The 72,089-nt window shown below is 40.8% G+C and overlaps 3 protein-coding genes and 1 long non-coding RNA gene across 4 annotated transcripts; 1 reads left to right on the forward strand and 3 right to left on the reverse strand.

Moving 5' to 3' along the window:
* Positions 1-13,188: 13,188 nt before the first annotated feature.
* LOC141627057 (uncharacterized) lies at positions 13,189-16,263 on the forward strand. Its single transcript, XR_012536618.1, has 3 exons — positions 13,189-13,210; positions 15,688-15,878; positions 16,094-16,263. It is a non-coding gene; the product is annotated as an uncharacterized LOC141627057 (long non-coding RNA).
* Positions 16,264-20,099: 3,836 nt separating this feature from the next.
* On the reverse strand, positions 20,100-21,518 carry LOC141630717 (uncharacterized). The gene is made up of 3 exons (XM_074443484.1): positions 21,461-21,518; positions 20,625-21,013; positions 20,100-20,501 (listed from the first exon to the last, which is right to left on the reverse strand). Exons 1-3 carry the CDS (start codon positions 21,516-21,518, stop codon positions 20,100-20,102), a joined length of 849 nt encoding a protein of 282 aa, XP_074299585.1.
* A 63-nt stretch (positions 21,519-21,581) lies between these two features.
* LOC141630718 (uncharacterized) lies at positions 21,582-22,505 on the reverse strand. Its single transcript, XM_074443485.1, has one exon. It carries the CDS (start codon positions 22,503-22,505, stop codon positions 21,582-21,584), a length of 924 nt encoding a protein of 307 aa, XP_074299586.1.
* Positions 22,506-40,113: 17,608 nt separating this feature from the next.
* On the reverse strand, positions 40,114-40,659 carry LOC141630720 (uncharacterized). The gene has a single exon (XM_074443486.1). It carries the CDS (start codon positions 40,657-40,659, stop codon positions 40,114-40,116), a length of 546 nt encoding a protein of 181 aa, XP_074299587.1.
* Between the last annotated feature and the right edge of the window lie 31,430 nt (positions 40,660-72,089).

Below are 72,089 nucleotides of genomic sequence, written 5' to 3' on the forward strand. Positions count from 1 at the left end.
TATCAAAAGACTCATTTTCATGTTGCCAAAAAGTGAATGTAGACATGTTGAGCATGTGAAATAGAACAAGTACAATAAAAATCAAGAAAAAGAAGCACAACTAAAACTAGACAAAAGAACAATTCAAATACACAACATCGTCCCCGGCAACAGCGCCATTTTGATGAGAGTGTCGTTGGGGCTCTCAATCAAACACATTTATAATTCTCAACAAACAACTAGTTAGTGGTTAGGTCGAGGTCGATCCATGGGACGGGGGGTACTCAAATTGTTCAATCTAATTATGATTGTGCTTGAGGTTGTCACAATTGTAATGGGTTGATGATTCTAATCTAATAAAAGCAATGAACAAGCAACAAAAGGAAAGATGTAAACAAATGACTAAAAGTGCTAGGATATCATGGGTTCATAGTGGATTCATGGGAGTTGATCATACAAACATGTTCTCAATTATATGCAAGCACTTATTATTGTGATGGGATCGAGTTAGTGTATATCTTACAATCCCTAAGAAGGTTTGGGTCCCGGAGCCGAATCGATTAGATTGTACAACACCTACAAGTCGACGTAGTCCTTCCTATTCAACATTATGCATGGTCTATTGAGACTCGAGTTGGTTTATGTCTTACAAGTCTCATTGAAAATATAAGTGATGGGTAAAAAATGCAAGGATTCATAGCCTCGCATTTCATCAAGCATAACATGTGCATAAGTTGAAATTACTACATGCAATCAAATTAATTATGAAAACATATTAGATTAAGCATAAATCATTCCCCATGTTTGTTTCCCCTAATGACCCATTAATCCTAGCTAAATGATTACTCACTCATAATCAAGTTTAACATGTTAATAAGGTTGTCAATCATACTAACAAAGCCAAACATGAAGAATAAATGATGTGATTAACAATAATTAAACAAGAGTAAAAGAGATTATACCTATGAAGATGATTCCAAATAATAAAGCAAGAATAAAAGAAGAGAACTTGATTGATTGATGAAGAGTTGTCAATTCTCCAATAATAACCCAATAATCTTCAATTACCCAATAATAAACTTGAATTAGCCAATAATAAACTTGAACAATAATTAAGGAAAGATTAATGTGTAATTTGTGGAAAGATTAAAGCGTAATCTATTCTAATCTACTCCTAATGAAAGCTTAATCTAATCTAAGGAAAGTTGATTTAATCTAAGAAAGCTTGATGGTTTGATTATTACAAATGAAGTATTTATAGTGGTACATCATTAGGTTAAGCAAGGGTAGATTAGTAAATAACAATGCTAAGTGTTGAGTTGAGGAAGTGCTCCTCTCCAAGGAGATGAGCATCTCCGTTTTGATGGTCTCCAAGGAATATGCTCAGATCACGTAGCAAGGAAAAGCTTTCTGTCAAGAAATACGCTCGTCCTGAGCTGAAAACGAGCATCCTAAGCCTCAACCCGAGCGGGTTAACTTTGTCCCGAGCGGGTTGAGCTGTATCATGCCTTACTTGAACTTGGATTGTAAAACGGACGTCATTTCCTCATCCGGACTGCTATTGGAGTGATTCAAAATCCTAGACCGCTTGATTTTTTGACGCTGTTTCATCTAGCATACTTTCAGAGCCAAAGGAACAACTTTAGGTTTGGTTCCGAGCAATTTCTTCTTACATTGACTTCCTTCTCGTCATCCTTGCTTTTTAGCCTATGATCCTTCTATATACTCTTTATTCCTACATCCTTGGTCATCATTCTTGCCTCCTCTTCATACTATTTAATCCAATATCGTCAAAAAGTTTCTAAATATGCACGGGAGATGGGAATTTCCGCCTAATTACCTTCTTTCCTACAAAACATACGAAATGCACTAGGAAAGCAAAATAGAAAGTATTTGACGGATAAAATGGCTATGGAATATTATAATAGTATGCAAAATAGGCTTAATTAGGGGACTAAATGTGCACAATTATGAGTCACATCAGCCTTCACGTCAACGTTTCTTTCGCCGAATTGTTTACCCAGGTACCCTCTTACATGAAATTCATGAAAGAAATTTTATCGCGTAAGAGACATATAAATGACCACTTTGAGTGCCGTGACCTATAAGGAGCTGACCCTTGAGTTTTTCAGCTCCTTCACCTTTTCTGTTGCTGCCTACGCCACTGACCCAGACTGTGCGTGTGTCTCCTTCCAGTTGTTTAACCGAACTACGACCTGGACCCTAGCTGAGTTTGGTAGTAGGTGAGGATTGTCTTCCCACGGTGAGTCGGACCCTCCTAGGAAGGCCCTATGTATACTTTGGAGGACCTTGGCACAGACACCCTTTGAGGAGCGCAGACTCGCTCATATCCACCTCCCCCCGGCCCGTTATTTTTTGCGTCTCATTGGTGGGACGATTTTTGGCCGAAAAGAACCCAACACCATTAATAATGTTGAGTTGTTGATTCTCGGGGTCTATCTAAACATTGATAGAAAGGGCCCCTATGTTCGTAACATTGCCTATTTGACTGCCCAGTATTTTAACACTGTTGGGAAGAATAAGTCGGGCACCATTGTTTGTGGTGGCATAGCCACCTACCTTGCCCGTTCTATCTTCTCTGTCTTCCCTCATGACCTAGCACATGTAGATACTGATAGGTACCTAGATCTCTCTGTCATGTTGGCAATGTTTTGGCTAGCTTCTGACCAGCGGATTTGGAAGATTTGTGGTTCCTTGTCCGTGGTCCTACCTTCCACCGACCTACCTCGTCTTGTCTCTTTGACCACTGTTAGGGGTAGGTTGCTTCCACCTTTGACCTTCTACCACCTTCCACTCGCTCCACCTACCACAACTTCCGCTACTTAGAAGCGGAAGAGACCTGAGGTTGGACAGGGATCCACACAGACCAAGGTTGGGCAGTCTTCCACACCCATGCCTCAACCGATCCCTATTCGCACTCCTTCTTCTACACAGCCGGTCTATCTGGCTAATTTTATTCCTACTCCACCTTTTCAGGCATCCGAGGTCATTGACCAAGGACGTCGTGCCAGTTTGCTTCTCGAGTTGCTTACCACGCAGGCTCGTGTGGAGCGAGACATTGCACTTACCTTGTTCCCTCTATAAGAGTGTCACATGAGATGAGGACGCCCCGTTTCTGAGGGCTGGCGACACCCTTCTTTCTACCGGTACCCGGAGGAGGGGTACCCATGGCAAGCTAGCGAGGCGAACACAGCTGAGGAGGAGGATAGAGCCTGAGCTGGGGAGGGGAGGAGGAGGGAGCAGGAGCGAGATCCCGACTACACAGTGGTGGGAGAGGAGGAGGACACTGTTGACGAGTAGCTACTGGTCTACTCACTTCCCCAGTTTTTGGGCTGGTTTGGGGAAGTTCGTCATTTTGTATGTACTTCTTGCTCTTTTCTTTATTTTCGTCTCCTTTTTATTTATTGTTTTTCATTCATTTATGGGTTGTATTTATCCCTTTCCCATTATATATCTGCTGGTGTATGCTGGAGGACAACGAGAGCGTTGTCCGTTTTGGTTTGGGGAGGGGATTGCATCCTTTGAGTCTGCATTTTGCATTTGTTTTTGCATTCACGTTTACTTTTCTGCTTGCATTTGTAATTTATTTCCAATAAACCATCAAAAAAAAATATTCATGTTTCATTTTGCATATAGGTTGAGTCGGAACGGTAGATTTCCATGATGAAATTGCACTTTAACTTGTCTTATCACTTAAGCCTTGCATCTAATTGGCAGTTATTAGTTTAGTCATGCACATATCTACGAGTTAATGTTGAAAATATAGCTGACTGTGTAGATTTGACCTGATAAATTGGCAACCTACTTTACAATTTCTGAGTTTTAGAGCCATATAACTGGTGTCATTCATGACCAGTTCATGTAGGAATTGAGAGTAGTACTCCTTGCATAACATGTTCATCACTTTTGCACATTTATGAAATTCGATTGCTTGTCACTTGCATACATTCGGGTTTGTGGTCGGTGTCACATGCAGGGAGGTGCTTACAATATCCCTTTCTTTCATTTTCACCCATTTAGCTCCACTTTAGCCAAATATAGCCTTTTGACCGATTAGCTACACCCAAATTAAGCCTGCCTGTCAAGCTAGTTTAATGTAATTTTTGTGGTATATTTTTATTGCTGCTAGTTGGTTTGTTCTCATTTATATGGAGTTGATAGAAAAGAAAGAAACGTGGGCAGGGAAATGAGAAAAGCATGGAAAAGGATGAAAAATACAAAAAAATGAAAATGAAAAAAAATGAAAAAAAATGAAGAAAAAACGTGAACAGAAAAAAAAAAAAAAAAAAAAAAAAGAAAGAAACAAAAGAGAATTTGAAATAGAAAATAGACCGTATTAAAAAGGGAAGTTTGTGACAGTCTACTCCGTTCTTATTTGTATTTTTTTAGGAGATTGTGTATTGGATAGTGAGTTTTGTACCAAAGAAGGGCACTTGTGTTTGATTTTTAGACAGCTGAGAATTGGATAGTCGTAAATGGTCCTGTTTAGGTACTAGTTTGACGCTTTACCTCCACATTTCCATAATTTGTTTTGCCCTTTCTCACCTGTAACCTCACTTTCCCATATCTTTTGTAAGCCCTCGGTTGTGACGGATATTGTTGGTTGAAATGTATGTATGGTACTTGAATCGTCTATCATTTTTTTGCATGCATGTTATGTAGGTCGCAGTTTAGGTGAGTGATTGTCTTCTCTTTCTCTCTTTCACATATACTTTCACCCTTTACTTCATGAGAGAAGAGTGACCCGCGATAGTCCGATTTTGATGGTCTTGCAAGGTCGATAGGTCAGCTTATTTATAGACATCTGACTGTTGTAGCTGTAACTTTTAATTTTTATTGCATTAAATTGGTTTAAGTGGACAAGTTATAGCTGGCTCTGAGTTTTCATATCCGTTCCATTAGTTTGCATTTAGTTTACTCGAGGACGAGTAAAGGTTCGGTGTGGGGAGATTTGATACGTGCAATTTATATAGACTTTTTAGCCTCTTATTGCACGCATTTCTATGCCTTTTTATAGCGCTTTGTATTGCAAAATGCCCCGAATTGGCTACTTTGGTTTGTTCTGTCTTAATTGCAGAAATGGACCTTAAAAAAGTGGAATCGTCCCTTAGTCGTTCCACTTAGCATGTATTGTAAGGAGATGGATATATTAGAGCGAGAGTCGTACCTCGTGATGCGTGAGGGAAGGTCAATGGAAGCTGACATGACGAGTTGAAGGCTTATTTCAGTGGAAAGTGTTCGATCTAGAAGTTTGGCTGAAGATATCCTCGATCGAGTGGTCTGAAATGACTCGATCGAGTAGTTTGCTGGTCTACACGGGTTTTATTAATCCGTGACAGGTTTATTTATGTTTAATGTTACTCCCATATATAAGGGAGTCGTAATTAGGTCATAGATCATCTTTTTCTCTTAATCACTCAGACTCTTAATTACGTTCTTTGCGCTAATTTACTGCTGAAACTTCTATGCCTCTTTTCTCTCCGGATTCAAACCTTGTAATCCCTCCTTACTCTTAATCTTAATCTTAATTCTTGCTTTCTCTTATTTATTGTTGTCCTATTTTTATTTATTCTTTATTATTATTCTTTCATTATGTCTCTAATTAGTATGCTTATTGTTATTATTGTTGATTGCATTGAGAACATGAGTAGCTAATCTCTTTATGTTAGGATTAGGGGATCAATGGCGGTGTTGTGACGATGTAGTGAATAGACTAGGTAATTTACATGTGAGTATCTGTGACGGTAGCAATATAACTCTAACATATTTAGTTGAGTGCACACTTCTAAATAACATTAATTTGGTTAACTTTGTTCCTGGATCGGAAGATTGGAATAAATAGACCTGCTATGAACAGTAGACTACCCTAATGAGGACGGAAGTTAAGTTAGTGCAAATCTAGCAGGGTGGATAGCGGACCAGAAGGACCTTTCTCTTGCCCTTCTCACAGTAGATTGTCTAGGCTATTTATGACTGAGTCGATAAATTAACATGGTGAACCGAAATCCTAACATACTCTCTTTTATCTGATCACTTATCTATCAGTTTCTTGCCTTATTGCTCTTGCTTTATTTCTCTTGCCCCTTAACCTTTAGTAGTTTAGAAAACCAAATTTAAAACCCCCATTTGTGACTTAGATAGACGGACTTACAGATAGATACCTTGCCTCCCTGTGGAGATCGACCCTACTTATCACTAGCTTCTGTTAGTTATATTTAGGTATTTATTTTTGGTACTAAAATGACGGTATCAATTATATACAAATAATATGATAAAATACAAGAAAATAAATAAAAGAATGAAATACAGAGATTAAAAAAAACTTATTCAATTTTGGTACCTTCAGGCCTATCTGGATGTTGACTATTAATGAATTTCGACTTTGTCGTAAACTAACGGCTCTTATGTGCTTGTATGGATACTGGGACAATTTATTGTGTATGGTTTGATTTGAAACTGGGATAATATATTTGAGATTGATGATTTGTGAAAGTATAGAATCTATGAGATCTGGGAAAATTAATATTACGGTATTTGTGTCAGTATGTGAATTTCGTCCTCTCGGAATTATTCATGTCCCCTTCGTTCTTTTCTTATGTGTGTCCATATGATGATACATGGGAGTATATTCATACTCTTTGAATTAGAGTTTGCATAGGTTTGGTGCTCGATACGATAGAATTTAAACTTCGTTGTTTTGGTAAAAAAATTACGTAATAGATACTTTGTCTTAGGTGGGTCAAAGAGGTCTATTGTTATTCGATTTTGTGGTAGTGTGATGGTACTTGTAAACTGATGGAATAAAATAAAGAATGCAAAAAAAAGTAAAGGACACGAGAATTTGGTGACGCGGAAAACCCGAATGTGGGAAAAACCGCGGGGGAGTCGGTATCCCGCCAAATGTATGCACTATAACTTCTGGGGTACTGAGGAGGAAAAATGTATGAATACAATTATGAAAAAAATGGAGACTAATATTCTTTGATGGTGATGATGATGATTTTCTGAAGTTTAGACTTGGAGTATGAGTGTGTGAATGAATGAATCCTGCTGCTTTGCCTTTGCTTTGTATTTATAGTCATTCCCGTTGATCCGTTCCTCCTCAGTGCCTACGCCATGTTTCTCTAAACTTCCTTATTTTCATGGGATCTGTTGTTGGACCGAGTCTCATTGGTTTTGTTCAGCTTGTGTTTGACTGCGGTTTTGTGTGTAGTTTGCTTGAGATATTTCTTGGCCATGTCATCGATCCGCCACTCTTGCCCTGTTCCAATTATTGGCTCATCAAGTGGATTTTTTGTGGAAAATAACCCAAACAATTACCCCCAAAGTAATTGCCATCCACTTGTTCAATGTAATGATGGGAATTGCTTTCCCAAAACAATCGGACTGTCAGAGGAGTCCTATCAGCTCCACGCCGCCTATCCCCTCAACAACCCCTATCCACTTCCCATGATCTCCCTCTTAATTTCCAACACTTTCCCTTTCGAACTTTCCTTTTTATAAATACCCCCAACCCCTTTATCTCTCTATTCCTCTTTTCCCAAAAACACTTTTCTCAGGTATCCTCTACCTCTTCCTCTCTTCTTTTACTCTTTCCATATCATGGCTAAAAAATCTACTCGCCGCCCCTCATCCTGCGCCCCTCCGTCACCGTCGTCTTCCTCTAGCTCCTTTAAGTCCACGGGGATTCTGACCGAGCTGTATCTGTGCGATTCCGGATATGCTTACTCCGATGTTTCAATAGTGAGGAAGAGGTTCGGGCTGGATGACCGGGTTGAGACTCATCTTCCCCAACCTGGTGAAGCTCCCGACTTCTATCGTCCTGGGTGGACTTGCATGTATGAGTACCCCTCTCATCTAAATTTCACGTTTCCTCTGCCTTCTCTGGTTCAGCGGGTGCTTTCTTTTAATAAGTTGGCGATCTGTCACCTTAAGCCACATACATGGCGTGTGTTGGTCTCGCTGTGCGTCCTAGATTAGGATTACGACTTGGGCCTGAGTTTTGGGAATCTGGCGGCGTTGTACACCTACAGACCCATTCAGCATGGCCAGGTGATCCTTAGGTCATGTAACAAGCTGAATTCTGGGGTGATCCTTCTGCCTAAAGTGAGGGATAAGGGCTGGTACAAGCGTTTCATCTTCGTGAAGATCGATACCAACACCCCTACCCTCGATTACATGTTAGATAAATGGGCTCTTGTTGGAGGTAATTTTTGTTGTAGGCGTTTTGTCTTTCCCTTTTGATCTCACTGTTCTTACTGGTTTCTTCTTGCCGGCTTGGTGCAACCAGATCCTACCAAAGATCTTACTGTGGTGACCAGTCTTCTCAGTCTCCCTCCCCAAGCTAGAACCTTTCTCGCCCTCCTTGCTTCGCAGACCACGGGTTCTTCCTCTCATCTGCTTGAGGTAGATGAAGAGGAAGAAAAGGCTCACGAAGAAGAAGAAGAAGAAGAAGAAGAAGAAGAAGAAGAAGAAGAAGAAGAAGAAGAAGAAGAAGAAGAAGAAGAAGAAGAAGAAGAAGAAGAAGAAGAAGAAGAAGAAGAAGAAGAAGAAGAAGAAGAAGAAGAAACTCCTTCCAACCCAGAAAAAGAACCTGAGACGGAACAATAAATGTCGTCTGGTGAGATATTAGTCCGTTTTGTTCTCTCTGCCTGTTGTGTTTGTTTACTTTGTGTGATGGGTGCTGATAACCGCTTTTTCAAGGAAAAACCCCCTTTAATGCTGATTTTGCAATGGAACTGAAGAAAAGGAAGCATGCTTCCTCCTCCTCCCAACCTGCTCTAAAAAAGAAAGGTGTTCCAGCTCCTGAGCCAGAAGCAAAGTCTGTTCCTCCTCTGGCGTCAGTCTATCCCAGGGCGCCTCTGCCCAATTCTACGACTCTCCTCCATTTCCCTCGTGGATATGGTGGTGAGGCTGGTATCCCTCTCTGGACTCAATTAGAGCAGTTCCTGCTCCCTGCTATCGCGCAAAAATTGAATACCAAGCCTATGGCTGAGATGCTGGACATCTAAGTGGAAACTGCCTTTGTTGTAAGTACATCTGTCTTTGTATTCGTTTGTGTTCTTACTGAGGTGGTTGCTCATAGTTGTTTTTCTGTTCTGGTAGAGTCTTCAGCTGAACCTGTTTATCCGCAAAGAAGTTCCTCGTCTGATGGGCGAGGTGAACAACCTAAACTATAGGGTTGTTGATCTGAACGCTAAGCTCTCTTCTGCTACCGAGGAGAAGAACAATGCTCATTCACAGCTGGCACAAACTCAGACCCAGCTGGTGAAGGCATAGAGCTCCAAATCCTCTCCGGCCGATAACCTTGCTGCTGCAGAGGGTCAGGTGCAGACCCTGAAGAAGTTGCTTCTGGATACCTTGATGTATGTCGCCTGGGAGTCCAAGATCAAGCGCATGCGGGAGTTCCAAGCCGATACGCACACCACTTGGAATCTGGCAGAGGAGGAGAGGGAGTTTGCTAAGAAGTTCCCCGTTCAACCTGACTTTAGCATTATTGATGATCTGATGGCAGCGGAGGAAGCGGCTCTGGCTAGGGGCGGATGTTCCTGTAGAAGAGGTGGTACAGGTGGAGGAAGACGTCCCGGATTCTGCTGCTGCTGCTGTTGCTGATGGGGTGCATGTTCTAGATCAGGCTGATTAAACGAGGGAGTGCCCTCTAGTTAAATGTAATTTATTGCTTTTTGTCCTTAGCCTTGTGTGGCGTTTGGCTTTGTTTTGTTTTGAACAATCTTATGACTTTTGCTCTTGCTCCCTTCTGGGGGCTGGTAATGTTTAAGTATTTTCTTTGTTGTGTACTTACTATGCGTACTGCAGTCTGTTTGTCATGCATGCATTATATGTTGGTCGACTTACTGTTCTGTTATGTACTTACTGTGCGTACTGGGGTCTGTTTGCTTGTCGTTTTTTCTTTCAGAATGCTAGGGATTAATTTCCAACTTAAAGAGTTCTCAAGAATCCAAAAAAGAATAAATATCGCCAATGGGAGTAGATTAAAAATGAAATTGTTACAGGAGTAAAAAATTGTACTCCCTTAACTAGTACAACTAAAAATTTTTAAAAGAAAACAACACTTAAATATGGACCCTTTTGGAAGAATTCTTAATGTGTCTCCCACGTTTTTGTGAGATCCCTGAAAAAATCTCCTTTTTGAAAAAATATAAGTAGTAGGGAGTCGCCAGTAGGTTTTATAAAAAAACATACAAAAATAAGTTAACGGAAAAGGCCCCTTTTGATCCCTGGTATGGGGACTGATCCGTCACTCCGGTCTGAACCAAAGATTGCGGATTCGGGGGTAAAGGTACGGTCAGGGAAGGTGTTAGGCACCCGGATCGCCCGTCAAACTGACGGCCTCTACTATTTATTTGTAATATTATATATTTGACGAAACTAAGACAGAAAAAAGAAAGTTAGTAACAAACCTTATACAATTATTTACACTGACAAATTAATATGTTAGTTAAGACAATAAAATAGAGAAAATAAATAAAAGGTAAAATAAAGATTTAAATAAGAACAAAGAGTAAAGAAAAACTTATTTGATGTCGGTACCCTCAGGCTTATGTGGATGTTGACTATTAATGAATTTCGACTTTGTCGTTAATTTACGGCTCTTATGCGCTTATATGGAACTGGGATAATTTATTTGAATGATTTGATTTGAAACTGGGATAGTTTATTTGAGACGGTTGATAAGAATAGAATTCTTGATCTGGTTTCGATATTCTGTTTGTATTTGTGAATCACGTATGCTCCTCTCTCTGTGGAATTGTGTGTTCCCTCAGACGATTTATTTTATGTCCGTCCGTCCTATTCGTCCTCGCCTCCTCTTTATTTATAGTAGGCAGACTCTTGTGTTCTCTATGGCTCATCTCATCTTTACGGTATTTGATAATAATAATAAGGAAAGCAAGGGAATCTTCATCTCATTGTCTGGCAATTCTTATCTATTAACTCAACATCCTCCAACTTTTGCTAATCTACATGTAATACCAATTGCCACATCTCCTTTGACTCTTAGATTTCTTATGTCGGCTAACCCCTTATATTTGTTGATGTCCCTGATGATGGTATTGTTTGGGAACACTTCTGATAATAACGAAGTTAGTGGCCGGGCTTATTTATAGGTTGGTGTTGTCACATGAGTTATATGGGCTAGTGGTACTATTGAAATTAGCTGGGCCGACTATAAATTGACATAGTTCTGATATGGAACTTTATTTTGGTCTTATAGTGTATTTTTTGACTATATTATTAAAACAGTATGAAATTTGGTAATGAAATGGATTAAGTGACGAATAAGTCTGAAAGTGGTTTTTTATTTATTACTTAACGGTTTTATGCCGTAACATGCTAAAATGGGCTGAAATGGACATAGAAGATTTAAGGGTGGTTTTATGCCATTTTAAGTTAATTCTCGGGAAATAAGCGTAAAGAGCCTTTAATTATAACATTGTCAATTTTCATTTAGTCATTAAATTTGAGCCTCATCATCTGCACCGTAAGGCTAGGTAGACATTTTGAGGTGTCTCAGAAGCCCCCACTTTGACCGAGTCCGAGTAAGACGAAGGTCAAAGTAGTCCGGTCGGGACAGATAAAGGATAAGAAACGACTCGGGGCCTCTTATATTACCCGTCGGGAGTAGCTGGAATCGGATATAGAGGATCATAAAACTTTGTTTTATGACCGGATCGAAGCCGGCATGACAAAACTTTGTTTCACGGCCTGGAATCAGATCGTATAGCTAAACTTTGTTTAGCTTAAAGGTGAGATCGTGAAATCTGATTTCCCAAACTCGGTTGCGATCGGGCCCGCCGACCAAGGGATGTTTCTTAGTTTTGCAGTGAACAAAACGTGAAATTGTTTAGCTTCGCAGTGAACGGTCGGGATCAAGTTAGTTTCGCAGGTGAACGAAACTGGATTGCTTTGCAGGTGAACAAAGCTGGATTATTCCGCAGGTGAACGGAATGAGATTGCTTAGCTTCGCAGGTGAACGAAACCGGATTTGCTTAACTTCGCAGTGAACGGTGGATTAGAACACAAAATTTGATTTTATGAACTAGGATGCGTGTCAGAGCCCGCCGACCAATGTATTTCAAAAATTTTATTTTGAAAAAGGATTGCGTGTTAGAGCCCGCCGACCAAGGAATTTCAAAATTTTATTTTGAAAAAGGATTGCGTATTAGAGCCCGCCGACCGATAAGTTTAAAAATTGCAAAATTTTATTTCGCAAAAAGGGCAAGTTCACAAAATTTTATTTTAAGAACTTAAAATGCATGTCAGGGCCTGCCGACCGAGTTTAATTTCAAAATTTTATTTTGAAATAAGTTGAATTTGAAAATCGCAAAATTTTATTTCACGAAATTGGCTGGAATTAAATGTAAAATTTGAATTTTAAACGAGTGAGAAACGTAGAATTTAATTTACGAACTCGGATTTAAAAAATTGCAAATTCCCATTTTAGAAGGAAAGAAAAGACGAGTGATATAGTCAGTGGAACTTTGATGCCTCTTAATTTAAGTGGACCCATTTTATTGACTTAGAAATGGCGTTAAACTTATCTTCAACAAAGCCTTCGACGAAACTTCCAATTTCTCATCCTAGTTGATCTTCTTCAGTTAGTTTGTCTATTGTTGCTCACTATAGAAAAATCAAATCAAGATGATTCTCCTATATGAATTGAAATCGTGTCGTTTGTCGTCATCGGGGCCGTCATTCCAGTGCTTGATTGAAAACAAGATGATCGATGTCAGCGCACCATCGAGCCCTTTGGCTCTCGATATGGGATGAAAGCAGCGCGATCATTGTACCGTCGGTAAGCGATCGTTCGTCATTTACTGTCCTTTCTTTTTTTTTTATGTCGATTGATTTTGATTCTGAATTTATGTTCTCTAAATGATTCTTTGAAATGTACTATCCCGATTTGGGGAAAGAAATTTGTGCCGTCGTAGCCATCGTCCCCGAGCAATAGATTGGTGACGAGTTAAGCGATGAAGGAGCACGGCGATTGTCGATTCTCGCTAGCTTTCGAGATAGAGTGAAATAAGCGGAGGTGTGCCGCAATTTGAGCCCCGATTAGCGACCGGATGATCGCTGATGGGATGCCTCAAAGAGGGCTTCGATATGGGATGCGATCGGCGGTTTTGTGCCGCCATAGCTGCGTTTGAGCCCCGATTGGCATCGGGTGATCTGATGATGAAGCACAGTCGAAGTAAGTGCTTGTTTTTCTTTTTTGATTGATTTTGAAATTATGCCTCTTTTTTTAATACTGGTCTCATAAATCAAGTTGTATGCTTGATTGCTTGACAATACAATTATTCCGTAATTCAATTGTGATGATAATGATGCTGCTGATGTATGATGCAAATGAATAATGACGCTAATGATGCAAAAAAGACAACACTAGCTAATTTACGATGCATTTTTTCTAAAATAGACCATAGAAACCTGCTACATCTTATTACTAGTCCTGTTAATTTTTTTTTCAAAACGTGCAACTGAGCATAATCTGGGAAAGGGACGGAGTACTCTAGTCCTAGCTGCTTAGGTGTTGTGCCTATTGAGTTGTTACCAAATTGCACGTCCTTACAATATTATTGGTCACGGCTGTCTTCTAAATTGTTAACACATGCATAATGACTTTTCCCTTAGGCCCTTCGTTTGAAATTCTTCTATTTAGATTCCCTCTGACACAATCCTCCAGAGGCTGCTTGTTGTGGTAGCCCCCTGTTTATTTCCTGGTGTGTGTGTGTTTTTTTTTAGTGCCACACAGCAAATCTGTTTTCTAAAACATTTTTTTTTTCGACCTGGTGTGGGTCGTCGTCGTTCCACTTTTTTTTTCTGGAATTTTTCCCTCGCCTTGGAATTTGAGATTTATACTGTAAAATGAGTTCTGCCTCTTTATAGTAACAAGTTCGGCTAATTAAGCAAAACTAATAGCATAGAAACAAAATACTTTTGTGACCGTATAAACTTAGTGTACATCCCCCGAATTCTTAGATGCTAAACGAGGGTGATAAATGGAATGGAGTAGAAGGTTCTATGGTGTTAGAAGACACTCGAGACCTGTGTGCCTCTCTCACTCACCTAAATGAATGAAAGGATCGTCCCAAAAGGTATGGAGACAATGTAACTGTGGAATTGACTCGTCTGAGAAATGAAAAGGTGACTACTCTGCACTTTGATTGCAAATTGGACTGGAGCTTTTTTTTTTGTCTTTTTTTTTTGGAACTTTTTTTTGTCTTTTTTTTTTCACTGGAACTTTTTTTTTTTTGTCTCTTTTTTTTTTTTTACTGGAACTCTTTTTCTTTTGAATTTTTGAGATTTTTGATACGGGATAAAATTGCAACTTTTCCTGGATTTTTTTTTTTGTCTTCTGAATTTTTGAGATTTGACATTTGAATTTTTGAGTCTTTTGAGACTGTAGTTGTGTCTATTTGAGATCATAATTTCTCTCCTTGAATATTTGAGAGTCTTCAAGCTGGATTTTCTGCTTGAACTTGTATTGGTATTTAGACTCATGTCTTAAGTTCATTCTAAGGGACTTGTGGTCGCCTATCTTGTTTTAAGGGCATGGAGTGTGCGCTCCCGGGTCTTATTTGCTATGTTTGGACACGGGTGTACTAAGAATATGGTTTTAATGTTTTTGAGCTAGTTTTTTAGCATCAATAGAAAGGGATTGGAAATTACTATAAAGGTTGATCATGTGAGTTTGTGCTCATGTGATAGTCATTTGAGATATAAGAAATTGACAAATTTGGTAAATAGAGAGTTGTGCTCATTTAAACTAGTAGTCACATGAAGTATGGAAAATTAACGAATCAAGTAGAAAGATGGAATCTCCAAACCTATAGGTCACCTAGTTAGAGACACGGCGATCAAGGAATTATCACACCACAGAGATGGAAAAGATGGTCAAGTGCACGCCCCCGTTTAGGCTGACTCTAAGAGGTCGATCGATCTACACTAAAAAGATACGACCTAAAGTATTTCAAGTCTATTCTACTAGTTAAGGGTAAAAAGTAGAACAAGTGACTAATAAAAACGACATATGCTCGTTTTTTATTTAACTCAAAAGGACTGGTATGGTCCTATCTTAATTAGACACTTATGTAAACTAGTGTTTGTTTAGGTAATGTCAAGAATACTCGTATGAGATTATGATTATAAGAATGAATTTTATCTCTATTGACATGTTTATTCTTACTCTTAGTTTTTTTTTATACATATGCAGCCAAGAAAGAACTTGGATGGTCCTATTTAATGGACACTCTAAACCACATGTTATTTGATAATGTCAGCAGTAGAGTTATAAGATTATTGACTATAAGAGTGATTTTTCTTGTTTTGTTGTCATGTTTGTTCTTACTCTTGGTTTTTTCTTATATATATGCAAGTGAGAAAGGACTTGGATGGTCCTAATTTAACCAAATTTTGATGGAAATTATATGTGAGTTAGTATTGTCTAGTCTTTCTGTACCCTTCTTTTGTTCCCCAGCTAGAGTGGCTATTAAAATTAGGGTCTCGTTTACTCCACCCTATCCCAGATCATGACATCTTAGCTTTTAGAAAAACATTTTATTTCTTTTATAACAGGACTAGAATGGAGTTAGTGAATGCACATGTACAACTGCTTATATGAGATCTGAATGTAAATGCCTAATAAACCCCTTTTTTTTATATGATCAGGTACTACTGATGTACTGGACTGGGGTCATGCAGAGAACGACACTATGCACAAGTGCTGACAGGAAATCGTGCCACTGCCTAGATATGAGTTCTAAGTGTATATACTCTATACGAGGCAAATGTCGAACCACCTATAAGTCCATAAATCATGTTGACTAATCCCGAAGTGATGCATATAAGATGTAATGAAGGTATAATTGAACTTGATTTTTTACATTATGCTAGACTTGCTACTGGCGAAAAGACAGACGGAGAGACTCAGATGTGATAACGATACATGCAATGGTTTATGGATGAATGGTCACCTAAGACTGAAGTGCTGAGTACTAATTTTTTTTTGTGTGTCTGACGAAACAAACTGAACTTTGTATTATTTTTTTCTCTTTTTTTTTTTTGGAGTGTGCAGGAGTGAGCAGGACCGATGGACAGAATGACGGACTGAGAACGAAACTGACGGATGTAATTGCAAATGCATGCTTAGGCTAATTTATGGCTGTATGTGAGTGGACAATGCATACTAGCTATCCCAGTTAACACACGTCTAACACGTCTTGAACAAATTCTATTTATCATATTTTTTTTGGATTAATTTATTACGAATAAGATCATGTCAATAATTATCAACAAACAGGACACATAATATAGCCTAACAAAGGTTCTACGGGATCTATGGTTTGGTTTATGGTTGATAATTGGGTACTCACAACATTAAAATACCCGAGGGTATCTCTCGCTTTTGTGCTCCCCCAGTCATATGGACCAGACGAGTTGCCAAAACGCGACGTCATGAGGTGGAAAATATGTGTAAGGCCTAGTCGGTCGAATGGACCTTCTAAGTATACAACATACTTTGCCGAGGGTGAATTAGGGTAGCTTAAGATGACATAATATTGGCTTACGGAGAGCCTATGCCTTTTTTGTCTTTATACAATAATTAGATCAATAACAATTTCTAGACAGATGCAAAATAGATGAATGAGAGTGTTGAATATATGACAACAGAGAGTAACAACGCAATCTCGAATGTGCCTAACCTGGAACACACGTTAGTGCATGCATGGAATTTGTTACACACAAATTGCAAATGAAACGTGAAAACGCAACACAAAACAAACGCCTTGCTTTTCTTCCACACCAGTCAAATATATAATTTTATAAATAAGTTTCGAGTCTTACCCTCTATGTCCCCAGCGGAGTCGCCACTGTGAGATCCCTGAAAAAATCTCCTTTTTGAAAAAATATAAGTAGTAGGGAGTCGCCAGTAGGTTTTATAAAAAAACATACAAAAATAAGTTAACGGAAAAGGCCCCTTTTGATCCCTGGTATGGGGACTGATCCGTCACTCCGGTCTGAACCAAAGATTGCGGATTCGGGGGTAAAGGTACGGTCAGGGAAGGTGTTAGGCACCCGGATCGCCCGTCAAACTGACGGCCTCTACTATTTATTTGTAATATTATATATTTGACGAAACTAAGACAGAAAAAAGAAAGTTAGTAACAAACCTTATACAATTATTTACACTGACAAATTAATATGTTAGTTAAGACAATAAAATAGAGAAAATAAATAAAAGGTAAAATAAAGATTTAAATAAGAACAAAGAGTAAAGAAAAACTTATTTGATGTCGGTACCCTCAGGCTTATGTGGATGTTGACTATTAATGAATTTCGACTTTGTCGTTAATTTACGGCTCTTATGCGCTTATATGGAACTGGGATAATTTATTTGAATGATTTGATTTGAAACTGGGATAGTTTATTTGAGACGGTTGATAAGAATAGAATTCTTGATCTGGTTTCGATATTCTGTTTGTATTTGTGAATCACGTATGCTCTCTCTCTCGTGGAATGTGTGTGTTCCCTCGGACGATTTATTTTATGTCCGTCCATCCTATTCGTCCTCGCCTCCTCTTTATTTATAGTAGGCAGACTCTTGTGTTCTCTATGGCTCATCTCATCTTTACGGTATTTGATAATAATAATAAGGAAAGCAAGGGAATCTTCATCTCATTGTCTGGCAATTCTTATCTATTAACTCAACATCCTCCAACTTTTGCTAATCTACATGTAATACCAATTGCCACATCTCCTTTGACTCTTAGATTTCTTATGTCGGCTAACCCCTTATATTTGTTGATGTCCCTGATGATGGTATTGTTTGGGAACACTTCTGATAATAACGAAGTTAGTGGCCGGGCTTATTTATAGGTTGGTGTTGTCACATGAGTTATATGGGCTAGTGGTACTATTGAAATTAGCTGGGCCGACTATAAATTGACATAGTTCTGATATGGAACTTTATTTTGGTCTTATAGTGTATTTTTTGACTATATTATTAAAACAGTATGAAATTTGGTAATGAAATGGATTAAGTGACGAATAAGTCTGAAAGTGGTTTTTTATTTATTACTTAACGGTTTTATGCCGTAACATGCTAAAATGGGCTGAAATGGACATAGAAGATTTAAGGGTGGTTTTATGCCATTTTAAGTTAATTCTCGGGAAATAAGCGTAAAGAGCCTTTAATTATAACATTGTCAATTTTCATTTAGTCATTAAATTTGAGCCTCATCATCGGGTACCCGTAAGGCTAGGTAGACATTTTGAGGTGTCTACAGTTTTATTCCCTTAGCGCTACCTGTTGACAGATAACACCCAAGGGTGGAAAAGAAATAAGAATTTTAAGATATTTGGGAGGAATTTGAGAGCATGTTTTTAAGTTGTTACCGTTTCAGCAGTACCTGACAGATCCAAGGTGGCTAACACGTACGTTCTGAATGAGATCCCTTGTTCGGGCTGATAGTGTTCCTTCTATAAAGCTGCAAAAGCAACAATGTGATACCTGTTCAGGCGAATAAGTAAGAAGTTGGTGCCATAACTTAATGTTTTGGGTTTCCACTTCTCCTGTTGTACCTACTGAGAAATAGGACTGAGGTTCCAGCGGGTGGACTCTGGGTGTTGTACACCTTCAGATGTACACTGTTTCAGCAGCTAACTGTAGACCCAAGAGTAGGGCTTTATATTCGACTTCGTTGTTGGTCGCCTTGAATTCACACTGTACCGCCTGAACAATTTGTTCCCCTTGAGGTGAGCGGAGGACCAAGCCTACCCCCGTTCCTCTCATATTTGAGGCCCCGTCAACGTACAGTACCCACCTTTGTTCACCCTTGTCCTCACTCAGAGTTAACACGTCTTTGTCATCCTGAGGTTGGAGGGTTGGGCTAAAATCAGACATGAAGTCAGCTAGGGCTTGGGATTTGATAGGTGTCCGGGGTTCAAATTTCAGGTCGTACCCACTCAGGTGGACAGACCATTTACCCATTCTACCCAATAGTTCAGGCTTCCTTATTATAGCTCTCAGGCGGTAGTTTGTGATTACGGAGATGGTGTGAGATTCAAAGTAAGGGCGCAATTTATATGAAGCAATTACAAGTGCTAAGACGAGTTTTTCTAGCGAGGTGCGCCTGGTCTCTACAGGTAGCAGAGATTACTGATGTAGTATACAGGTTTCTATGCTCCCTCGTACTCCCGTACCAGTACAACACTGACTGCTATCTCCGTAACCGATAAGTACAGGTACAGGGGTTCTCCTGGTTTCGGTTTAGAGAGTAACAGAGGTGTGCTCAAGTAGCTTTTGAATTCGTCAAACGCCTTTTTATGTTCCTCCGTCCACTCAAACCGCTTGCTCTTCCTAAAGATGTCATATACTAGTTGACATCTATCCGAGGATTCTGAAATGAACCGGTTCAAGCGGCCACATTTCCTGTGAGCTTCTGTACGTCCTTTGGTTTATGGGGAGATTCCAGCTGCAACATTGCTCGGATCTACTCTGTACTTGCCTCGATTCCCCTCTCGGTGACTAGATACCCTAAGAAATTTCCGGAGGATACCCCGAAAGTACACTTCAATGGTTTTAGCTTCATGTGGTACTTTCTGAGTATCCCAAAGGTATTCTCCAAGTGGGTGATGTGTTGTTCCGCCTGTTTTGACTTGACCACCATATCGTTTATATAAACCTCCATTGTTCTCCCAATTTCAATTTTGAACATTTGGTTTACTAGACGTTGGTAGGTCGAACCAGCATTCTTGAGGCCGAACGACATTACGTTGTAGCAGTACATGTCCCTCTCAGACCTGAAGGACGTTTTCTCCTGATCATCTGGGTGCATTTTTATCTGATTGTGCCCACTCTATGCGTCAAGGAAGGTGAGCATTTCATGGCCTGTTGTTGCATCTACCCTTGCGTCTATGTGTGGCAACCGGAATGGGTCTTTCGAGCATGCTTTGTTCAGGTCCATGAAGTCTACGCACACCCTCCATTTGTTGTTCTTCTTGGGTACTACCACGACGTTAGATAGCCATTCTGGGTACTTGACCTCCCTGATCTTTCCTAATGCCAGTAGATTGTCTACCTACTGATTGATTACTTTATTTCTTTTTGGAGCAAACTTTCTCCTCTTCTGTTGTACTGGCTCATAACTGGTGTCGACGTTCATTCGGTGCGTTATAACACCCGGGTCAATACCTACCATATCATCGTGCGACTCGGCAAAGCAATCCATGTTAGTGCGCAAGAAATCAAGTAGCTGCTGACGGATACTACATGTACAGTCTGCTCCAATCAGCACAGTTTGCTCAGGGTTTTCCGCGTCCATATGTATGTACTTCGTCAAGTTCTGCCTGTGGGGGCTCAATGTAATCCCTCTAGATGCACAGTCTCTATAATTGCTATGCTGGTGGGCTTGTTGTGGGTTTGAGAGCATCCTTGTAGCAGTCTCTAGCCTCTTCTTGGTCTCCAAGTATTCCTGTGCTCCCTAATGTGTTGGGAATTTCAAGCTCTGGTGGTACGTAGATGGTACCTCTTTTATTTCATGGATCCATGGCCTGCCAAGGATAACATTGTAAGTTGACGGGCCGTCGATGACCAAGTATCTTACCTGTTTGTTAACTCCTCCGGCGAATGTAAGAATTATGATCTCCCCCAGAGAGTGTTTCGTTTCTCCACTGAACCCAACCACGGGTACCGCCTTCCTGAGCAGCTCTTTCTTGCTGAACCCCATGTTTTTTAGGGTTCGTAGCATTATGAAGTTCACAGAACTCCCGGTGTCAACTAGGATCTTTCTTACCAGGCAATTTCCAATTGAGAGGGTGATAATCAATGCGTCGTGATGCTGTTCCCCCTCATCTTGGATATCTGTTTCGTCGAATGCCACTACTGGTAAATCGCTCCTGCTGATGCGGCAAGAGGATTCTAGTTTATCTCCCTTAGTCTCTGCCACATGGCGCTTGACTGCTGAGTAAGTCAGCCCACATATCTTGAATCCACCTGTGATGACATTCACAACCTTGGAGTACAGTAGAGGTGGTGAGGGGAGTACCTGCTCTGCTGTGTTTACCTTCCCGGACTTGGCCCCTTTTGGTAGTAAATGATCAAGGCAGCCGCTTCCGTGAAGGTGCTTTATCTCCTTGCGTAGGACTACACAATCCTCGGTGTTTTGCCCGATGTCGTGGTGGTACTCGCATTTCTTGTTGGCGTCCCTTTTGTCATTCTCCCTGGGTACCGGCTTCTTTGGCCACCCGAATCTCTGTCCTAGCTCCTTCAGTGCTTTTAATACTCCGGAAATTCTTGTGGTGAATCCGTACTCACTCAATTTGGGGGGCAAGCTAGCACATTCCGTCCAATCGGCGTCCCCTTAAACTTTGTTCACGTTGTTCTTGTTGTACGGTTTAGATCTTTCACTTTTCTTTTCCGTGGTGATTTTTCTGTTAGTACGTTCTGTGTCGTAGACATCCCTCATGGATTCGTCCTCCTCTAGGCGCATGACACCCATTGCCTTCTATTGTACTTCCTCGAAGGTAGTATACGGGTACTTGGTGAGCTCCCTGTACAGATCTTAATCGTGGTGACGTCCACGCCTAAATGCTTCTACCGCCGTGGATACGTCGTATTTAGGGATGACCTTTTCGATGTTGAACCTGTCCTGGTAGTCCCGAGTGGATTCCTCAAACCTCTGGACTATCCTGTATAGGTCCCTTGTTTGTTTTTCTGGCTTGCGACTGCTGGTGAATTGTTGGTTAAAGGCATTAACCAAATCTGCGAAGGTGGATATAGACTTGTTCGGCAGGCTCACGAACCATTGTAGTGCTGCCCCTGACAGGGTTGACCTGAAGCCCTTGCGCATGCATGCTTCCTTGAGTGAACCAGTTGTTGTTACTACCATCATTTTCTGCATGTAATGGTTGACGTAGTCCAACGGATCAGTCGTCCCATCATATAGACTCATGTTTGGCGGAGTGAATCCTTTCGGTACACTGACGAGTGCTATGCTGTCCACAAAGGGTGAGTTTGCGTAGCTTTCCGGTGCTGCCATCTCCATGGGAGGAGGCATTCCTGGTACTTTACCGATCACAACTCTAAGCTCCTGCAGCTGCTGCTCTACTGAAGTACTTGTTCCCACAACTATGTTGTGAACTGGCGAATAGAAGCCGGAGGGACTGCCGGTTACTGGCGCACCTCCTGTGACATATGGTGGAACGACGTAGCCGCTAGGCAGCGGAGGTGCGTTCACAATAGGCCTGAACTGTGCACCCAAAGCCTGCTGTGAGTACGTGCTTGTGCCTATGGGAGCATTGTTTGTAAATTGTTCGCCTTGGTTGTTCCCCAATACGGGCGGTGTACTGCTGTATGGTGAGGAAAAACTTGGTGTTAAGGCTCCCAACCCTACTAGGGTGATTGCCCCTACTGCCGTTCCTGTTGGTGACATCGCCCTTGGTGGAGGCGTTATCCCTGGTGGTGATAGTACCCCCGGAGGAGGCATTATCATTGGCTGCTGTGGTACCCCTGGTGGTGATATCACCCCCAGATCTAGCCTGGTTACCAAGTCTTATGGGAAGATTTTTCCATGACTTCCCTGAGAGTTTCCCGATCTGGCGTATGCTCTGTCGTCTATGGAGGTACTTCTTTCTGGGCAACTGCATTCATCCTGTCTTTCAAGGCCCGGTTGTCCCTTTGCAGGATCTCGTTGTCCTTCTGTAGGCTCTCCACAGCACGGTGCAAAGTGTTCATGCCCTGGAGTAGCTGCTGCCATGCCTCCGGTGGTGCTGATCCAGCGTGCTGAGAAGCCACTGGCGTTCCTGCGGATCTGACTAGGCTGCTTTCCCTGCTGGACACCTTGCTTACACGCGCTGCCCCCACATATGCAATTCTAGGTGAATGCAGGGGTTTGGCTGGTACTGGGGTCACCTTTGTCGGCTGGCTGGTGGTGATCACCCTGCTGATGAGAGCCGCAGGTTCTACCGTTCCCGTTATGGCTGGAATGATCTGGGCCATAGGCTGGGTGGTAGAACCCGAGACGCTGGAGGTGGAACTCGGAGCGCTTGAGGTACTCTGATTGGATCCCGTCATGTTAAACGTACTGCTGGTAGGGTTGACTTTATAATATGACCACTATGCCCCACGGTGGGCGTCAAACTGTTTTGGTAAAAAAATTACCTAATAGTTTCTTTGTCTTAGGTGGGTCAAAGAGGTCTATTGTTAGTTTATTTTGTGGTAGTGTGATGGTACTTGTAAACTGATGGAATAAAATAAATAATGCAAAATAAAGTAAAGGACACGAGAATTTGGTGACGCGGAAAACCCAAATTTGGGAAAAACCGTGGGGGGGGGGGGGGTGGGGGGGGGGGTCGGTATCCCGCCAAATGTATGCACTATAACTTCTGAGGTACTGAGGAGGAACAATGTATGAATACAATTATGACAAAAATGGAGACTAATATTCTTGGATGGTGATGATGATGATTTTATAGGTGTTGAGACTTGGAGTATGAGTGTGTGAATGAATGAATCATGCTGCTTCGCCTTTGCTTTGTATTTACAGTCATTCTCGTTGATCCGCTCCTCCTCAGTGTCTACGCCATGTTTCTCTCAACTTCCCTATTTTCGTGGGATCTGTTGTTAGACCGAGTCTCATGGGTTTTGTTCAGCTTCTGTTTGACTGCGGTTTTGTGTGGAGTTTGCTTGAGATATTTCTTGGCCATGTCATCGATCCGCCACTCTTGCTCTGTTCCAATTATTAGCTGCCACGTGATCAAGTGGATTTTTTTGTGGAAAATAACCCAAACATTCGTTTCTGTCATCTATTCTTACGTGCTTTTCTTTCCCGATTGGTCATTGCTATTCATCCATAGGTGCTTTATTATCTACTCCGTAATAAATACTACGTATTCTCTTAAGTCCTAATACAACTTGCCTTCTTATTTCAACTTGCTTGTAGCCAGGTAATAACTTCAAGGTACGATTACTTTTTTGACTCATGTCTAATCGGGTTATTAATACTGGCTTCACGTACGTACAAAATGGATTATTCTTCTTCTTTTACATACAGGTTCCCTAATTCATGCATAGTACGGAGTATAATAAACATTTTTAAGAGGTAGATTGCCTCCAATCTTTTAAAATATCAGTTTAACATGGACATATTTTTTCCATTATCTTTTACGGTTTTAGGCCGTTAATACTCTGTCTCAAATACATTTTCATGTATCTTTCGAGGACATAATCACCAGATTAAAAGATCTAATATTATGATAAGGTATGGTTAATAAAAAGGCTATTTAGGAGTAATTTTGAGCGGTTCACTGGGAAATAAGCGTAAAGAGCCATTAATTATAACATTGTCAATTTTTATTTAGTCATTAAATTTTAGCCTCATCATCGGGTACCCGTAAGGCTAGTAGACAACTTTGAGGTGTCTACTGTTTTGGTAAAAAAACTGTCAAAACACGATATTCTATCTCGTTAGGGGTTAAAGTGACCTACTCTTTTTACCCTCGTATCGGGGGGTTAAATTATGTATGATTTGTGACGGAGTAATGATATAAATAAAGTAAAGGACAAAATAAGAGATAATGACACAGGGGATTTTGGTGACGCGAAAAACCCGATGTGGGAAACAACCGTGGGGAGAGTCGGTATCCCGCCAATATATCCACTAGGTAGTGGTTGGTAGGGCAGAGTACGGATCGGGTATTTGATCCAAAGTGCTAGTTCGAATCGAATATCCATATTAAAAATCCTGAAATTAGATATCCAATATGCAAACCAAATGTTTCGGATATCCAATATTCGGGTATCCAAAATAATCGGATCGGATGCGAATATCCATCGGATATCCATACTTTTGAATTTACATTAAATTAAGTTTGAAGCACGATTATATTCATAGTCTTACATGATGATTTTCTTTAGTATTCTTATTTCAATGTTCTCGACATAAAATTTAAGTACCACCTAGATATTTCTCTAATATTTTAAACATTAATTAAGTTGTTATATCAAATAAAATTTTATTTTCTCGAAATTATACTAGAAAACTATAGTTTCGGATCGGATCGGATATCCAAATGTTTTAATTCTAATATCCATATCCAAACCAAAACCAAAGATTTCGGATCAGATATCCAAACCAAACTTAACGATCGGATATCGGATATCCAAACATTCGGATCGGATACGGATCGGATATCCAAACTGGTTGGAGTACAAGATACAACATATTATGGATTGATCTTTCTTGGACAATGAGCTAGTATTTGTATGCTAATCGGCCGTCGATAACACATGGTATGTGGGACTTGGATTTATACAAGTTTGATTGTATACTTGGTACGTATTTATGGATTTGGTAAGGTTTTTAGTGTATTTGCAGAGTATTTGGTTATGATTGATGTTGGCCATGTTTATGAGACAATCAAGGATGTATGGTCATGTCCATATGACATATGATTGGATCGTATGACGAATGGTGAGATGATGGTGGGGTTAAGGGTACTCTTTGTACGTAGACTTAGGGCAAGCGTACGGCAGCGTCGGATGGATATTTGTACGTTAGGTTATTAACGTAGGTTTTGTGGTAGGCTTAGATGAATGAATATGGATCATTTCTCTTCCTTATTTCCTTGTATTTATAGTAAATAAACCCTAGCCTTGTTCTACTCCTTGTATGGCAAGTAATCGTGGTCCTATCATGCTTCTTTCCATAAACGATATCTCACGTTCTATTCTCCCTGATCTCCCTGAAATCTCCCTAATGATCTCCAACACGCGGGCCTCCCTTGGTCGTTGGTCTCTTTGGCCCAATTTACCAAATCGGCTCTGATGGGCCTAATCCTATGTTGGCCCGATTTGTATAAATTGACCCAAATAGCAGTATTTGGTCTTCTATCCGTATTTCTCTTCCTTCGGTCCATGGGCCCGACTCCCCTATGTATGGCATGGGTCCATTTGCTTAATTAATTACCCACTCGTCTCATGCCACGTAGCTTAGGCCAAATAGTGAATTTTGGCCCAAACAGTTTGCCCCTAATTTCGCTTCTCAGCTTCGTTGAGGAGGGAAATTAACTCTTCAAATTCTGCTTGCTATACATTATCATTTTGCTACCCTTCTGGATTCAGCCGTTGAGATTTTCTAGAACAAGATGTTATCTTCCTGCTGGAAGATGACACCGGAACTCTACCAGAGAAGGATGCTAGAACTCTGCTAGAATAGACCGCAAACTCTCTGCTAAAGGAGACTGCCGAAACTGTACTGGAGCATGCTGCTGAAACTCTGTTGGAATAAGATGTTGTCATCCCACTAGAAGATAGCATTAGAAGTCTGCGGGAGAAGGATGATTAAACTCCGCTGGAGCAAGCTGATGCCAGCCTGCTAAGTGTGACTCCTGATGGATACACTTGACATAACTCTGCATCCCTGTTTTGTACCAATAATTCGGGTGCCCTAATCTATTCGTTTCTATTGAACCATACTCTGTTGCTTTGGCAGACCGATTTCTGTCACTCCTTTATTCTGCTAATCTGCAACCCGATGTTCTGAAGATGCCGACTTGTAGATTTCTGCTAGCATATTATGCCAGCAAGCGGATTTCATGCGAATTTCTGTTGAAGGATGTTCAGCTCAACTTGGTGGACGGCAGGAATCTAATGATGGACGATGGATTCCTGAAGGCGGACACTGTTGGTTGTCGTTGGGAACCAGATGGCTGACTCTAGGAACCCGATGGCTGATATTAGGATCCTGCTGGCTGACGCTGGACACCAGATGGCTGACGTTGGGAACCAGGACGGTCGACCAGGCCGATGCTGGGAGGAGGCCGACTCACTGGAGACCGACGGTTGACCAGCCGGCCGATCTTTGGAACCAGACGATCGATCTTGGAACAGATGGTCGATTCGATTGCGACCAAAGTGCGGTTGATGTTTCGGGAACCGACGATCGATGTCGAAACCGGACGACGACGATTGGGTCAGATCTGGGACTAGGGACGACTGAGACCAGGGTGGCCGGTGCAACGATGAGGGAAGTTGGAACCGGACGATCGATTTGGAACAGACGGGTGATTTCGACGATCAGCGGTGATGGATGTTGAATCGACGATCGATTTGAAACCAGACGACCGATGTCGGGAACCAGACGGTGACAGTATTGATGTTGGAACAAACGATTGATGTTGAAACGGGGATGATCGATCGGATGGTGACTGGGGAGGAACCAGACATTGATGTTGGAATCCTTCTAGCGGATGACAGGGAGCAGATGCCTGACACTAAGGACCTGGTGGCAGATGCTGTGATCTTGCTGGTAGATCCTGGGGAGCAGATGCCTGACACAGAAATCTTGCTGACAACTGCTCAGGAGGAATAGTTTCCACCTGCCCTTACCATTATGTTATCTGGTCACCAAGGGTGAGTCTGGTAGTTGGCACAAGTTTATTGTGCACTTGTCATGTAGGTGATACCTGCAAAATGTTAGTAATGCAATGGATGTGCATGCGAGGACCCTCTAATGTATGATAGGGGCTATAGTATGATGTGAATACAATGTCAATCATGCCTATATATTTTGCCTTTTTCTGCGGGGACAAGACATGTTTTGAATGATGATAAATATATCTGCCCCTGGCCAGGGGGTAGGAGTAAGTGTTAAGTCATTGTAGGACGTACCTTAGGTAAGTTTATCGTCGTTCTAGGACCGTTGAAATGCTCTGGGAAGTTGACTTTGCAAGGTGCAAGTCCTTTTTAGTATTTTTTGTTACCTTATCTGTCCACTGACAGAATTTGGGTGCGTAATGAGTAGCCGTGTCAGCTTTGGGAGCCAATTTAGACTTTCAGGAGGTTTGTCGTGTCTACCCGGGGGCAGATTTAAACTGGAGGTGGCCGTATCAACCCAAGGGGTTGATTTAGACCTGTCGTGTCAACCCAGGGGGCTGATTTACACTTAGCTAGCTGTCGTGTCAGCCCATTGGCCGATTTAGACATATGCCGCATTCTGACTACTTAACCTTGTTCAAGACGCAAGGTGTGTTCATCAAGTTTAAAGCCAACAGGGGTGTACTTAGGCAAGTTTATCGTCATTCTAGGACCGATGGAACGTTGCAGGATCCTGGTTATTAAGAAATCCCTACGCTCCTTATGCATGTCTTGGTGGTTGTACACCTTCAAGGACTTGTATGCCTGTTTAGGTGGTTGTACACCTTCAAGGGCTTGTATGCCTGTCTAGGTGGTTGTACACCTTCAAGGGCTTGTTTTCGCATGCATGCTGGGGCCCTATGCCTGTCTAGGTGGTTGTACACCTTCAAGGGCTTGTGTGCCTGTTTAAGTGGTTGTACACCTTCAAGGACTTGTACGCCTGTTTAGGTGGTTTTACACCTTCAAGGGATGGTACGCCTGTTTAGGTGGTTGTACACCATCATGGGATTGTATGCCTGTTTAGATGGTTGTACACCTTCAAGGTAAATGTAATGTCCTTAGCTGATTTGTTTTGCCAGGTCATCTTCACCTGGTTCTGTTTCTCCTTTCATACATTCATACCTGTGGGTGGGAACCAGAACCTCTGGTGGTATTACTGCCTTTCCTCCGAACAAGAGGCTGAAGGGTTTTTTAACTGTTCTTTGAGTTTCTGCCCCCAGTTTCTTCTAGCTTTTCATTTCGGATTCTCAATAGTGAGTCAGCTTGTCCATTGGACTGCTTGTTTCTGGCTACCATGCGGAATATATATTATCTGCCCCCTGCATGGTTTTCACAGCTTGGGTGTGGAGGACATGCACTTCTGCTTGTCATTTATTATTTCATGTTCCGATTCCCAAGGAAACTTGCTGGTGGCAGCATGTATTGCTGTGATTTTTCGCTTTAGGAATCTGATCTAAGAATGTGTACTGCCGCTGCCTGTTTCCTGTATATTCAGGGTGCTAGGAACTTTTATGTACTGCCAGATGTCGGGCAGATGTTGGGGATCAGACGTCAGAAATTGGGATCCTGTTGAGGACCAGACACCTGGCACTAGGATCCTGCTAGCAGAGCGATCTGATCTGCCGCCTAGGTGGCCTGATCTGCACGCGAGAAGGCTATTTCAGCAGGCAGAAAGTTTGTTGCCGGAGCGACTTGTCCTGCTTGCTGGGAGGCCTGATCTGCACGCGAGAAGGCTGTTTGTGCCAGCAGAAAGTTTGCTGTAGGCAGCTTTCTGCGCCCAGCATTTCGCAGGAGGACGCTACATTCGATGTGGGGGAAGAGTGAGAGGTTCTGGAGCCCGTGTGAGCACTTCTGCTGTCAGGAGAATTTAATGACGGTCCTACAACTCTACAAGAAATATTTCTGCTAGGGCTGGCATATGGCATAGCCAACGACTCTCCAACGATCAAGGCAGTAGTTATACAGAATATAAATAAAGTAATGAGATCACGAATTGATGAGCTACCTTAGGAGCGGCGTATGTGCCTATGGATAAGAATCTTCTTTCTTTTGTTTATCGCTAATCGTAGCATATAAAATTATCAGTGTGGTTAATAAGATACCTGGCTTGAATTTTCCCCCAGGGTTATGAGGGCGTCTGCAACAAGGTTTTGGTTAGCGAACAGGGACCTGCCTGGTTTCCGATCTTTTCAGGTGTCCGACTTTTCCAGATGTCAGATTGTCAGGCGCCGGACTTTCAGGTGTCTGACTTTAGGCGTCAGGCTTTCAGGTGTCCAGACTTTAGGCGTCAGACCTTCAGGGCTGCTGCATGCTTGGATGATCAGGTGCCTCGCTTTCTCAGGTACTTGTCCTGCTTCCCTCGTAGGTACCAGGCCTACTCATGTTCCCCTTATATTGGTGGCCCTACCGGTGCGCTATGTCCAACTATAGTTCCCCTGTCTCCCTCTAGGTTGAGGGTGCTTTTATCCACCTAGGTCTGAGGTGTTGGACTAAAGTTGGGTACAAAGTCTACCATGGTTTGTGACTTAATGGTGTCCGAGGTTCGGATTTCATGTTGTAAGCACTTAGATGTGTCGTTCAATTGGTCATCCCTCTTGATATCTATGGTTTACTCATAATGGCTTTCTAGGGGGTAGTTAGTTAGCACATGGACATTACTAGACTAAAAATAAGAACGCAATTTATAGAAGGCTATAACGTGTGCAAGAACCAGTTTTTCAAGTGATCTGTACCTGGTCTTTGCAGGATGCAATGACTTACTGAAATAATATTCTGGCTTGCAACATGACATCGGCTGTTGTCTCGGTAACTGATAGGTATGGGGACCAGGATTCTCCTGGTTCTGGTTTGGACATTAGAGGTGGCGCGCTCCGATAGTGTTTCAGTTACGTGAAAGTGTTTCATGCTCCTACACCCAATCGAGCGTTTGGCGCCTCCCAAGTATGCCGTAAGATAACCTGCATTTGCCCTCTTCTGTCTTTTAAGTGATGCTCCCTGTCCAAGCTGCTGCTAAATTCTGGCTGCCTGGGTTGCTATGACAGCTAATATAGGCTGTCATTATGGTGTCTGCTGACTGCTTTCTGACTTTTTCCTGATGACTGCTTCCTGCCTCCTCAATTTTCGACTTTGCTCCCTCCTGCATCCTGCCCCCTACTTCCTGCTTCCTGAATTTACGATTCTAGTTCCTCATGCTTCCTGAATTTGAGAGGAGGCAGATGACCGAGACTTCTTTATTCTGCTAGATCTCAGCGTGCTGGGGACCTGATTCTAGATGCTGAAGAGATTAGCTCTCCTTAAATGTTGCTGAGGCTGCTGATGTCTCCGAGCCAGAGCTAGTTACTGCAAGAAGAGATAAAGTAGAGCTGGATGGTGGAGCTGGTATTACAGCTGCTGAGGAATGGATCTTTTAGATAGATCTCTTCCCTAACTTGTTCGGACTTTTGTTTGTCATTTTTCGGGCTTGACCCTTTCTGTTTTTCTTTGTTTCATTTTTGTGATGTTTCTCGAGTTCTAGCCCGGTTAGGATACTCGTCGTACAAACTGATTACTGCTGGCTGCCGACCCTATGAGGGTGACAGTTGCCTGGAGTGACTGAGGTCAGTATTCTGATAATTTTTGTCTTGGCTGGGTCCAGCCTGCTGGCTATATTTTGTCTGGTTCCTGATTTGTGGAGCCTATTTTACTGGACCTTGCCCCCACGTGATAGCAGGTGGCCCAGGTTACCCTGTTCGTATTGAAAACTCTCTAGCTGTAATTATTCGTCTTACGGTGCTGCTGATCATGTTCCTTAGCTTTTGGAGTTGCCACCCCACCAGGTTTACAAGTCCTGCAAGAGGGTTAATGACAGATGGAACAATACTAAAGGTGTTACCTCCGCGATGACATTCCTGTAGAGATTTGTTCTCCGGGGTTACTGACTACTGGAGTTGGGCGACAATGGCTCCAGATTGTCATTCTGATTCCTGATGGCTAAAATTCCTGCATTTGAGGAGATTTTTAGCTTTAACAGAATCAAAAGATAAGGTGTTACCTGACGTAGCCTGCAGTCTGATCAGCATGAAGGGTGGTTGTATGTTGGGCCTCCAGGTTGTAGTCCGGTGACTAGCTCCTCAGGGGTCTGTCTATCTGAGCCATAGATTCTTGAGGTCCTAATTTACCAGTTGGCTTGATATGTTTTAGTCTGTGACCCTGTACTGAACATTCCTGCTAGTCCACCTGATGTCTGTACACTAACTGCTGGTACACTAATGCTGATTTCTGGTGGATTGATCATTCCTGCTCTAACAGAGGCTGGTGGAACTTTAGGAACCAGATCTGCTGTAGGACTCTAGAGGAACTCTAGGGAGTAGTTCTGCTACAAGCGTCTGGATGAATTCTGGGACCAGATCTACTAACAGACTCTGGCGTCTGAAGGAAGTTCTGCTGCCAGGTTTGCTTCCTGACTCAGGCGTCTGAAGAAATTTCAGGGGCCAGATCTGTTGCAGGTCTCTGGTAGGATTTCAGGAAGCTGATTTGCTGCTGGCTTCCGGATAACTTTCGGGGAGCAGATCTACTACTGACTTCTGGAAGATCCCAGGGAGCATATCTACTGCGAGACTTCTGGCGGATCATAGGAAGCTGATCTGCTGCTGGCTTCCAGATAACTTCCAAAGAGCAGATCTACTACCGACTCCATAAATAGCAATGAGATCTTGCTCGCTAGCAGACATGGCACCGGAGATTAACTTGATGACAACTTGGCTATAGAAATCAATCACCATGCCCCATGGTGGGCGCCAAAACTGTTTTGGTAAAAAACTGTCAAAACACGATATTCTATCTCGTTAGGGGTTAAAGTGACCTACTCTTTTTAGCCTCGTATCAGGGGGTTAATTTATGTATGATTTGTGACGGAGTAATGATATAAATAAAGTAAAGGACAAAATAAGAGATAATGACACAGGAGATTTTGGTGACGCGGAAAACCCGATGTGGGAAACAACCGCGGGGGGAGTCGGTATCCCGCCAATATATCCACTATGTAATTGTTGGAGTACAAGATACAACATATTATGGATTGATCTTTCTTGGACAATGAGCTAGTATTTGTATGCTAATCGGCCGTCGATAACACATGGTATGTGGGACTTGGATTTATACAAGTTTGATTGTATACTTGGTACGTATTTATGGATTTGGTAAGGTTTTTAGTGTATTTGCAGAGTATTTGGTTATGATTGATGTTGGCCATGTTTATGAGACAATCAAGGATGTATGGTAATGTCCATATGACATATGATTGGATCGTATGACGAATGGTGAGATGATGGTGGGGGTTAAGGGTACTCTTTGTACGTAGACTTAGGGCAAGCGTACGGCAGCGTCGGATGAATATGGATCCCTTCTCTTCCTTACTTCCTTGTATTTATAGTGAATAAACCCTAGCCTTGTTCTACTCCTTGTATGGCAAGTAATCGTGGTCCTACCATGCTTCTTTCCATAAACGATATCTCACGTTCTATTCTCCCTGATCTCCCTGAAATCTCCCTGATGATCTCCAACACGCGGGCCTCCCTTGGCCGTTGGTCTCTTTGGCCCAATTTACCAAATCGGCTCTGATGGGCCTAATCCTATCTTGGCCCGATATGTATAAATTAACCCAAATAGCAGTATTTGGTCTTCTATCCGTATTTCTCTTCCTTCGGTCCATGGGCCCGACTCCCCTATGTATGACATGGGTCCATTTGCATATTTAATTACCCACTCGTCTCATGCCACGTAGCTTAGGCCAAATAGTGAATTTTGGCCCAAACATCTACAAGTACAGAACCTACTCGATCGAGTTCTGACGTTCCAGAACCCAACTTAAGACGCCCGACAACCAACTGGGCCGAGTAAGCCCTACTCGACCGAGTTACCTGCAACTAGAAACCTGTGGTATTACAGAAGCGGTTTTGTAGGATATTATTTTGAAATTTGTAATTTTAAAATACGTATGTACCTTTAAAAGAACAAAAAAACAGATTCGAAATCACACATTAACAAGACAAAATTTTAAATACGAAAACTGAAAAAAATATATAACAAGACGAATTTTAATGAGACGAGATTTGTAAAAATATAAAACAAGACAGTATAATAACAAGACGAGATTTGAAATACGAAATTTAAAATATATAGCAAGACGATATCTAGGACAAAGGAAATGTGACAAAAAAAGCCTGTAACTATAGATCTGGAAAGGAAAACAAACAAATCAAAAGTAAGAGAGAAAGACTAACATCCCGCCATCTTCAACCCTCACCACAACCAGCAACAACCACAAAACGACAACACCCTAGACAACAAGACAAAGGGAGGTGCCGTTAGTGTGTCGTCGTGGCTGCGTGAGATGGAGGTGTGAGATGGCGGCGTGAGAAGGTGTCACGAGATATGGATATTAGGTTGTTGAGTCGTTGTTGGCGTTGGTTGAAGTACAGTGAAATGGTTGGTTGTTGGGTGGTGTTGTTGCTGGGGGTTGTCATGGGGTGTGGTCGGAGAGAAGAGGAGTCGGTGGTGGTGGTGTTGTTGTTGCTGTCGTGAGGTGTTGTGGTGGTGTGTGGCGGTATTGATGACGGGGGTAGAAGGTGGTTGTGGTTTCAGATCTGAAAAGAAGAGAGGAGAAGGATGTCGGTGTTGGTGGCGGGCGGTGGCGAGGGTGGTGGGTGTTGAAGCTGAAGTAGAGGACAACTGGTGGTTGGAGAAGAAAGGGGAAGAGGATGAGGTGCATGGAGGATGAGATGCGCGGTGGTGTTATTGTCGCGGTGGTAGGGGCTGTTGGTGTAGGTGGTAGATCTGGTGTTGGGGAGGGTGGTTGTGGCCGTCGGAGGAGTGGTGGTTATATGTGGTGGTGGGTCGTGGGGTTGGAGGGTGAGTAAGAGAGGGTTTTTTTTTGATTTATTTGGTTTTTAGTGAGAGATGAGGAGTGAATATTGTGAGATGAGAGATAAATGAGTGGAAAAATAAATTATATATAGTGAGTTAGTTATTAATTAGGGGAATTAGTGATTGTAGAGAGAGATGTGGTTAAATTATCTAATTAATGACCTTTGATCTCATCCCTCCATTTTCCTCATCCAACGGCTCTAAATAGAACTCATGGACTCACAATTAGAAGAAGGACTCACATGAACTTTTATATATATATATATATATATATATATATATATATATATATATATATATATATATATATATATATATATATATATATATAGAATCAGGATCCCATGCGACCTAATCAACCACCACAACCTGTCACAACCGCCGACCACCCACCACCTGTCATAACCGCCGCCCTGACTACGACTACTCTGAAGACAGCCGTACTTATGAGTTACGACTGTTGGTGACACTGCTCACATTCGCAAGCACACTTGTACCACCAAAATCTGCCTTCTCCTCTATTCTCGTACGCCGACGACAAGACAACAACGCCATTTGATAAACTGAGAAAACAGAATTGGGAAGGATTGGTTGTAAGCCTAATTAAATTGATAATCAAAACGTTGTACATAGTTAGGATTATATATAACTCCTCTAACCAAAATAGTCAAAACTACTCTAAATATCCTCCTACAAATAAGGTAACAAATAAGAGAATAATATAGAGAATAATATCTACAAACAAATATATCCCATATATTATGTGAATATGGTTGATATATTTCCACACTTCCCCTTAAGTTGAAGCATCGGGTGACCGAATGCCGAACTTACACTTTTGATAGTCGAACGCTTCTCCACCAAGTGTCTTAGTAAATAGGTCCGCTATCTGTTCTTTACTTCTAACATGACTTTTTGCAATGGTTTTGTTGACCAAATTGATACGTGCTTTTTATATAGTCTTTTTAACCTTTTTCAGCACCTATTTCTATGCATTTTTATACTGTTTTTATAGTATTTTGCCCCGAATTGGCTACTTTGGTTCGTTTTGTCCATTTTGTAGAAATGAACGCAAAAGTAGTGGAATCGTACTCTTTTTCGTCCTTTTTGCATGCATTTAGAGGAGACGGGATTTTCCAGAGTGAGATACTACGTTTGGAAGCGTCATGGCACGGATTACGAGGCATTTAGGGGCGGACTTGAGCTGAAATGAAGTCAAAGTACTCGATCGAGCACTTCTACCACTCGATCGAGTGGTTTTCACGTCCCAGGGTGGTCGATCGAGTGGTTTTCCACTTGATCCTTAGCTTGCAGAAAGACCAGTTACTCGATCGAGTAACTTTCTACTCGATCGAGTAGATTTGCTGAGGTGTTTGCTCGATCGAGTGGTTTTAATCCACTCGATCGAGTGGTTTTAATCCACTCGATCGAGTGGTTTCGTTGATTATGGGCTTTAATTAGCCCGTGTTATGTTTTAATTCCGCAAAACTTATTTACTCTTCCTATTTAAACCTACATTAGTTAGGTTATTAGTATCAGATTTACTTACTACATAGTTTTTTTTTTTTTCAAACTTTACTGCGTAAACCATTCCTCTTCACTGTAACCTTGTTCTTGGGATTGCTTTTGCTCGGATTTTGTTCTTTACACCGGAATTCGCTTGATTGTAATTCCTTTCTCTTCTCTTTATAATAATTAATCTTTTGTTCGCTTTAATTCTTCATTTCATTGCAATTATTCTTTTGCCCTAATTCTCTTTTATGCTTTTTAATTGTTATTTCATTATGTTTACTGCTGGAATATTATCTGCTGTTAGTTTAATTAGCGGCATGAGCAGCTAAACCCCTTTCATGTTGGGATTAGGGGATCTGCGATAGGAAAGTGACGATGTAGTAGATGAAACAGATGAATTAATTACAAGACTCTGTCACTATAGCAATTTAATTGTATTTATTCGACTTAGTTGAGTGCACACTTCTGAGTTAACCTTTAATCTGGCTAAAATTAATCCTAGATCGAAAGATTGGACTAAATAGGCCTGCTATGAACAGTAGAGTACCCTGACGAGAATGAAAGTTAAGTTAGTGGTATTTTAGGATAGAAAGTGGACCGAAAGGACCTTTCAACATCCGTCTTACATTAATTCGTCTGAGTCATTTACAGCTGAGTCACTAGACTACCGTAGTGAACCGAAATCCTGACATGTCCCTCTCTATCTGATAGTTTTATCCTTATTTCTCTGTTTTTATTGCTCTTGCCTTTATTTCTCTTTCCTTCAAAACTCGTAGTTTAGACAACAAATCAAACAACCCCCCCCCCCCCCATTTGTGACCAAATAGACGGACTACTACAAATATCTTGCCTCCCTGTGGAGATCGACCTGACTTCCCTAGCTATATAGTTAGTTTAGTTAGTTTATTTTTGACAGGTACACGACAGACGTGTCACAAATGTTGACGAATAAAATGACAGTCAACTTCAATATATTTCGTGCAATCATGAAAGACCGGGTTTTTGGCTATGTTTAATGCCGAGTTATTGTTGCACAAAATTCTCATAGGATGAACCTGAATAATGCCGACTGAATTGAGGAAAGATTTTAGCCAAATAAGTTCACTCGTGACTGCCGCCATGGCTCTATATTCGGCCTCGGCCGTTGACTTGGCAACCGTCTATTGTTTTTTAACCTTCCAGAAAATTAGTGTGTGCCCTAATGAAACGAAGTACCCGGTTAGTGATCGTCTCGTCAAAGGACAATGCGCATAATCGGAATCCGAATAACCAGTGAGCATAAAAACCGTGTCTGTGTCCATGACTATGTCGTTTCCTGGATTTCCCTTTAAATACCGAATGATCCTAAGTGTAGCTTCCCAACGTTCTTTACGCGGTGCTTGGACGAATTGGGAAAGGGTATGTACCGCATATAATAAATCTGGGCGAGTAATTGTGAGATAGACTAATCGTCCCACTAACCTCCGATACACCATTGGATCTTTGAGCAGCTGACCAGAGGCCAAAGAAAGCTCGTGGTTCTGCATAATGTGAGTATTAATAGGCTTTTCCCCTTCCAGCTTGGCTTCTTTAATTATTTCCATTGCGTATTTTTGTTGCCAAAGAAATAATCCCTTCACTCCGTGTGCCACTTCTATCCCCAAAAAATATGTTGACTGACCGAGATTTTTAATGCCAAATTTATGATCAAGGAAATTCTTCAAACTGTTACTTGCTTTGACATTGTTGCTCACGATGATCATGTCATCCACGTAGACTAATAAACAAAGGAATGAACCGGCTGCTTGCATTGTAAATAAAGAGTAGTCTGCTAATGATTGAGTAAAACCATATCCCTTTAATGCATCCGTCAATTTTGCAAACCAATTTCTTGAAGCTTGTTTCAACCCATACAAAGATTTTAAGAGTCGACACACTTTACCTTTGTCGGCTGTTTGGAATCCTTGTGGTAGTCTCATGTACACTTCTTCACTCAAATCACCATGAAGAAAAGCATTGTTAACGTCTAATTGCTCAATATTCCACTTTTTAGTCACGACAACAGCCAATAGGAGCCGCACACTCGTCATTTTAGCCACCGGTGCAAACGTTTCATGATAATACACTACCTCTATTTGAGTGTAACCTTGGGCAACCAAGCGAGCCTTATACCGTTCTATGCTTCCGTCCGCCTTATGCTTGACTTTGTAGATCCATTTACACCCAATTTGTCGTTTACCTTTTGGTAAGTCGACGACTTTCCAAGTCCCATTTTTTTCCAGTGCTGCAATTTCAGTCTCCATAGCTTTCTTCAATTCATCATGCTTCATTGCTTCATAATAATTTCGCGGTTCTCGAACCGCATCAATGGCTCCAACGAAATTTCTGTGAGACATCAAAAAACAACTACTTGTGACATAATTAATTATTGAATAACGAGTACCTTTCCTATATGACGAAGATTGAGACGGGTGAGTTGCGCTTGGTGATATGACACGAGTTGATTTGCACACATAATCCTTTTTCCATGCGGGCTCAAATTTTTGCCGCTCTCCTCGACCAAGCCTCGTTTCCGCAATTTCTATCTCACTCTCCCCCTCAACTACAGCACCGGGAACTCCGTGCACAATAGAATTTATTGTGTCGGCATTGTCTATTTCCTGCTCTGTTACGCCTCCCGAGGAACACCTTGTGTCCGTTGTTTCTGAATTTTGGTTCAAAACAGGGTCGTGGTGTGGTGGGTTAAACGTAAGGTCCAAGGCAGGTTCAGGTACATCATCAGTATGTGTGTGCGGGTTTGCGCCTGATGTTCTAGTCAAATCCAAATAGGGAAAGACATTTTCATAAAACTGCACATCTCTCGAAACAAATTGATGGTTTGTTTTTAAGTCAAACATGCGCCATCCCTTTTGAGTCTTTGGGTAACCTATAAAAAGGCAGCGAGTTCCTCGTTCTTTAAATTTATCTTTTGGTCTTTGCTTATTATGAGCATAAGCAAGGCAACCTAAGACACGTAAATTATCAAGACTAGCTGCGTGACTGTGAAGTAACTCGTATGGTGTTCGGCCATCCAAGACTTTAGTAGGTGTTCGATTGATGAGATAAGCAGCTGTTAAAACACACTCTCCCCAAAATTCGATAGGTAAGTTGGCTTGGAAACGAAGTCCCCTTGCCTTCTCTAAGAGGTGTCTATGTTTTCGCTCTACCCGTCAATTTTGTTGAGGGGTGTGAATGATACTAGCTTGGAATAACATACCATTTTCATTGTAGAAATGCTTTAATGGTCCCGAAAGAAATTCATTTCCATTATCGCTCTGGACGATATTAACTTGCTTTCCAAATTGGGTGTGTACCATTTTACAAAAAAATTTCATCAAATCACAAACTTCCCCTTTGTCCTTCATAAGATGAACCCAAACACTCCTACTATGGTCATCTACGATAGTGAAGAAATAATGCGCCCCTGATAAAGTAGCGGTATAATATGGACCCCATATGTCACAATGAATTAAATGAAATAAAATATCATGCCGTTTATTTTTAACTGTAAAACTGGAACGAGTTTCTTAATTAAATTGCTTAAAAATGGAAAAATATGGCTTGAAGGATGTCCTAATATTCTATGCCATAGCCGACTTTCATTGACATTTACTCGAGCCACAACTTCGCCAACTCGTGTCAAAAAGTAAACTAAGTATCGAAGCTCACCCCGTCCAATACTGGTCCTGTATTATACAATAATTAGAGGTGAATGTCACGAAGCAATTATTTTCACGAATGAGTTGAGGAATAGAAATAAGGTGGCAGGTTAATGATGGAACGTATAAAACGTCCTTGAGCACGAAAGTTTTATTGAACACAACTTTCCCGTGTTCTCTTGCTATGATGGTGGAGCCATCCGGCAACCCTACATTAGACGGCGTGCCCTGCCACTGGGTATTAAGAAAATCTCGATGCCCCGTTATGTGATGTGAGGCACCACTATCTAGCATCCATTCATTTAAATTCACATGAGACATACCTGTTAAGTTTTCTTTACCTTCCGTCTGACTATTGAGTAGAGTCCTCAACTGTTCCATTTCCTCTGTTGTAAATTCCTTTTTGGATGCTTCACTTTCACCGGTCGTTGCAGCATTAACAACCTGGGGATTGTTTCCTGAACCTCTGCCGGCACGACCTCTACCACGGCCTCCACGTCTTCCCCTGCCACGACCTCTACCATTAATTCCTAGCTTCTCCCAGCAGTTTTCCACCGTATGGTACCATTTGTTACAATGGTTGCATTTCTAGGGCTCATATTCTTTCTGCTCGGATGAAGCAGCAATACCAGTGCCACACCCTCTCGATGCAGCACGAGCAGTCATGGCTACCTCGTTGGTTTGCTCCTCTCGAACACTAGTCATGGCTTTATGGCACTCTTCTCGCCAGATGATAGCATACACACGATTGAGGGAAGTCAAGTCATCATCCATTAACAAGTTGGAGCAAAGATTATCATATAAGGCAGTATTGAGCCCCATAATGAATTGATGTACTTTCTCCTCCTCTTTCTCCTTAAGAAATTCTACTCCGGCACCACAAGTACTTGCTGGAACATGGATATAAGTGGCTAACTCATCCCAAAGGGATTTCAGATGATTATAATAATCGACAACGAAACGGTTGCCCTGCTTGCACTCTACTAAATCACTTTTTAGTTGGTGAACACGGAGAGCATTACCGGCAGCATATCGCTCCTTGAGCTCTTTCCAAATCTCGACAACGATGCCAGAGAAGGCAATATTCTTGTGCAATTTTTCATCTATCACATTCCGCAACCAAGCCTTTATCATGGCGTTGCATTAACGCCAAGCCACGACTTCATATTATCCTCCTCGGATCCGTCGGGTTTCTTAACGGTGCCATCAATGAAGCCTAACTTATTTTTCGCGTCAAGCCCATTTTTCACCGCGTCAGCCCAGAGATCGTAGTTATCACCATTAAAAATTGTTTGAGTCAATTTGAGACTCGGATTATCTGATGGATAGAGGAATAGAGGGGATGACAGAGGAATGACCATGGTTTCGGATCCACTACCTTTTCCCTTTCCATCAGCAAAACCGAATTCTCCTCCGACTTTGGTCATTATAACGATTTGAAGTTGTGTAAAAAGAAGAGAAAGAAAAAAATTTGTAAGACGGATGCAAGGATCACACCTGCTTTGATAATACCATGATAAATTGAGAAAACAGAATTGGGAAGTATTGGCTGTAAGCCTAATTAAATTGATAATCAAAACGTTGTACAGGGTTAGGATTATATACAACTCTTCTAACCAAAATAGTCAAAACTACTCTAAATATCCTCCTACAAATAAGGTAACAAATAAGAGAAAATATAGAGAATAATATCTTCAAACAAATATATCCCATATATTATGTGAATATGGTTGATATATTTCCACACCATTTAAGCCAATTTCCCTGTGCTATGCATCTCGACAACTTTGCCAGCACAATTTTAGAAATTCATTTCATTTTTGTAAATCTAAAATTAATTAAAAAAAATAAGAGGGGAGGTTTAGAACTGAAAATATGCGGGTGACCGAAAATTCATTGTTAGGGTGACCAGTGACCACCGAGGTTGTCGCCGACATGTGTTCGGTTGCGTTGGTGCGACGTGTCGGAGTGGTATACATGGTGATTCATGGGTTGGTTTAAATGGCGTTACTTGTGGTGGTTGTGAGGTGTTGTTGATGGTGGTTTATGACTTGAGTGCTGATGTGTTGGTGGTGGTCGCACGGTGTTGTTGATGTTGTGTTAGTAGTGGTATTGTTTGGTGGTGGTGCTAATGTGGAGGTAGTCGGTGGTAGTTATGGGTTGTGATAGGTCGTGGGTTGTAGATACACACACTATTGCATCTAGATACACATTTTGGTATTGCGAGATACACATATGACACATGTATCTGAGAGTGCTAATTCATGTATCTGGGAGTGGTGATACATGTATGTATATAAAAAAGCAGTCAATTACATTAATGTAGCCACTCTTTCACCCTAATCCAATCCTCCCCTTTGCATAAGAGCTGAAAACGAACTGTAACTTCAGTCTTAATCTCACTGATGAGCCATTCATGTCTAGGAACACACTAAATAGCATACCTTTGTTCCTTGCATCCCATATATGATAAAAAAAGAGCTTGAACACAAGCAGTAATCAACAAATTTTTCAATCCATGCAAATTTTACTCTCCTCCACCATTATTCTGCAACTCCAGTAGGAGAAATGTTCACACCAATAATCATGTGGTACTCAACAAGGACAAGCACCTCCTACTATAATCACATTAAGCAATAAACACTATGCCACTATGGTACTAATTTTTGCCACCATGATTTATAAAAAATAAGTAGACATAATTAAGTTTTCAAATTAAATACTTTGTTTAGCTTCATCTAGATGAATTTAGGAATGAAGTTTGTATCTATGAATGCTTTTTTTTTTTATAATAGAAGCCATAAAGAGGTAGTAAGCTCTTGGTTGCATCGAAGTAACAAATGCATACTCGAAAGAGCATTCTGACAGCAGGTCAGAATAGAAGAGCATGTTATTGGCATCATATCTTGAGCTACACTAAATAATATTTGGTGATCTTTATATGGTTGGAAAGCCTGGAAAGTTAGCTAAAACTGAGAGGTGGAATTATCCTCATAGCTTATGTGTAGCTCGACTTATGGCTGTTGCAAACAGACCCTGTAGAAGAATGCTATGACGCACATTTCTGACCTGAACTTACTAACGGTTTAATAACTCAAGATCCAGGCCATGTTCTTGCGTGATTCCAATTTGAAATGATAGAAAACTCATCTAGCTTTGATTTGGTATATGGGTCACCTCGTGGTTCATCTTGAGTCAAGAGTTATGTCATCTGTAAATTGCCACTGCGTGCTGAAATGTACAGCACAAGTTCAGCGTGACCTGTCAGTACGAAAATGATCATATCTCTCAAACCAGACAACCTCTTGGGGTAATGCTTTTTGGAGATGGTAGCTAACTCATGTAGCTTTCATTTGGTACCTTTGGAGCATTCTAAACCATCGTTGGGAGAAAGTTATAGTGTCTGCAATAAGGGTCTGATTCCAACAATGCGATGGTGCTCGGCGTGCCGTCACCTTATTGTCGGTGAGAGTGACAACGTTCATTCGACATCAACCTATCTTTGGCATTAAAGATGGTGGAGGCGAGGCGTCTATGATGGTGGTGGTGTGTGGCATCTAATGGTGGTTATGGTAGTGCCAGCCGCCAGGTAGTTGGTTGTAACTTGTAGCTAGGAATCTAGGATTATGAATTTACAGTACATTGTAAATGTATCCAGTATGTTATTTTGTATACCTGACTACCTGAGCAACACCAACATGTCATACAAATTAATTATGCTAAAATGCTTTGAAAAATTGTATGAATGATCTTAAAAAATGTATTCCGTAACTAATATTTCATATATGGCGTCTTTTCATTCAGATGGGGTCCTCTTTAAACAACCTTCATTGTATGTAATGTATATTTGTAACACCCCCATTTATTCAGGAGACTTTAGCTAGACATTCCCAAATAAATAGGACTGTTACCATCTCGGTTTTCCGAGGTAGTGAATAACAAAGTCCAACTCACCAAAGTACTTTAAATTAAAACTTTAATGATTACATGTTTATTACAACTTAATCCAACTTAAAACTTAATATAAAATAATTACAACTCGCAGCCGAATAAATAAAGTGATATAATTGTTCTATGTGATCTAGACATCAACTAGGGTCCAAGCCGAGCTCTAATCCCAATGCTCCCGAGTCAGCTAATCTTTAGTACCTGTCAAATCTGCTCCCCATAAAACGGTTCACCGGAGGTGTTCACGAATACACAGTCAACCGCGAGGTTGAGTAGGAATAAATACTAACAACAAAAACATACGATAATAATCCAATTTCCTTTTTACATTGCACAACCCCCTGACAACGTGCTCCTCCCTTTTTCTTAGCACACTTCAGCCGAGCTATACTGGTTACACTAATCATCCCGCCAATCCCTGGTCGGGGCAGCCTCAACCCGAAGGTGAGTAAACACACACTACATTACTAAAAGGTAATGTCTGCCTTAACACATAGTTGAGTAATATCCACCAGATAGCCAGCAGACCAATCTGGGGCCTGCCTCGAGTAAACACGATAAAATATCGTCTGCCAGAATAAATCAGAAATACGTCACCCGAAGGCTCTTACCATGACGTCTGCCAATATAACCTCAATAATAATCTACATCACCACGAAGGGATGTCTGCCAGTATTAAACTGAGTAACCAATACCATAACAGTAATTCCATCATAACTAATCCAACCAACATATACAATATAATTCTCCCTTCCAACAATTTCAATGATATCAACCAACACAATTCTCATATGATCAATTCACTTTAATATAAATTATCCAACAAACATTATCGAGTAAAAGTTTAGTAGGATTTATCCCTACCTGATAAGCAAATTTCAATTATGCAGCTCAAGCAATCCAATAAATAAAGCAATCCGATTATAATTCTTCATAATCGTCACCTAACATAAAATATTATAATTCAATTATTTATTTCTTATTCCATTTATTATATTAATTATTCAATTATATTCCAATTATATTAATTATATTAATTAATTCCCGTGTAAATTATTATTACGTAAAAACCCGTCTTAATAATTAAACAAGTCAACCCACAAGCAAATAACCAAAACACGACAACCCAACCTACCAATGACAAACCACGTGAAAACAAATCCACACACACGTATTACACACGACAAAACCGCATCCAACACCCATCCTTTAACCACCTATCACGCCACCCCTAACCACCGTCACTAACACCCAACCTGCAACCACCCAACACCGTTTAAAACTCCCCCTGCAACTTGCACGTACACGCCCTAAACAACCGCCGAAAACCCGACACACAACAACTCAACTCAACCAATTCACCATCCTACCGCCACCGAGACCACCACCGTGATCTATCTTGACCCACGGTGGTGCCACCACCTATTACAGCCACGCACGACAGGCCCATGACAACAGAAACGACACACAACTCGATAAAGCAACACATACCCGTTTAACCACCACACCCGACACCTCAACGTACCAACCGCCACCTGAAACCACCCCAACACTACCACCAGGACCGACTAACCGCCCCCAAGCCAACCACCGAGGTCCGGTCTCAATACAGTCACGGTATAGAGTATAAACCCGATTCTATTTATAATACAACCAACACGCACTCTTTCGTAATTCCGGCCATACACCACACGAAACACCAACTCCGACCACTAGTACACTACCATGGTGGTCGCCTCATGGCCTAGGTCGCAACCCACTGAAGCCCATGTCAAGTCAGGTCCGTTTATGGGTCCAAATTGGGTCGAAGTCCACTGCTCCCCTGTTTTAAACCCGCCTACACAGCCCTCGAAGACCGTTCTGCCACCGCCACCCTACGCTTTCCCTGACACCACCACCATGCCCAATCCAACCCTTGCAATCCCACGTACCAATTCCCAAGGTTTGGTCTGATTCCGTCAAGGTTTGGGTCAGTTTCTAAGCGTCTTAAGATCGTCTCACATTTATCTTTATAAGAAAATAAAACGAGATTAGAATTGTTAACTTGAATTAATTAACACTTGCTAATTCCGTCACCAATACTTTCTTAATCTCCCTCTCTCTCTTTAATGTAAATTTTCAGATTATAATTATGGGGAATATAACTTTAGGGTAGTCTTCTTATATAGGAGAAGGTATGAGAATCCTTTCCTTATTTGATAACTTGTTTTATGGCAAATCCTATTATTATTATTATTATTATTATTATTATTATTATTATTATTATTATTATTATTATTATTATTATTATTATTATTATTATTATTATTATTATTATTATTATTATTATTATTATTATTACAATTAATATTATAACGTAATTACCATTTATTATTATTATATGAAACACGATTGTTATTATTATTATAATTATTATTATTATTATTATTATTATTATTATTATTATTATTATTATTATTATTATTATTATTATTATTATTATTATTATTATTATTATTATTATTATTATTATTATTATTATTATTATTATTATTATTATTATTCTCCATGTGCTATACAACTACTACACAAGCTTGGGCCATTTACACTTCCAATTTACTCGGCCCATCTCCTTTCCCGACTCGTTTAATATTTTACTATATTTCTCGTCTTGTTTTGATTTATTAATTATAATTGCTGTAATTAATTATTAAAAAATACATAAATTATTCTCATAAATTATTATCAAAATACGGGGTATTACAGTCTTCCCCCCTTAAAATGAACTTTGTCCCGAAGTTCGCCCATAACTACTACAATAGCATCTATAAGCATCCACACAACGAAGCACCATCCAACTTATGAAAACACAATCATCCATTTACAATTATCAACTATACCAATCTTATCACAAGTTATCACAACAATAACTTAAAACATTCTTAGTATTACATTCCTTCCCCCTAAAAATAAACTTCGTCCTCGAAGTTCGAAATAAAAATATTAGGAACCACTAAATCATTGTTGTAATGTCGCAAAATAAAGAACACACACTGTAACACAGGTCAACTATTATTTCAAACACAACTCCAAGTAATGATAACAAAATCTTTAATTTTCTCCAACTAGCAAACCACATCATATAGGATATTCGAACTAATCTTTACTTAAACTTAAACTTCTTACTTTAGCTGTCGACGAATACAGTGCCAGACTAAATAATAATCTATAACAAAATGCGCATAATTTTTTAGTATAATGGTCACTTAAGACAATGAGGTACTATCCACCCTTCCTTCATAATTGATTTAAATTTATTTTTCGTTCATCTTAATCCTTACCTAACGTCATCTAACTTAAGCATGGATGCAATATCGTGAAAATATATATGGCTTAGGGCAACACGTTCCGCATATCACTAGACATGTTATTCTACTTCACATAATTGACAACATAAAATATAATGTTCAAGAGATCAAATACAAAACTTGTTATACATTTTACATGTTATAACTTCTAACAATCTTCAAAGCTAGGAAAACATGTTATAACTCCTAACAGTCATTAACACATAATAACATAACTACTTATTGAGAACATATACTTTTTAGAAAAATAAAGAAAGTTAGTAAACCATGAGAAAAAGAATGAAGTCAAAAACTCATAGGATCGATTTATAATGAATTTTACAAACTTCTTGGTTGAAACATAAACTTTACAGCAACTTGTCAAAAACTTAGGTCAACTTGTAAAAATCACCATAAATTGTCAAAATATTTTCTTATAACGTGGCTTACCAACCTAGAAACATGCATGAGTCGATTAAACAGTAAAGTTGGAATTATAACAAATAATTACGTAGTTTCTAAATGATAATTTTTACAAAAACATGGAGCGAAAACATCACTGTACAGGAATATTTCGACTTTTGTCCACTAAAATATTTATTCCTCCTAAACCGTATATTATTTGAATATGAGACTAGTGGCATATGAAAGCTAACTCACAAGGGTATCACACATAAAAATCTCATATAAGAATTTAAAACAGAAAGTAAATGGCAGCCAAGACAATCAAGGGTAAAATCTTGTGAAATCAACCAAAATCGCATTCTTCACAATTCCACACAACAATTAATACTTCACATGTTTAATCATATTAACCCATTCCACATACATGCCAACATACTTTCCCCATATCATCATGCTTATAACAATGCTTTAAATTAAATCATGTTACATCCCTCCTCCGTAAGGAAAAAGTTATGCCCCCGTAACCGCAATCATCAATGACAACAATATGCAACCAAGACAAACAAAATTCCTCAGAGAAATATACTATATTCATTTTAAATTACCCCACACTCTCAAGTATTCTCTCAAAGTTACCGGTTCAAAACTGGAAGGGCCAGAAATTTGGTGTGAGGGGGCCTCTAACTCATCCCAAGCCTTAAGTGGGCTCCTAACAGTTTCTATCAGGGTTCATTTTATTTAAACACATCCTAAATTCATTGGGTTCATTTGTTTTAGGCCTGAGGAACGTACGCTCTGATACCACTTTGTAACACCCCCATTTATTCAGGAGCCTTTAGCTAGACATTCCCAAATAAATAGGACTGTTATCATCTCGGTTTCCTGAGGTAGTGAATAACAAAGTCCAACTCACCAAAGTAATTTAAATTAAAACTTTAATAATTACATGTTTATTACAACTTATTCCAACTTAAAACTTAATATAAAATAATTACAACTCGCAGCGGAAATAAATAAAGTGATATAATTGTTCTATGTGATCTAGACTTCAACTATGGTCCAAGTCGAGCTCTCATCCCAATGCTCCTGAGTCAGCTAATCTTTAGTACCTGTCAAATCTGCTCCCCATAAAACGGTTCACCACAGGTATTCACGAGTACACACTCAACCGCGAGGTTGAGTAGGAATAAATACTAACAACAAAAACATACGATAACAATCCAATTTCCTTTTTACATTGCACAACCCCCTAACAACGTGCTCCTCCCTTTTTCTTAGCACACTTCAGCCGAGCTATACTCGTTACACTAATCATCCCGCCAATCCCTAGCCGGGGCAGCCTCAACCCGAAGGTGAGTAAACACACACTACATTACCAAAAGGTAATGTCTGCCTCAACATATAGTTGAGTAATATCCACCGGATGGCCCGGACCAACGGGGCATGCCTCGAGTAAACACGATAAAATATCGTGCGCCGAATAAATCGAAATCACGTCACCCGAAGGCTCTTACCATGACGTCCGCCAATATAACCGCAATAATAATCTACATCACCACGAAGGGATGTCGCGATAAATCGAGTAACCAATGCAATAACAGTAATTCCATCATAACTAATCCAACCAACATATATAATATAATTCTCCCTTCCAACAATTTCAATGATATCAACCAACACAATTCTCATATGATCAATTCACTTTAATATAAATCATCCAACAAACATTATCGAGTAAAAGTTGAGTAGGATTTATCCCTACCCGATAAGCAAATTCCAATTACGCAGCTCAAACAATCCAATAAATAAAGCAATCCGATTATAATTCTTCACAATCGTCACCTAACATAAACTATTATAATTCAATTATTTATTTGTTATTCCATTTATTATATTAATTATTCAATTATATTCCAATTATATTAATTATATTAATTAATTCCCGTGTAAATTATTATTATGTAAAAACCCGTCTTCATAATTAAACAAGTCAACGCACAAGCAAATAACCAAAACACGACAACCCAACCTACCAATGACAAACCACGTGAAAACAAATCCACATACACACATATTACACACGACAAAACCGCATCCAACACCCATCCTTTAACCACCTATCACGCCACCCCTAGCCACCGTCACTAACACCCAACCTGCCACGCCCTAGCCTACACCACGGCCAATCCCGACAACAACCCAACACCCGTTAAAACTCCCCCTGCAACTCACACGTACACGCCCTAAACAACCGCGAAAACCCGACACACAACAACTCAACTCAACCAATTCACCATCCTACCGCCGCCGTGATCTATCTTGACCCACGGTGGTCCCACCACCTATTACAGCCACGCACGACAGGCCCATGACAACAGAAACGACACACAACTCGATAAAGCAACACATACCTGTTTAACCACCATACCCGACACCTCAACGTACCAACCGCCACCTGAAACCACCCCAACACTACCACCAGGACCGACTAACCGCCCCCAAGCCAACCACCGAGGTCCGGTCTCAATACAGTCACGGTATAGAGTATAAACCCGATTCTATTTACAATACAACCAACACGCACTCTTTCGTAATTCCGGTCATACACCACACGAACCACCAACTCCGACCACTAGTACACTACCACGGTGGTCGCCTCATGGCCTAGGTCGCAACCCACCGAAGCCCATGTCAAGTCAGGTCCGTTTATGGGTCCAAATTGGGTCGAAGTCCACTGCTCCCCTGTTTTAAACCCGCCTACACAGCCCTCGAAAACCGTTCTGCCACCACCACCCTACGCCTTCCCTGACACCACAACCATGCCCAATCCAACCCTTGCAATCCCACGTACCAATTCCCAAGGTTTGGTCTGATTCCGTCAAGGTTTGGGTCACTTTCTAAGCGTCTTAAGATCGTCTCACATTCATCTTTATAAGAAAATAAAACGAGATTAGAATTGTTACCTTGAATTAATTAACACTTGCTAATTTCGTCACCAATACTTTCTTAATCTCCCTCTCTCTCTTTAATGTAAATTTTCAGATTATAATTATGGGGAATATAACTTTAGGGTAGTCTTCTTATATAGGAGAAGGTATGAGAATCCTTTCCTTATTTGATAACTTGTTTTATGGCAAATCCTATTATTATTATTATTATTATTATTATTATTATTATTATTATTATTATTATTATTATTATTATTATTATTATTATTATTATTATTATTATTATTATTATTATTATTATTATTATTATAATTATTATTATTATAATTAATATTATAACGTAATTACCATTTATTATTATTATTATTATTATTATTATTATTATTATTATTATTATTATTATTATTATTATTATTATTATTATTATTATTATTATTATTATTATTATTATTATTATTATTATTATTATTATTATTATTATTATTATTATTATTATTATTATTATTATTATTATTATTATTATTATTATTATTATTATCCATGTGTTATACAACTACTACACAAGCTTGGGCCATTTACACTTCCAATTTACTCGGCCCATCTCCTTTCCCGACTCGTTTACTATTTTACTATATTTCTCGTCTTGTTTTGATTTATTAGTTATAATTGCTGTAATTAATTATTTAAAAATACATAAATTATTCTCATTAATTATTATCTAAATACGGGGTATTACAATATTACACATTTACACATGCATCAATTTCTAAGAAATTGAAGAGGTAATTGTGTGATTGTGTCAATTGTCAACTGATTGTAACAGTAGCACTAGTACTAAGTTGTCATTCTATAACTTTCATTATGGTCAAACTATCAAATTGGCAACAAAACTTCCGCATGTAATTGTGTTCGGAGCATATTGTGTACCGATTTCATTAAGTTGCTAGATACAAACCTTCAAATTGTTAGATACACTCTGTTTTAGCAGGAATTTTACTGAACAGAAATGTCGTGCCAGGGGAATTTAGAAGGGGTAATCTAACTCAATTGATTTGCCTTACCAATATTGCTTAAGTGAATTAATAAAAAAAAAAGTAAAGACACAAAAATTTTATACGTGGAAAAACCCTGGGAATAAGGGAAAAAACTACGGGCACCAAGCCAGGAGAGATTGTTACTATGATTTCAAGTAGCCTGACATGGTTTTTGTATGTCAGGCGTGATAAGCTAAGGATATTGCTTAAGTATATGTTTAATACAAGAATGAGAGTAGAAATACGAGTATGCCCATGCGTCTTCTGTTTTTGTCTTCTCTTCTATTTATAATAGCTTCTTCAAATATGTTTAGGGTTTCCTGGTAAATAGGACTCGTGCCCTATTTACCCGGAGATGGTTAGTTGACTTGTTCTTCATTTCAGCCGTTATGATTGATTCTTTCTTCCATTTTCTTCCTTTGAATAGGTCTTCCTTGTTTATAGGGACTTTGTATGTCTGGCCTGATTGTGTCTTTCTTGTCACCTGCCCAGCTTGGATAATATTTCTCTTGTGCCTGACGTGGTTTCCTCTCAGGCCAGGCTTAGTAATTGTCTGTCTTGTATTTTTCTCCTGCTTGGTGCCTGTCTAGATACTCCCAACGCCTGATTTTAAGTACTTCTTTGTTCAGGCTCTAGCTTTGGATATAACCTGGTCCTTGTCTGGTCAGGTAGGATAATTCTGGGCCCAACAATTGCCCCTTATCTGCTTCTTCTTTTATTGGGTCTGGCCAGGGATAAGGAGATAAACATTTGGGCCAGGCAAAAATTGTGTAGGAATCTTTTAACGGATTAGAAGTTGTGTTTGGTTCAGCTTCTATAACGACTATATTGCCATAAATAGGGTAGATTCACAAAACCCTAGGATAGTCATGATTAGGGGCAACCATTTGTTTTCTTGCCCGTTTGATTTTGCGGCTATAAATAATCCACTTTGTTATATCTTGCTTTCACATTCCCAATTTTCTAAGTTCTTCTTTCTCTTTCTAGAATTCTTTTCTGCAAAAAATCAATCTTCAACAAATTTATTAAAAAATGGCGGGAGGGAGAAGAACGACGGCTGCTTCTAAGGCTCCTGCTCAGGTTGAGAAGGTTCCTGCTGTTGTCGATGTCCCAGATATCATCCCTGAGGATGAAGTGGTGGAGGTGGTTGCTCCCCCAGAAATTTTATCCATGTCATACAAAGGGGTTGAGTATACTCTTGTAAAGGCTTTGGTTGCTTCTTTCCACGAGGCTAATCAATTGAAGCCGACTTTTGAACATTATCTGATGGGTATGGGTCTTATTCCTGCTGATGCCGAGGTTTGGATCCCTGGGAGTGGTCCAGTTAGGGCTAATTGGGGTAGTCCAGGCTGGTTATGTATTTTTGAATGGGCATTTAAGGGTGGATGTCAGCTTCCCCTTTCTCCTTTTATGGCTTAAGTGATCAGGGCTATTAGGGTTCCTCCATTTCAACTTATGCCAATGGTTTGGAAAATTGTTCATTCAGTTGAGCAGTTATGTACCAAACATAAGTTGGTTATCACCCTGGAAGATTTCAATAATGTCTACCACTTGAAGAGTCATTCCACTGGCCGGTTCAACCTTCGAGTCAGATCAAAGATGGCTCACCTGATTACTAACCTTAATTATCCGGCTGTTGAAGGAGGTAATTTATTTCTTGCATTGTATTCTGATTGGAGATGATATATTTTGGGAAGTATAATTACTTGGTTTTATTTTTGTAGTAAATGACTGGGTAAATAATCCTGATGCTGAGGGGTCGGCTGATCGGATTGTAGCTTTTATGGCGTTGCCTGAGGAGGAGAGGACATGGCCTGCCTGTCTGGGGGCAAGCACCTATGCCTCATTTCAAGAAGGCTAAATTAAGTACTTATAAACCGGTGAAGAATGCTAAAGCTTCAGGGGCTTCCTCGTCAAGGAGTAAGTTTTGTTTACTTTTATTTTGTAGATTTTTGTTTTGGACATGTGTTTATATTGTTGATGTAGAGCCTCGTCGTGCAGCCACTAGGGCTTCTGCCAGGATATCTATTTTTGGTCTGTCCCTGGTGAAGGCAGGTGTTTCCCAGATCATAGGGGAGAAGTCTAAGAGTAGTGAGGCCACAGGGAGTGATAGTGTTGTACAAATTCATGAACCTGTGCAGGAAGTACAGTTGGCATCCCCTGAGAAAGTTGTGGATGAGGGTGGTCGGCCTGAGAAAAGAAAAAGGGAAGATGAATCATCAGGAGGGGTTCATGAGGTCAGGGCTCGGCTGGATAAGGTTCAGTTTGCTAAGGAACAGATCCAGGCTCAAGCTTTTATGGTTGATGATCCTTCTTATAAGTATCAGGCAGAGGATTCTTCTGCCCGTGCCTTGGCGGCCATGTATCGTACCAGGGATTATGCTGCCAACCTGATCACCATGCTTTAGGAGGTATTTTCTTTTTGTCTAAATTTGTGTGGCTATTTATGTGTGTTTTTGTGTGGCTTAAACGGGTATGTTTTCTTTGCCAGAATGTCAATGATATGTTGAGGGGTGCCTTCCAGCTGGATTCTATTAACAGCCTTAAAGATACCTTGGATTGGGAGGTGCAGTTACGAAAAAGGATCTTTGTGAAATTTAATTTGAATTGGAAGCGAGAAAGGCTGAGAATCACTCTTTAAAGGAGGATAATGAGGCAGGGAAGGCTCGGTTGGTGTTGTAGTCATCTAAGTTAAGCTTTGCTCAGGATGCTTTGAAAGCTCTTCAGGCTAAGTTTGATATTGTTCAGGAGGAATTGAAGGCTGAGAAGCAGGATATGCAGGAGCAGCGGAAAGTAAATGAGGATTTGGCTATTGAAAGGGATTTGGTGCGGGGGCGGGTATAAGGATCTGCTACTTACTTATTTCTTTGGCAGGGGTCGTGTAGATGCCATGAAGGAGCCTGTTGAAGTTAGGCCTTTTTGGGATGCTGACCAGGAGTTGGCCAATCTCAACACTACTTACCCTGAGCTTTGCAAGCTGCACGCTGATGAGGAAATGGACTCTCCACCGTCCAAGGAGAAATGTGGCGATGTTGAGGAAGGAGGAGATGAGGAAGAAGAGGAGGAGTAAGATTTGCCTGTTGATGAGGGAATCAGCTCTGCTACAGCTTCCAAGGCAGGCTGATTTCTTTTTTGTTTCGTCATATTTTGGTTTGTTTGGTTTTGGCCCATCCAGGGGGGATGTTCCCTGGGCAAACAATTTGTTTTTGGTTTTTTGAGGTTTGTTTAGTCTTACCCCAGGAGGTATGTTTCCCTGGGCAATTTCATCATTTTGGTTTAAATATATCATCTTCTTTTCCCTTGACTTCTTTGAATGGCTTGATTTGCACATGTAAATAATACATTTGACGTCTTTTGTTAGAATAATGCCTATTAGGAGGGCTTGTGGCCCTCATTCCGTTTGTAGGAAATGATGGCTCTATTGCCTGTCAGGAGGGCTTTCTAAGAGAAGGGGTGGTTGCCAGTCAGGAGGGCTTATAGCCCTCAGCCTGTCAGGGGGGCTTATTTAGACAAGTAGTCTGGTCTGTTTCACCATTGTACTTGTGTTAGGCCCAGTTTAGCCTGGTCTGACCATAACCTGGCCTGACTCAGCAAGGCTGATTGATCAAGACAGGAACCGGACAAATCTGACTACTATTTAGCTGCTGAAGAATATTATGGCAAGAAGACTACTAAATCCTGGAAAGGAAGCGATAGTCGAGTATATTATAGCTTGGCGGAGTACTAAATACTGCCTGGATTAAGCGGATAAACAGAAATGCGATTGTATAAGCCGAGATAACCATGCCCTATTCTCAAGGAAGACCAAGTCCAAACCTAAAACTATTTAATCCATGAATCTGGACGGAAAGAGGAGAAAAGGCTAAGGATTGGTTGAGTTGAGAACGGGTCAAGCGAACTAATAGGAAGCATGCCCTATTATTCCGGCAACAACTCCTATCTTTGGGGAGAACGTTATACATTTATAACGTTATTCATTGTAACGTTGGAAGGGCAGTAGAGTACTATAAATAGGAGAATTTAACAATTGTAAAGGACATTGATTGTGAGCTAATTTTATCTATACTTTATCTTTTTACTCTTGAGCATTCAGATATTCATACAACATTGTACCCGGTCTATCAAAATAATATAAACGTTATTCTTTATACTTACTTCTTTCTTCATCATTCATTTACACCATTCCAATCTTATAGAACTAGATACCCTGATCACTATATAACTAAGCTTAGGATCCCTTCAGGAAAATCCTGCTAAAACAATTGGCGCCCACCGTGGGGCATCTAGTTCTTCAACCAATAAAATTCTCCTTATTATCTTTCAATTAATATTCACACACAAAAATGGTGGAACTCACCATTTGAACAACAATTATTAGCGGTACTGCTCTGGCCAAAATCAAGGAATTGGAAACAATCCAAGAGAAAGCGGCTCGGTGGCAGTAAATCAATAGGTGAAGGAATCGAGTCTAGCCTTTGAAGAAGAAATTGGAAAATCGGGCCGGGCTCCAAGACCGATTCGAACCAGGAACCCCATTCTCATCCATTATCAAAAACATAGACTTCTCTAATTTTGGAACCCCGGAGAAGGATACATTATCCAAGCACTCAACCATTCCCAATGATGAGACAAACAAAACAAAGCAAAGCAATAATGATGGCTATGCTTCAGAAATCCAAAAACTCCACAACAAAATAGAAAATATACCCGGAGTACGGACACGTGGTCAAGTAGAAATTGATGACTTTGCGGATTCACCCTTTGCGGATGAAATTGCAAAGATTGATCTACCAAGAAATTTTGTCCCATCCATGAGAACTTATGATGGAACTTCGATTCACAAAATCATGTTGCCATATTCAAACAAAAAATGTTGGTTGCCTCAATACCCGGTGAACTCAGGCAAGTCTGCATGTGCAAAGGCTTTGGCACAACCCCGATCGGGCAAACATTACAATGGTTCATCAATCTCCCAAATGGAGGTATCAAGAATTTTGCAGAATTGATCAATGCCTTCAATCAACAATTCGCAAGTAGCAGAGATATGGCCAAGAGACCAAGCAACCTGTTCAGGATAAAGCAACTTCCTGAAGAATCTCTCAAGGAATTCCTGGCCAGATTTGTCAAAGAAAAGGTGGCCATTCCCAGATGTGATGAAGAAACAGCAGTAGAAGCATTCAGGCAAGGAGTCTTGCTTGACAGTGACATCTATGCAGATCTAACCAAGAAAGCATGCCCAACCTTTGCCACTGTTCAATCCATCGCCTTAGAGCATGTCAGATTAGAAGAAGACCTCAACAGGGACGAACTCATCCGGAGGAAAGCGGGGCTATGGACATACTAACAGGAAAAGCTCCTACCGAGAAAGGAGGCAATCCCGGATCGCACCCTATTCCAGGCTGAACGATGCGAAGTCAATATGGCACAAGAACATAAAGGTAACCTCTCTAGCCTCCCAACTATCCCTGAATATAACTTCTCTATTAATCTGCGGGATTAATCAAACGCACAGAAAACTGGGAGATACAGTCAGATGGCCAAAGAAATCCGACAACCCCAGGAAAGATCCAACAAGATGGTGTGACTTCCATCAGGACATCGGACACACCACAGAAGAATGCATTCAGCTCAGGAAACAAGTGGCATATCTTCTAAAGAAAGGCTACTTGAAAGATATAATCCAGCAGCCAAAGAATAAAGATGAAGGACAAAATAAGAGAGACCCGGGGAAGCGGAGAGATCCTCCTCCTCCTCCTCCCATCTATGAAGTCAAATTCATAAATGGAGGATCGAAATCGTGGTCGACCGACCAGCTCTGCTGACCAAGAGAATATCCGGGGAATCCAGACTCCAACCTCCTTCCGGGCCCGAGTCATTGCACGCTATTACCTTTGATGACTCGGATGCAAGGAATATCAGTCTACACCATGATGACCTGGTAATCACAATGCAAATCGGCACGACCAAAGTATCAAGAATCACGATAGATGGAGGAAGCTCAATCAACTGGTGATGCTTGATGTCCTTAAAGCTATGAAGATAGACGAAAGCAAGATCATAAAGAAATCCAGCGTCTGGTTGGATTGGTGGAGAAACAAAAACACCCTAGGAGAAATCGGCTTGCCTACCTATGTGGAGGGCGTGGCTTCATACGAGAGATTTGGAGTAATGGATTGCTTATCCTCATATAATGTAATCCTGGGCAGACCATGGATCCACAATGTCCAAGCAATCCCATCAACATACCATCAATGCGTGAAAATTCCAACAGAATGGGGGATAACCACCATCAGAGGAGAACAAAGGACTCGGGAATGTTATACTCAGGCTTTGAAACCCTCAAAGTCAGGTAAGTCCCTTGCATAGCAATTAAAGTCACCTGTCGGGGAAGAATACATAGCACAAAACGAGATGGAAACAGGAGAAGTCATATTAGACCCGGAATTCCCGACAGAAAGTACTTGTAGGGTCGATGCACCGACACAATCGGACCAAATCTGGTCAGCTTTCTTAAAACTAAAATGTCTTGTTTTGCTTGGTCACATTTTGATATGACTGGTATAGATGCTGATGTTATTACTCATAAGTTGAATATTGACAAATCCTTTAAGCACGTACAGCAAAAAGAGAAGAAAATTTTTTGCGAGAGAGGCATGAAATCATCAACCAAGAAGTTGACAAGCTACTGGACATGGGAATGATCAGGGAAGTGATGTACCCTGGGCGGCTTGCAAACGTGGTAGCCGTCCAAAAGAAAAATGGCAAATGGAGAGTACGTGTAGATTACACCGACTTAAACAAAGCCCGCCCAAAAGATCCATTTCCCCTGCCACACATCGATGCAATGGTAGATGCCACTGCAGCCACACGAAATGTTGACATTCATGGATGCCTCCGTGCGGATTCAACCGAGATAAAAATGCACCCACAGACCAGGAAAGCACGACTTTCATCACCGAAAAGAGGTATATATTGTTATCTTTGCTATGCCCTTTGGATTAAAAATGCGGGTGCAACCTACCAAAGGCTAGTCAACATGATGTTCAAAGATCTGATAGGAGACACCATGGAAGTCTACATAGATGACATGGTAGTCAAATCAAAAAAGGCAGAAGACCACGTCAAAGACCTGGAAGTAGCCTTTCAAATCCTGGAAAAATTCAATATGAAGCTCAACCCACAAAAATGCCACTTGAGTCTCGGCATGGCAAATTCTGGGCTACATGGTGACAAAAAGAGGAATAGAAGCCAGCCCTGAGCAGATCAAAGCTATCCTGGAGCTAGAACCACCAAAAACAGTCAAAGACATACAAAAGTGATTTGGAAGAATAGCGGCCCTGAACAGATTCATTTCAAGATTATCAGAAAGATGCAAATCATTCTATAACCTGCTAAGGAAGAACAAGGACTTTCAATGGACCCCGATCATCGGCCGCCTTTGAAGACACGAAAATATATCTATCCTCTCCCCCTTCTTTGGCAAAACCGTCAAAGATGAACCCCTGACAGATACACTGTCGATCCACGTAAGCTTCTTTATCGGTGCGGTCCGGTCAAAGAAGCAGACGGACAACAGCACCCTGTCTATTATGTAAGTAAAAAGTCTACTGGATGCAGAGATCGGTATGGCCTACTAGAAAAATATGTTTTAGCTTTAATAATGAGTTGCACAAAATTAAGACCATATTTTGAAAGTCACCCTATAATAGTCAGAACAAATCTTCCTATTAAGTCTGTACTTAGGAGACCAGAATTGTCCGGACGAATGTGCAAATGGTCATCCGCTAAGCACATACAATATAACGTTTGAACCAAGGACAAAGCAATTAAGTCACAAGCACTAGCAGATTTTGTGGCTGATTTTAGTCCGACCCTAGAACCCGACCTAATAAAAGAAGTAAATAAACCGACCGGCGACCAAACGGACCTAGAATGGACCCTATTTGTCGATGGAGCAGCCAACACAAGGGGCACAGGCCTAGGTGTAGTACTAAAATCACCACAGGGGGATAAGATAGTACAGGCTATAAGCTGTGCATTTGAGGCCACCAACAATGAGGCAGAATATGAAGCCACGATAAGCGGATTAAAGGTATGTATTGATCTTGGTGTGCAAAATTTAAAGGTACGCACTGATTCCCTTCTAGTCTCCAACCAGGTAAATGGCACATATACTGCAAAAGACCCCAAAATGATGCTTTATCTAGATGTTGTTCAAATGCTAAAATCAAAGTTTAAAAACTTTAATATTGACCAAATTTCCAGGGACTTAAATACCCAGGCCGATGCCTTAGCCGGCCTAGGGTCCAACTTTAGTCCCCTTGATTTTGACAAAATACCCATTGTGCATTTATTAGAACCTGCAATAAACAAACAAGATGAAAGTTTCCCAATCTACATTGCTAATTCTTGGACGAAACCTTACTATGACTGGCTACAACAGGGAATCCTACCCTTAAATAAGCAAGATGCCAGAACACTGAAAATAAAAGCTGCTTCGTATACTATTATTGACAACGTGCTTTTTAAGAAATCGCAGGCCGGACCTTACCTCAGATGCCTGGAACCACAGGAAGCTGAACAGATATTATCAGAAATCCATGAAGGATACTGTGGAAATCACAAAGGTGGAAGAAGCCTGGCAAGCAAAGTACTCAGAACAGGATATTATTGGCCCACCTTAAGAGCCGATTGCCTGGATTTTAGCTCTAAATGCAAAGCCTGTCAGATTCACGGACCGTACATCCATCAGCCATCTGAGGAACTACATTCCATATCCGCACCCTGGCCATTTATGAAGTGGGGCATGGATATAGTAGGAAAACTACCTCAAGCACCCGGACAGAAAGTTTTCATGCTAGCAATGACTGACTACTTCTCCAAGTGGATAGAAGTTTGAATCATACGGGCAAGTCAAGGAGAAAGATGTCATAGCATTCATCAAACATAATATCATATGTAGATATGGCATCCCCTCCGAAATAGTATGCGACAATGGCACACAATTTGTGGGAAAAAAAGCAGACCTTCTCGTGCCCAATGGAACATCAACTGGTAACATCCACGCCGGGATATCCAAAAGCCAACGGTCGGGGCGAATCCAAGTAATAAAGTGGTGATCAGTGCATAAAGAAAAAGCTGGAAAGAAGAAAAGGTAGATGGGTGAAGAGCTCCCCTGGTCCTTTGGGGTGACAGAACCACGCCTAAAACATCCACTGGCCAAACCCCCTACTCCTTGGTCTATGGATGTGAAGAATATCTGGCCGAGGTGGACATTCCATCAGCCCGGATGTAGCCTGAACACAACAACAAACAACATACCTCTAATGGAGGATAGCCTGGACTTAACAGAAGAGCTAAGAGATGCAGCAAGCATCGATTAGTTAAAGATACCCGCAAAGAGTTGCAAGAAGCTACAACAAGACTGTCAAAGCCGGGTGTTCGGGGTAGGAGACCTCGTTCTCGGGAAAGTATTCCAAAACACAAAAGAGAAGAATCTTTGGCAAATTGGCCCCACCTGGGAAGGCCCCTATCCGATTGATTCAATAGTCGGCGGGGGAGCTTATAGACTACAAACCCTGGACGGAGAAATGATCCCAAGAGCTTGGAATATTACACACTTAAAACTATTTCACATATAGAATATATTTGCACAATCCAGGTATAACTTTTTACTTTAAACACTTCTTGCCTGAAAACTACATGTATAATACTTGCAATTATATGAATAAATGCCGTATATGATTTCTTCAAATTATGTGCCCAAGTACTTACCTATACTCTCATATCTACTTAGTGAAATCTTCAACACTTGTTTTACATATTGCATCTTAGTTAAAAACAAATCTTAAAGATTGGGGGCCACCCCCACCAAATATCCAACTGATATCCAAAATTCGGTTGCAAAAAACAGCCTTTAAATATTGAGCTCAACATAACATACAAACCTGGAAAATCTATTCCTAGATCAGTATGACATAAATGGGTCATAAGCCCTCCAGGACAGGCAAGGGACATAAGCCCTCCGCAGTGCAACAACCCCACCCATAACACATTAAAGCGCCGATCGGTCGAATAAGCGGCCTCGATCCGATCGAAAAAATTGGCTCGATCGATCGTATAATCGGCGAGATCGAGACACGTCCAACATCACAAAAGTACTTTGTCAAAACACAAAAAGAAGCAAAACAAAGACCAAATATTTATTCACCCAAAATAATTGGCCCTACCTAATAACCATCCATTCCAGGGACATCCCCCCTGGATGAGCCAAAAAAGTTTCTGATATACTCTAAATATTCATTCCAGGGACATTCCCCCTGGATAGACCAAAACCCAAAAGAAAAAACTAAGCTATTTTTGAGCCGATGAATCGACTCACAACCATCCACCATCTCCGATCACCGGACTTTGCCTTGGAAGGAGGAGAATCCACTTCTTCTTCTTGACCCATGTTGGCCAAGTCGGGATCGAGCATCCAAAGTCGTCTCATCTCGGTCCGGATTCCAATCAGCCCGGTCGATTCTCGGGTCCCTCATAGCATCAACCCGACCTTTCCCGAAGAAGTACCGAGTGCATCACCCAACCTCGCCTCCACTAACTCCTTTTCAAGACAAGCTCCTCATTCTTTTTCAATCGATCCGCATTGCACGCTTCTCACCTCCAACTCCAGCTGACAGCCTTCTCAAAGCATTTTTCGCAGCCACCTCACAAACTATAGCGACCCTGGTTGACTCCTTAGCTGTTGTTGCCAATCGAGATTGGAGCACTACTTCATTACCCCTGGATGTGTGCGGGTCACGGTTTAGCCTATCCAGCTTTTCTTCCAAATTGGTAATCTTGGCCAGGCGTCCCTAAGCCGACAAGCGTAGCACCAAAGATCCAACCCCCGTACATACAAAATCAATTAGGCAAATACAAGGTAAAACAAAAAGCACATAAACAATTAAAAATATCCCTCTACAACTAACCTCCCTAGCCTGGGAAGCGAGTTTGACCCTTGTTACAAGAGAAGTCGAATAGAAACCACCCTGGTAGACGAATCAAGGGTACTAGCAGACAATAGTTGGTCGCTCATCTTTGCAGAAAACTCATCTATCCGAGCCCGGGCATCATCCATGTCATCAATCCTAGCAGGCACTTGCCTTATACTCCCGAGTGGCCGAGCCGGGATAGGTGTTTCCCTCCTTCCTCCTCTTCCGAATATCATCCTCCCTCTTTCTTTTTTGAGCCTGGACGACCTCTGGTGACACTATCCTGGGCAGATCTTGAGGAGGTGGACATCGAAATCGGATATCCAAAGTCTTGTCACTCCCACTAGTTTCTGGCTCTTGACCGCTCGGCAATCCTAGCCACCCCTGACCTTCAAATCCTTTGCAGAAAAGCTAGCCACCTAGCGGAAGACCTAAACACCGGATATATAAAAAAAAAAATATATACGTAAATATCAAACCAAAAAGCAACAGAAGACAACAAACCAACATAAAAGCAAGCGAGAAGACGACAGAAAGAGCAAGTAGAACTAGGCTTGCCTTTGGGTACTTTAACCCTTGATCGGACTTGGTCTTCATATACCGGGAACAACAATTCCCCGCCCAAGCAAGCTGGCCAGAGCCCTCTCTTCCTCGGGAATGGCAAGGAAAGCATCTATCCTTGCAATAGCCTCTTCATCTAGAGGATCGTGATTCCAATCAGGAGCTACAAACATTACAGAAACAAAATATACAGGTAAGACTTATGTACCTCACTCTCATTCAATATAACTACAAAATAAAAGTACAGGAAACCTACCACTCTCCAAAGGAGGATATCTCAGGTAATCAAAGCCTGATCCCCAGTCTCATCCAGGATAAACAGGAAAGTCTTTGCCCAACTCTTGTCGTCTCCAGAATCCAGGTTAGTAATTAATGGAGTCATCTTTGACTTAATTCTCAAATTAAAACGACCAATGAAGGATTTTTAAAATGATATCCGCCTTAATATCATTGAGAGTAATCACAAGATTGTGTTTAGCGCATAAATTTTCTATGGAATGAACAAGTTTCCAAACCATCGGCATAATCTGAAAAGGTGACACTTCCATAGCACGGATGGTGTCAATCATTAAGGGAGTAAAAGGTAACTTATGTACCGCTTTGAATGCCCATTCGAAAATACAGAACCAACCAGGTGATACCCAGTTAGCCCTAACTGGACAAGACTCAGGAATCCATACCTCAGTCGATTCAGGAATTATTTTCTTCTCCCTTAGTATCTTGTCATAATTTGTTTTCAACAAGTTCTCTTCAGGAAAGTAAGGATCCAAAGATTGAAGGGCGGTGAAAATGAATCCTGGTACTTAAAAGCAACAAACATGATAGGCAGGAGGATCAATCTCCATCACTTCTTCTTCCTGGACGTTTTGAGTTCAGCTCAACAGCAGCAGCCTTTCTCGGGATGCGGGGACGTTTTTGGCTCCCATATCTTTAAATGTTTGATTTATTATTGAAATAGTCGAGAAAATACAAAATAGCGTAACGGGGTTTGAGAAGAAGGGAAGAATTTGAGAAGAATTTGGAAGAATTTCGAAGAATATGCAAAGAAAGAAAGAGGAGGAAATTTGATGAAAAATAACCTTGCCCTAAATACCGTATTTATAGGAGATGAATAACGGCATGAAAAACCTAGGGATTGCAAAACTCTCAGCATGACATCACCTAGCCGTTATAGTGTTCAACGGTAACTAGGAGTCTAAGAGTCATTGATTAAGTGTAAGTCTCTTAAATATTTAACCCGGTAAATTTGACATCTCACCCCTGGCCGGATCCAAAGACGGGTAAAATGTCAAGGGGCAATTGTTAGGCCCATTTAGCCTGGTTCGACCATAACCTGCCTGACGATCAAAGAAGGCTGATTGATCAAGACAGAACAGGACAAATCGACTACTATTTAGCTGCTGAAGAATATTATGGCAAGAAGACTACTAAATCCTGGAAAGGAAGCCTGATAGTCAGTATATTATAGCTTGGCGGAGTACTAAATACAGCCTGGATTAAGCAGATAAACAGGAAATGCGATTGTATAAGCCAGATAACCATGCCCTATTCTCAAGGAAGACCAAGTCCAAACCTAAAACTATTTAATCCATGAATCTGGACGGAAAGAGGAGAAAAGGCTAAGGATTGGTTGAGTTGAGAACGGGTCAAGCGAACTAATAGGAAGCATGCCCTATTATTCCGGCAACAACTCCTATCTTTGGGGAGAACGTTATACATTTATAACGTTATTCATTGTAACGTTGGAAGGGCAGTAGAGTACTATAAATAGGAGAATTTAACAATTGTAAAGGACATTGATTGTGAGCTAATTTTATCTATACTTTATCTTTTTACTCTTGAGCATTCAGATATTCATACAACATTGTACCCGGTCTATCAAAATAATATAAACGTTATTCTTTATACTTACTTCTTTCTTCATCATTCATTTACACCATTCCAATCTTATAGAACTAGATACCCTGATCACTATATAACTAAGCCGGATCCCTTCAGGAAAATCCTGCTAAAACAACTTGTTTTTTATGTACTGAGCTCAGTTTAGTTTTTAGGTCAGGCAGGCAGGGGTCAAATTTATTGTAGAGCATTTTCAGGAATTCTTTCAGGTTGGGTGGAGTGGCCCTCAATCATGAATATTTGTTTAAGCCTAAGTGTAGTATGTAACTAGTGAAAAGAAGGCGTAAAACAAGTTTTCAGGATTCAATATAATATGATTTAAATAGGCGGACTAGGCAGGGTTAAAAAATAGTAGGCATGCATTCAGGCAAATTAGCAGATAGCAGGAAGACATATTTTGTAGAGGATTTGCTATAAAATTCTAGTTAAACATATAAGGAGTTGATAGTTTTACCTGTTTCTGGTTTAGACATGAAATAACTTTAGGTAGGAAATGTTCCAGGATCTGGGGATCATTTCTCCGTCCAAAGTTTGCAGCCTGTAAGCTCCTTGTCCTACTATTGAATCAATTAGGTATGGCTCTTTCCATGTGGGAGCTAGCTTGCCTTCATTTTTCTCTCTGGTGTTAGGGAAGACTTTTCTTAGGACTAGGTCTCCTTCCTTGAACACCCTGATGTTGACATTCTTGTTATAACTTCTGGCTACTGTTTGTTGGTAGGAGGCTATCCTGACCTTGGCTGTATCTCTTAGTTCATCAGTCAGGATCAAGCTATCTTGTAATAGTGGTCTGTTCTCCTCTATGGTATTCAAGCTGCGTCTGGTGGTTGGTACATGGATTTCTGATGGGATTACTGCTTCACAACCATAGACCAGGGAGTAGGGGGTTTGGCCTGTGGCTGTTTTAGGTGTAGTTCTATTAGCCCAGAGGGACTAAGGGGAGTTCTTCAGCCCATCCGCCTTTTATTCTCTTTAACTTCTTCTTCAGGCAGTTAATTACTACTTTGTTACTGGATTCTACCTGACCGTTGGCTTTTGGGTAGCCTGGTGTGGATGTGACCAGGTTAATATTCCATTGTGCACAGAAATTTGCTGTCCTCTTTCCCACAAATTGTGTACCATTGTCACAGACTATTTCTGAAGGTATCCCATATCTATATATGATGTTACGTTTGATGAATGATATGACATCTTTCTGTTTGACTTGCTTGTATGAATCTGCCTCTATCCATTTGGAAAACTAATTAGTCATTGCCATCATGAAAACTTTCTGTCCAGGTGCTTGGGGTAATTTGCCTACTATATCCATCCCCATTTCATAAATGGCCAGAGGGCTGAGATGGAGTGTAGTAGCTCTGATGGTTGGTGGATATAAGGGGAGTGAATTTGACAGGCTTCACATTTAGAGCTGTAGGTTATACAGTCAGATCTTAGAGTTGGCCAAAAGTAACCTGTCCTGAGAACTTTACTGGCCAGGCTTTTGCCGCCTTTGTGATTTCCACAGTATCCATCGTGTATATCCTCTATAACCTGTTTAGCTTCATGGGGTTCCAGGCAGCGCATGTAAGGTCCAGCCTGTGACTTTTTGAACAACGTATTATTGATAATGGTATAAGTAGAGGCTTTGATTCTTAGAGCCCTTGCTTTGTTTTTATCATTAGGGAGTATCCCCTATAAGAACCAATCATAGTATGGTTTAGTCCAAGAGGTTGTGTCCTCATGGATAGGACAAGTTTGATCAGGCTTTTCTATGGTTGGTTCCAACAGGTGGACAATGGGTATTTTATCAAACATTGCAGGGCTGAAGTTTGATCCCAGGCTGGCTAGGGCGTTAGCCTGAGTGTTTAGGTCCCTTGGTATTTGGTCAATGTCAAAGGAATTAAATTTTTTGCAAAGGTTTTTGACATATTCTAAATAGAGTACCATTTTTGAATCCTTTGCTGCATATATTCCTTTGACTTGATTAGAAATTAAGAGAGAGACAGACTTTACCTTGAGGTTTGTCACACCAAGTTCTATACATACCTTAAGTCCATTTATCGGGCTTCGACTAAACTTCATTGTTTGTAGCTTTGAATTCGCAACTAATAGCCTGTGCAATTAGGTCTCCCTGTGGTGATTTCAATACTAGTCCTAGGCCAGTCCCGTTCATATTTGTTGCTCCTTCTGCGTGTAGGGTCCATTCTTGGCCTGATTTATGGGTGTCTAGGTGGTTGACCTCTTTTATGAGGTCTGGTTCTAGGGTACGGCTGAATTCAGCCACGAAGTCTGCTAATGCCTGAGACTTAATTGCTGTCCTGGGTTCAAAGGTTGTGTCATAGGTGCTAATTTGTACTAACCATTTTGCCATTCTGCTTGATAGCTCAGGCTTTCTCAGGACAGATTTTATAGGCAGGTTGGTTCTGACAATGATTGGGTGACATTCAAAGTAAGGTCTAAGTTTGGTGCGAGACATGACTAATGCAAGTACGTACTTTTCAAGTAGACCATACCTTGTTTCTGCATCTAGGAGACTTTTACTTACATAATAGATTGGATGTTGTTGGCCATCAATCTCCTTGGTCAGGACTCCACTTACTGCTGTATCCGTGACAGATAGGTAGACCTTCAAGGGTTCTCTTTTGTCTGGTTTGGCAAGTAGTAGAGTTGTAGTTAGGTATGCTTTGAGATCTTGGAAGGCTACTTCATTTTCAGGCAACCATTTGAACGATTTGTTTTTCTGAGGAGGTCATAGAAAGATCTGCATCTTTCTGATGATCTGGATATAAATCTGTTCAGGGCTGTAACTCGTCCTGTTAGCGTTTGAATGTCTTTGACTGACTTTGGAGATTCTAGTTCCAGTATAGCTTTTATTTGTTCTGTGCTGGCTTCTATTCCTCTTTTGGTTACCATGTATCCCAGAAATTTGCCTGAAGAAACTCTAAAATGGCATTTGGAAGGATTGAGCTTCATGTTGAATTTTTCCAGTATTTTGAAAGCTGTTTCTAAGTCCCTTACGTGATCTTTAGCCTTTTTTGATTTGACCACCATGTCATCGATATAGACTTCCATTGTATCCCCTATTTGATCTTTGAACATCATATTGACCAGGCGTTGGTATGTTGCCCCTGCATTCTTCAGTCCAAAGGGCATTGTTGTGTAGCAGTATATACCTCTTTCCGTGATGAATGCAGTGTGTTCCTGGTCCGATGGGTGCATCTTGATTTGGTTGAATCCACTTGAGGCGTCCATAAATGTTAGGAGTTCGTGTCCTACTGTAGCATCTACCATTGCGTCTATGTGAGGGAGTGGAAATGGGTGTTTTGGGCAGGCCTTAGTGAGGTCTGTGTAGTCTACACAAACTCTCTATTTACCATTCTTTTTCTGTACTAATACCATATTGGCTAGCCAGTCAGGATACATGACTTCTCTTATCATCCCCATGTTAAGTAGTTTTTCCACTTCTTCATTAATAATAACATTACATTCAGAGGTAAACTTTCTTCTTTTCTGTTGTACAGGCTTATAAGATTTGTCAATATTTAGTTTATGTATAATGATATTTGCATCTATACTAGTCATATCAAAATGAGACCAGGCAAAACATGAAGATTTATTCTTAAGAAAGCTTATTAATTCTGGTCTGATGTTGTCAGGGACATCAGATCCTACCAGTACATGCCTGTCAGGATACTCAGGGTCTAAAATTACTTGATCTGTCTCCATTTTGGTTTCTGCCACATAAGTTATCCTGACAGGGTGCTGTAATTGCTAAGCGAGAGACTTACCTGCCTTGGAGGGTTTCAATGACTCAGTATAACATTCCTGGGCAGATTTTTGTTCACCTTTTATGGTTTCTACTCCCCATTCTGTTGGTATCTTGATACATTGGTGGTAGGCGGAGGGTATGGCCCTCACATTGTAGATCCATGGTCTTCCGAGGATAGCATTGTAGGAAGACAGGTAGTCCAGGACTCCAAATATTTCGTATGAGGGGACTCCTTCCACATATGTTGGCAGGTGTATTTCTCCCAGCGTGTTCCTTGTTTCTCCACTGAATCCAATTAGGACATTAGACTTCTTTATGATTTGACTTTCATCAATATTTATTGCTTTAAGGACATTAATGCGTGTCCTAAATATGTTGTTTTACACCCCATTTTACACGCATTTCAGAGCTCGTTTGTGTAGTTTAAGCTACTATTTTCCCTATTTCCGCCTACTTTTGTGTTTTTGTATAATATTGCAGAAATGTGAAGAATTTAGCGGAAATCAAGCCGAATCCGTCCCCGAGTACTTGGCATATTAGTTGACATGAAGTATTTACTTGGGAAGCGAACTTGGTGCACGTATCGAGGCCCGAAAGACGAATTCACGAAGCTTTTGGAGCCAAGTACCTGTTGAAGTGGTCGATAGACTGGTGCCTTCAGTCGATCGACCAGAGCACGACTACCAGAAGTTACTGCTCAGCGCATCTCAGTCGACCGACCGCCAACCATGGTCGATCGACCAGACCGTTAATTTGACGGGAATTAAAAGACGAAAAAGCCCAATGTAATTAGGTTTGAGGAAATAAGAATCACGTTATATTACTATATAACATAACCCTATGATCAAACCTTTATTATCAGTTCTTAGGGAAAGAATTAGGGTTCTTTAAAGAGTTTAGCATTTATTTTCATTCAATACAAATTAGTTTTGCTCTTCTTTAATAAAAGTTCGTGCTTTGGGATTCTTCTTCCTGTTTTCATTCGGTAATTTACGCTCCTTAATTTCAGTTTAACTTTATTCGTTCGTAGTTTAGAATTGCTAGTTAGATTTCCCATAGCCAAATTATCGTTTCATGCTAATTGTTTATTTAGTTAATTGAAGTATGAATTCGTTTTCTTTACTAGTTAATTTTATTGCTGTTATTACTTTCATCATGAGTAGCTAACCCCATCGTGCTAAGATGTAGGGGAACTGTAGTGTAGGCGGCGTAAAATAGGAAGGCTGAAATCGCGCCATGGTCGATCGACTGGCTCACGTGAGGACAACTTCGTTTTAATTAATTTAATTGCTATTTCTGATGAATCGAGTGCACGCGACTAGTTGAATGCTTAGGAATTGACTGACCCGATAAGATCGAAAGATAGGGGAGGGAAATAGACTACTTAATTAAGACGACTAAATTAATAAGATCGAGAGATAGGTTAATTTAGACATTTAAATCACTTTTCAGGACGAGAGTCAGTATTAGTGATATTAGGGACCCGTAGCTAGATCGAAAGATGCTACCTGTTAAGAGTGGACCGAGAGGACTTCTTATTTTCCCGTCTCACGTGATTATTTCAGACTTACCTAGTAGACTGCCGCCGAAACTACAGTGAATCGACCCTCTTAGCATCCTTTTAATATTTGATTTTATCCATTTTCGTCTATTACTTATTTATTTGTTTTGGTTCCGTTTTTATTATTGCCTTTAGTTATAGAACAATTCAAATCAAACCCCCCTCAAAACCGTTACTTTAGACTAAAATTAGACAACTTTTAATTGCATCGCCTCTCCGGGGTTCGATCCTGACTGCCACTAGCTATAGTAGTAGTTTGGATTTATAAATTTACCGTCGTAGAGTACCAGACATCAAGCATGATCAGGTTTATTTAGTTGCCTCCATCCACCAGTATTCACAGGACACGTGCAGTTCCTATTTGCATGGTGATAACCAGGCTATCATGGTGTAGATCAGGAATACCCTGTATATCACTGTCCTCAAAAGTAATTTGAGGTAAATTTCTAGGTTTAAAAGGATATTCCATTTTTGACTCCCTCGCAATTTTCTTTGCAGCTGAACTGGCCAGGCCACAAATTTTAGATCCTCCATTGATGAATTTGACCTCATAGATTGGTGGTGCTGGGGGCAGGTCACGTTGTTGCCTTTCTGGGTTCTTTCTTGTTCCATCATCTTCCCTGTTCTTTGTTGGCATCAGGTCTTTCAGATATCCCTTCTTTAGTAAGTAGGCCACTTCCCTGCGCAATCTCAGGCATTCTTCTGTTGTGGGCCCTATATCCATGTGGAATTCACACCATTTTGTAGTATCCTTCCTTGAGTTAGGGTTGTCTGACTTCTTTGGCCATTTGACAATGTCTCCCATATTGTCAAGTCTCTTGATCAGTCCTGCAATATCAACAGAGAAGTTATATTCTAGTAAAGGGGGATAAGTATAGAAGTTACCTCGTTATTCATGTGTGTAGTTGACTTCTGATCTGTCAGGTCTTGTGTAAGGAGATGGCCTGGAACTGCTCCCTCTGTGGTTGGAACTTTTTCTGTTGACTTTGTCATATCCTGAATTATTGTCAGTGTTGTCTGCCTTGTAGCCCTTATCTTCTTCCAGCCGAATATAGCCTATGGCTAATGCCTAGATATCTTCAAAGGTATGACAGGGCTTCATGGTCATTGCATCATAGAAGTCACTGTCCAGGGGTAACCCTTGCCTGAAAGCTTTTACGGCTGTTCCAACATCACATCTGGGGATTGACACCTTTTCCTTGTTGAATCTTGTCATGTAGGATCTAATTGATTCACCAGCCTTTTGCTTGATCCTGTATAAGTCACTGGATCTCTTCTCAAGTTCCCTGCTGCTGGCAAACTGATGGTTGAAGGAGTTGACCATGTCGGCAAAGGACTTGATGCTTCCGTTTGGCAGGTTTATGTACCACTGCAGGGCAGGCCCATTAAGGGTTGTCCCAAACCCCTTGCACATGCAGACTTGTCGTAGTTCACTGGGAATAGATGCTGCCAACATCCTTTGCTTGTAATAGGCTACATGATTTTGTGGATCTGTGGTCCCATCATAGATTCTCATTGAGGGAACCACAAATTTCTTTGGTAGGTCTATTCTTGCTATTTCATCCACAAAGGGTGAATCAGCATAACTTTCTGGATTTGCTTCCTTAATCGGGGTAGGAACTCCAGGAATCTTTTCAAATCTTTCATGGAGTTTTTGGATTTCCTGGAGCATAGCCATCATGATTGCTGTATTGGTTTGATCTGGTGGGGTTTCTTCATTTTGGATTTCCTCTGAGTCTGTTTCTTCTCCTGCTTTGGACTTTGGTGGAGTAGGAGTACCAAAGTTGGAGAAATCAATGTTCCTTATGATTGAGGAGAATGGTGTGCCAGGTTGAACTTTCAGTTTTGATCCTGAAGTCTTCTCTCCTAGCCTTAGTTTAAGGCTAGACTCTGACTCCTTTAGTTTTGCAACTTCAGCTTCAGCCTGGGCCATTTTCTGTCTCAGCTGTTCCATTTCCAACAATTGTTGTTGGGCGGCAGCCAGTTGTTGTTCAATGTTATCTCCTGTCATTTTTCAAGTTTTTGTGTTATTTGGTTTTAGGTTTTGATTATTTTTTAGCTAGGTGCCCCACGGTGGGCGCCAATTGTTTTAGCAGGAATTTTACTGAACATAAACGTCCTGCCAGGGGAATTTAGAAGGGGTAATCTAACTCAATTGATTTGC

This window comes from Silene latifolia, chromosome Y (genome assembly GCF_048544455.1).
Source record: "Silene latifolia isolate original U9 population chromosome Y, ASM4854445v1, whole genome shotgun sequence".
NCBI lineage: Eukaryota > Viridiplantae > Streptophyta > Magnoliopsida > Caryophyllales > Caryophyllaceae > Silene > Silene latifolia.

Bases quoted from the DNA above. Each gene is read 5' to 3' on its own strand.
- LOC141630717 (XM_074443484.1), bottom strand. From the start codon at position 21,518: ATGGGTGTCATGCGCCTAGAGGAGGACGAATCCATGAGGGATGTCTAC. The intron at 21,014-21,460 runs GTACTAACAGAA...ATGTCATCACAG, and splicing joins GGATGTCTACGACACAGAAC to GTGGATTCAAGATATGTGGG. The intron at 20,502-20,624 runs GTAAGATACTTG...CCAACACATTAG, and splicing joins CCGGAGGAGTTAACAAACAG to GGAGCACAGGAATACTTGGA.
- LOC141630718 (XM_074443485.1), bottom strand. From the start codon at position 22,505: ATGCCTCCTCCGGGGGTACTATCACCACCAGGGATAACGCCTCCACCA.
- LOC141630720 (XM_074443486.1), bottom strand. From the start codon at position 40,659: ATGATAAAGGCTTGGTTGCGGAATGTGATAGATGAAAAATTGCACAAG.